Source organism: Lactuca serriola, chromosome 4 (genome assembly GCF_051521515.1).
Source record: "Lactuca serriola cultivar US96UC23 chromosome 4, Lser_US96UC23_V15, whole genome shotgun sequence".
Lineage (NCBI taxonomy): Eukaryota > Viridiplantae > Streptophyta > Magnoliopsida > Asterales > Asteraceae > Lactuca > Lactuca serriola.
This window is the reverse complement of record NC_136411.1, coordinates 72776648-72848736: the sequence shown is the minus strand read 5'-3', so window position 1 is coordinate 72848736 and position 72089 is coordinate 72776648. Positions and strand designations below refer to the sequence as shown.

Below are 72089 nucleotides of genomic sequence, written 5' to 3'. Positions count from 1 at the left end.
GTTCTAAGTTCTAGCAATTAGCAACTACTTTTGACAAACATATCATTCAATCAAGTTACATCAATCCAATGTCACCACTTACAAGTCCAAAAGGTTGTTATAATGTAGTCAATTATTAGGTCATATCGACCAAATGACTTTTAGGCTGCTGGTATTAGGCGTTGTTTTCGTTTTCTGAATTCGATAGTTCAAGTCTCATCTAAGACGGATTTAATTAAAGTAGTTTAGCAATAGATTGAATTTGTAGCTTATTAAAAAAAAAAAACAATTAGGATATACCAATAAACTCATTCTTCTCATCTATCAAACCTATTTTAAGGTTGGCCTTCTTTTTATTGTTTACAATTATGATTTCTTTTCTAAAGGACAAATGATGCATTTACATATTCATGTACTTCAAAAAAGTTAATTTCTCAAGCCATGTTGCGTAGCGAATTAAACAAAACATTTAATAAGTTGAAGTGACACCAAATTAAATGATAGCGTTAATTTTTGAATCTATGAGTAAGCAAAAATATGTTCATTTACTTTATCTTTTTAGTCCTTTTAGGGTTTATTTTTAGCATCCCCATTTTATTCTTTTAACAATTATCAACAACACGAGTTTCGTCTAAATACTTTTTCTTTTTAATTTTCATCGTGGAGTTTATATTATATATTAGCTTTATCAAAATACATGTTAGTCGTCAGTTTTTGATTTGCATTATGAATTATTTTTATTTTTTACGTATGCCATGCCATGGTTTTAAAAGGTTATGGGTTAGCCTTTTAGGGTTTACATCTGTCGGGCTTAACTTTGTGGGCCCTGTAACATTAAATATTTGTCAATTGTCATGCTTGTGTGTGAGTTTGTGCTTTTTATACGTATATGATAAATGCCTTTGTGCTTAAAGCTACCCCGAAACTACTTTGTAAAGTGGACCGAAGTGGACCGGGTTAGGTAACAAGCTAAAAAACGGTTTGATTTATGATGGGTTTGGTAAATTAATCGGTAACTAAAAGCTCGAAGATAGTTGATAGCGGAGAGAAGAAAGTCATAATGATTTTTTTGTCTAAAAGTGTTTGATAAAACTAGATGTTAATTTTTAAAGATAAGGTCTTAAAAACTATATAATAATTTTTTGATTATTTGTTTTTGTTTAAAATAAAAGATAAAAACTCCTAAAACCAAAAGAAACTGTTTTTCTTTTCTGAGCTTTAAAAAAATCTAAAAGCACCCAAAATCTCTTAAATGTTTCATGTCGAACACGGGTTAAAATAGATATTTCATAAAATAGACATTGTATTTTAACAAGCTTATAGAAAACTATTCTGGCCAAATTTTAAAACCCAAAAACTATAGTATTTATTTCTCGTTTGAACTTAGATATATATTTAAAACCCAAAAACTATAATTTTAATTTTATGGGTAAAAATGTTAGAAAAACACAACTATTTATTTATCAACATTCATAAAAACTCTTACATTTTATGTATATGTAGAAAAACTCTTATATTTTTAGTTACCTTTTTTATTTATCTAAATATTCATTGTTTTTAGAGAAGTTAACGGTTATTTGTGTTATGACATTTATCTTATTTGTTTTTAGGTTGACATGGAAAAAAGAAAAAGTGGCATCATTTATTTTTGCTTGAGTAAATTGTCTCTTCCTCGCGTTTTATCTTTGACAAGTAATGTCATTTATTTTTGTTTTAATGTTAACCTACAAATGAAAATGATAAATGTCATACCACAAAACAACCGACAAATCATAAATTCTTTAAAAAAACGGATATTTGAGTTAATATGAAATGTAATCTAAAATATAAGAGTTTTTCAGTATATAAATAAAATATAAAGGTTTTTATAAATGTTGTTAAATAGATGGTTGTGATTTTTTGTGTGTAGAAACATGTACATGAAAATATTGATAAGATAGGCCGTTTGAAAATGCGATCCAAATAGGAAATCCTGAAACCTAGCCCATAAAAAAGAATCGAATTGCCATTTGAAGACCATACAAATTCAACATGTCCATAAAATTGAAAAGAAATTGAAGTATTGCATATATGTAATCCATTAAATTCAACATGTTAATTCGCTTATAAATTCATTTTACACAATTTCCTTTTATTCGACTCAATCTCAAATGTCGGAATCAAGGTTCTAACACTTGAATCTCATCATATAATCCATTAAATCCAACTAAATTATCCATTTGAATGTTTTCACCGTTATTTTTTATATATCTTCTGTCCTTTTTCATTTTTCGAGCTAACTTACCCACTAACGTCAACCAAACATCAAGTAGCAACTAGCAATTGAAATGTTATGATTAGAAAAGTTATAATCTTAAAATAAAAATAATTTTTTAAACAGATTAATTAATAAAATTATATACATTTAAATACATTTAGGTGACTTTTGGGAAATAAACTGTCCATCACCGGAAAGTTGCCCCAATACCAAACCTGGGCCTAATTACCTAAAAAAATGCCTAATAAAGCTTTTCTTCCTTTTTTTGTTTAGTATTACTGGTATTTTTATTTTTACTTTTATAAAGAGTTCCGTATGATATATAAATAATAAAATACAAATACTTTTAAAATATTTTCCCATTAAGAAAAAAAAACAGGTTTATCGACTTCCTAAAATAGAATATATGAAAATTAACAAACAAAAAAATGTTTTACATGAATTTTATAGAATAACTGAATAAATAAGTTACTAACCAAAAAAAAAAAAAAAACACATAATCTATGCATTTTTTTCTAGTAGTACAGTGCATCACAGCAAAGTATACAAAGTTTTTTACTATTTGGCCCCTGAGGACCTTACTCTTCAGTGTTGCTGTCATGTTCATCGTTTGTGATTGGTGATGTCCTTTGTCTTAACTCATTGCATCCTTAACTTATTGGACAATTTTTTGACCAAATTGCCCCCTTGTTACATATTGTATTAATATTGTCGGTAAGGATATGTATGTTAAAATGAGAAAAATTGTAAGTAAGTAACTATTAGTGTAAAGAAAATGTCAGTATGCTATAATTTTTTTTTTGACCAAATTGCCCCTTGTTACATATATAATCACACAGCATACACATACATAAAGGACTGGGAATTTGAATAGACATCAACCATGCAATTTTTTTTAATCTTTCAAAAACCTCTCATATTCATATATCCAAAATTTGAACATATAATTTGTGTAATTTTCAAGATTATAGAATTAGTCTGAATCTGGTATCTCTCCTTCCTCCAATTCTTCTTTCACACCTCCAAACTTTCCCTCTTTATCTTTATCTTGAAGTTGCATTTCATTATACAACAAACCATCCAAATCAAGAAAATCATCAGGATTAGTTTCAGAGATTAAATGAGAATAAACATCCATCAATTCCGGGTCAAAGTCAAAACTCATCAAGTCAACAGCTCCAACTTTGTTATCTTTATCTTTATCTTTATCATCATTCTTAACATCATCAACAAGAGTCGCTGTTTTGCTATTTGATTGATTCATGAGATCAACAACATGAGGATCTGAAGAATCTACATCTTTGATTTCTTCTTCCTTAAAGAACACGCCTTTCGGGCCCGGTTGACTTTCGTTGACCGGGTCCGACTTAGGTTGCACTCTTTGTGGGACAAAGTCTTTAACAACTTTAAAATCAGGGATATGTGAAGGAAGTAAAACGTGAATCACAGGGTACTCTACAATCACTAAATTGGCTAACTGTTCACTTATGGGGGCGTTTTTGTCCAACTCACGAAATGGTGATCTTGGTTGCTACATTACAGGAAAAAAATAATAAGTTATAAGTAAAGATAATATAAAGAGGGTTGAGATAGAAAATACCTTTGGGTGTTTACTAATGAAAATTCTTAGAGATTCAAGAGGCTCAACACAAAACGGCTTTAATGGATGATTTATTGGACCAGGTTTTAGATGGTTTTCAATCACCGAGTAAAGATTTGAATCTTCATGTACACTAAAACAACACAAATAAGGGGCTCAGGCTCACAATTATAAATTGAAAGACCAAATAAACTATTTCAACATCTATATAGAAAAGATGCTTACTCATGGTCAATTAACTTAACATTGGTTGAATGAAAGTGCAATTCTATCGTCCAAAAGATAGATTTCTTCCTGAAAACACAATGATTGTTAACATGTTATAGTATTTTCAAAATGGAAATCAGATGAAGTGTAAAGAAAAAAGATTACATGTTGTTGTAGTATGTTTTGTTGGCTTCCCTCTTTGACATTCCAGTTGGCAAGAAGAAAAGTCTAATCCTCCTATTCTTGGCAGCTTTCAGCAAGTGTTTAAGAGGGAATGAAAGCCCACTATAGTATTTCCCACAGATTTGCATTCTCATTCTCTTGGCGGAATCAGCTATTCTCTTCACATCTTCCAGCATACTGTAATCTGCTTGCCAATAAACAAATGCACAACCGTTGTAGTTGTTAGTTAGCTCATCTTTGGTTAGAATTTTCAATCAAAAGTGAGCAAATCATCTTTCGAGTCATGATGTATACATAATTTCACGAAATCTTCAAGTATCAAATTAAAGGTGACTGGTTGATGATACAAACGATTCAAGCATCAATATGTTTTTTTTGGCATTTTGATACCTATCAAACTACTAAGTGACTGGTTGATGATACAAACATAAGCAAACAAGAGAAGACTTCCGTTTGCTAAAAGTTCGGAATCCTAACCGCTAATAAGTAGAACCTGAATTCGAAAAATTGGATAAATTCAAAAGGTGAGTTTGATTGGGAATTTACCAGAGAGAAGGAGATTGTCATCAAATTTTGAAAGAGGAACGAACTCTGTCTGTTGTTGACGTTTGCCTGTGCATCCAGTGCGTTGCTTGTGAGCTTTGACACAAGGGAGACTGCAAGAGCGGATGGAGCAACCTGGGCATTTGTACTTGAAATCGTTTGTTTTACACTCGTCGCAGCCTTTAGATGATGATGATTCGTATGATTCCATTTCCATGGGTGGGTTTGTGCTACAAAGAACTACGCCTCCGTCCTGATTTCCCATGGAGAGGTTTATCAGAATGAAAGAGTGAGTTCTAGGGTTTATTAGGAGCTGACAAGTTCGTCTCCCCACTTTTACTAAAGTGATCGTAATTTCACTTAAAAATTAAAAATAGCCAATTTTAGGTAATTAATAGAAGAGTTGCTATTTTTCTATTTTTCTATCCGAAAATGACTTAGGATGGTAACTACCTTTTATTCGTATTTATATGTTTGCAACTTCATTTTTTTGTACATAATAAAGCACTTGTTTAAATTACACCAATATTACCGGCTAATACCGGTTTTAACCGGTAACTCAAAGGGAAAATGACTTAGGAGGGTAACTACCTCTTATCCGTGTTCACATATTGGCAACTTCTTATTTTTTTTGTACATAAGAAAGCAATTAACTTATTTTAACTATGTAACATCCCAAAAATCATGAACAAAATATTCATTTTTAATTTAATACTAAAACCATAATTGTCAAACCATTAATTTAATACTCCGGCATCGAGGCCCCGCCCGGCATCAGGCCCCGCCTGGCATCGAGCCCCGCTCGGTATACAGGTCTGAAACAACCCAAAATACGACCCAAAAATTTTTGTTTAATAATTACTAAAATCATTATATCCATGTCATAAAATAAAAACTGATACGTCAATATCTCAAAACCATAACAAAGTATCACGAGAAAACTGTATCAAGACTGTATCAAATCATATCTACGAAAAGTTAATCAACTCCCAAGACAAACTGAAGTTGCGGTGTGTGCGATGTCATCATCCCGAGCTCTTTCCTTTAGTTGCGGAAGTACCTGAAACCAAAACTGAAACTGTAAACACGAACCTTAGTGAGCTCCCCCAAACTACCACATACCATACAATAACATATAAAGCACATACTGGGCCTTGCCCACTGCATCGGACCGAAGTTCGGAACTGACTAGGGCCTTGCCCTCTGCATCGGATCGAAGTTCGGAACTGACTAGGGCCTTGCCCTCTGCATCGGACCGAAGTCCGGAACTGACTGGGACCTTGTCCCCTGCATCGGACCGAAATCCGGAACTAACTGCATCGGACCGAAGTCTGGAACTGTCTGGGACCTTGTCCCTTGCATCGGACCGAAGTCCGGAACTGACTGAACATAACATAGCATAAACACATATCAACTAGCATAAACACATATACTGCATACTGCATCGGACTGAAGTCTGGAAAACATAACATATAGACATGATTGAATCACAAAGACATCAAACACCCTGAACTACTGCATCGGACCGAAGTCCGGAACTGAATGCTAACTAAACGGGTCGGCATTGTGGCGGTAGACCCGTTCCTACTGGAAGGAAACTCACCTCGTAGTCTGGTTGCTGAATGAACTGCTCTGGAAACTGTCTGCTGCTGCTCCGGTATCTCCCCAGCTACAATTTCCATAAGTACACTCAATCAAATACTAATAACCAACTGAGGGTAAAATGACTATTTCACCCCTGATCAAAGTCAACATACAGTTGACCTAACTCGTCAACTTAGGCCGCCAACTCGCCGAGTCCCTACTCTCATTTCTCATTTCTGCTCGCTACTACTCGTCAAGTTTGGCACAGACTCGACGAGTTCCTCTTCGATACTAACACTCAGTCAATCTGCATCCGACTCGCCGAGTTGTATGAACAACTCGTTGAGTTCTCCTTCAACATATGAACATTCTGACTGTGACTCGCCGAGTTGTATGAACAACTCGTCGAGTCTGCTCTTGAGATATGAAGATTTTCTTGGACTCGCCGAGTCCCTCCATGAATGAGTCCAATCTCCGACTCACTGAGTCCACCTATCACTCACTGGTTCCACTCGGCATAACTCATGAAGGGGAAAAACGGGGACTCGCCGAGTCCGAAGAACGACTCACCGAGTCGGTTGCATACAACTACTATACAGTTGATTCTGCTCAAAACCAATGCATACAACTCATAGATCTGGGTTCCTAAGGCTTGATTAACACGTAAAGATCCTATCTTTACGTGTACATAGACATCCATAAAGTTTTAAAGGCACTTAAAAGAGTAGATCTAGGGCTTTCATGCAAAATGGCTCCATAAAGGTGTTAGATCTAAGTTTTTGGGACAGAAACATGGCTAGATCTGAAGGCTATTCAACCCAATGTGATCTCTCTACTATAATCAAGCTAAGAAATGGATAAGAATGGTCTAAATGGGATTCCTAATGGAGAATCAATCATAGAAACAGAAGGGATCCACTTAATACCTCAATAAACTCTGTAGTGGATGCAAGATCTTGGATCTCCTTCTTCTCCTTTGGATCTAGCTTTCTTTTTCTCTTCAAAACTTCAAGATTCACACAATAAATGCTCAAAATACTCAAGGAATGGTTAGGGTTTGCTAAATGACACTCTTAAGGTGAAGGAGGCGAGTTTGGGGCTCATAACATGGTTTAAATAGGGTGCAAAACCCATGGATTTAGGGTTTCTTCCAGACTGGCGGACTCGCCGAGTCCCGAATATGGAGTCGTCGAGTCGCCTACTTACATGTGCTCAAAATCCCGTCCCTACTCGACGAGTCGGGCTACTGACTCGTCGAGTCCCTCTTGAAAACTCGAAAAGATAAACATTTAAACAACATACCAAAATTAGGGCGTTATAACTCTCCCCCACTTGTCTCAGACTTCGTCCTCGAAGTCTATTGCTACTGCATCTGGAAACAACTCTGGGTAGTGCTCCCTCATCTCCTCCTCTGCCTCCCACGTCCACTCAGACCCCTTCCGGTGTTGCCACTGCACCTTTACCAACTGAACCACCTTGTTCCTCAAGGTCTTCGTCTTTCGATCCAAGATCGCAACCAATTTCTCAATATAAATTCAGGCTACTATCAACCTGGATATCCTCCAAGGGTACAACTGTTGACTCGTCCACCAAACACTTCCTCAACTAGGAAACATGGAAAGTGTTGTGGATCTGGCCAATCTCTGTCGGAAGATCCAACCGATAAGCAACACGACCCACCTGGGCCAAAACCCTAAAAAGACCGATGAACCTGGGGCCCAGCTTGCCCCTCTTTCTAAATCTGATGACACCCTTCCAGGGTGATACCTTCAAGAGGACCATGTCGCCCACCTGAAACTCCAAGTATGAACGCCTCCTGTCGGCGTAACTCTTCTGCCGACTATGCGCAGTCTGCAGTCTACTACGAACCTGCTGGATCAACTCTTTTGTCTTGAGCACCACTTCGGTGCTCCAAATGACACTCTGAACGACCTCTCCCTAATAAATCGGGGTCCTACACTTCCTCCCATAGAGCATATCGAAAGGAGGATGGTCAATACTCGCATGGTAACTGTTGTTATATGAAAATTCCGCTAATGGAATATACGTATCCCAACTGCCACTGAAGTTTAGGACACATGCCCGAAGCATGTCCTCGAGAGTCTGAATCGTCCTCTCACTCTGCCCGTCTGTATGAGGGTGGAAAGTCGTGCTGAAATGGAGACGAGTACCCATCTCGTCATGAAACCGCTTCCAGAATCTAGAAGTAAAACGGATGTCTCGGTCTGACACCATCGAAACAGGCACTCCATGCCATGCCACAACCTCTCACACATAAATGTCGGCTAGCTTCTCCGCCGATATGCTCTCCTGGATCAGTATAAAATGAGCACTCTTCGTCAACCGATCCACAATAACCCAAATCGAATCCACTCCACGTGCAGTCCTGGGAAGCTTAGTGATGAAATCCATGGTGATATCTTCCCATTTCCACACTGGAATGTCCAACGGCTGCATCTTGCCGTGGGGCCTCTGGTGCTCTGCCTTGACCTTCCTGCACGTCAGGCACCTCTCCACATACAAGGCGACATCCCGCTTCATGCAGGGCCACCAATAATAGGGTCGAAGATCTCTATACATCTTCGTCGCCCCTGGATGGATGGAAAATCGAGACTTATGGGCCTCGTCCATCAATACCTGCTGCACACCGTCCCAGTATGGTACCCAAACTCTCCCATGAAGGGTCAACAAACCTCGACTGTCATAGTCAAAGGAAGCTACTCGGCCCACGATCCTCTCACACTTCTGCCTCTCCTCCTTGAGGCCCTCGACCCGTGTCTCTCTGATCTGCTCCAATAATGGAGTAATCACTGTCATCCTCAGACATATATCCCTGATCGGGGTTGCTGCCGCCTTGCGGCTCAGGGCGTCGGCCACCACGTTGGCCTTCCCTGGATGATAAAGGATCTCACAATCATAATCCTTCACCACATCTAACCACCGACGCTGCCTCATGTTAAGATTCGGCTGATCCATGAGGTATCTCAAGCTCTTGTGATTCGTGTAGATGGTACAACGGACCCCATAAAGGTAATGTCTCCAAATCATGAGGGCAAACACCACTGCCCCCAGCTCTAAATCATGCGTAGGATAGTTAGCCTCGTGAGGCTTCAACTGTCTCAAGGCGTAAGCTATCACACGACCTCGATGCATCAACACTGCTCCCATACATGTGATCGAAGCATCACAGTAGACTATGAAATCCTCTACTCCCTATAGTAGGGTAAGGATCGGTGCCTCGCACAATCTCTGTCTGAGGGTCTCGAATGCTGCTTGCTGCTCAGGCCCCCAGCGAAACACTACCGACTTCTTAGTTAGTCGGGTGAGCGGTACAACTATCTTGGAGAAATCCTGGATGAATCTCCTGTAATACCCTGCCAAACCTAGGAAGCTCCGAATCTCAGATGGAGACTTCAGGACCTCCCACTGCATCACAGCCTCTATCTTAGCCAGATCTACCAGAATACCCTTCTGGTTGACAAGGTGTCCAAGGAACTGTGTGGCAACCCGAAGTTTATTCCATCGTTGTAACCCGTATTTGTCAATAAAACTCGTCTTTATCGATTCGTTTCGTTTACATCTTGAATTAGATTATTTAATTTGAGACTTTTATTATGACCTTGTGAGTATCCAAACCCGTTAGAAACACATGAAAACGCCCCAAATTATTATTTGGAAAATTTTAAGTTTTACCTAGTCGGGTTACAAACAACGAAATCGGGTACGACCAAAAGCCCCGTTTAACGTCAGTATCGGGTAGATTTCCACCGAGTCTCAAACTCAAACCATATTTAAAGTTGAAGTAACTTCATTTTGAAGCTTTTCACCCTCTCTATACTCTCTCTCTACAATTCCAAGCTTTTGATCCAAAATCACCTCATTTCAAGATCCAATTTGGTAAGATATCCATCATAGCTCTTAGCTTATCATGTTTAGCTTACAATTTCGTGTCAAAATCATCCAAAAGGACCATAATCATGTGTTTACGGCCCTGGAATAGCCTTAGGCCGCAAACACATATAAATGGGGTTTTGGTGCCCCAAAACCCATCCAAACCACATTTAGAGCTTAGATATGACTTAGGGGCTTACAAGACCGGACTTGGAACACCAAAAACTCAACATTTGAGGGGTAAACATGAGTTTACAGCCCAAGAACATGCTTGGACCGTAAACACCCTTTCATAGGCCGTAAACCCCTTTTTAGGTGTTAAAATGCCCCTAAAGCACCTCCTAAGCCTTGGAATAAGGTCTAGAGCCATTCTCCAATGTGTTAGGGACCTTAAACTTGATAAAAAACCATCCTTTTAGGAGTTCACGGCCGTAAACCCCCCAAGGAATGGTTCCTGGGCTGTAAACTTCTATAGCATGGTCAAATGGTGCCCTAACTTCATCCTATAGCTTGTACTTTGGACTAGAAACACTTGTGACTGACCTAGGACCACCAAAACACATTAAGAATGGGTACATAAGAGTTTACGACCATAAAATCCTAGTTTACTTCCGTAAACTCCTCAAATGGTCCAAATAATGATCAAGCCCCCTTCCAATGCCTTAAAACTAAGCCTAGCATCACCCCACAAGAGTTTTAAGACCATTAAGCACCCAAGAACACCCCCACCATGAGTTTACGGCCGTAAACTCATGGGGATATGGTCTTAGGGTCGTAATCTCCATTAGGAGTTTACTCTTGAAGAGCAAACTCCATATTTAGGCCATACACCCCCTTAGATGCTACCCGGATCACTCATAACACTTGAAATGAAGTGTTTTTGTGCCTCGGAGTGTGTATTCTTATCTAATTAGTATTTCAAAGTCTATATAGATACAATTGTGTATCTCTTCGTATTATATAGGAACCTCGCGTGTAATTAAGCCCCGAACTGACACTTAGCATCCTAGCCGACACATTTCTCGTCTGGTGAGTTCATATCCCTTAATGAATCTTTTCAAATGTTTTTACATGTTTTAGGGGGGATATAAGTTAAATGCAACAAGTGTTAATATCAAATCATATGTGATTTATAACCTGCAACTAAAAAGGATTTTCTATACTTTTAGCTACTTATCAATAAAACTGTTTTAAATACTTATCAAACGCATTTTTAAGGTAAATTGTTGTTAAACTATTTTCAAACTGTGTTTAACTATATCTACACTAATATATTTATATAAGTAAGACTTGAAGGACTTAGGACTGATAGCTCGCCTTATTTCCTGTTCTTGTTTTATTGTGGTCTTAGGGTATATTGTTATCCGTCCGACTGTTGTTGATTTCTTAGTTATATATCATATATATTTGTGTTAGATATGAAAGTCTTCATCTTATTCTATACCTTTGTAAATCAAAGGCATGCAATCTCATACTCTATTTAACTATAATAGGTATAGTTAAGACTACTGCTCATTACCTCTATTACTACTATACTCACTACAATTGCTACTATTACAAGTTAATGCACGTTAAAGAGAACACTCTATGTACTATACTAAAAGCTTACTATACTATGACACAAGAGAATACACTAATCCAGAGTATAACACACTATCCCTATACGGCACTCTACTGCGTAAATACAATGTAACCAGAGCTTCCCAGAAGGAAAGCAACACTACATGTATAGATCTATACAGGACAAACACTATTACATCTCGACTATTAACTACAGTCCGAGCCGACTAGGCCCTGGGGTGGCATTACATCACTACACTACGTATGACCGGGAAGGTCATCAGACCCCCTCTTATCATTCAGTTTGGTTACATGAGAGATCACATTCATATCTAAATTAACACACTAAGACTTAAAGTCTAAGCAAATTTCCCGAAGTAGATAAATACATATTACTAATTGAAGTTTGTAACACTACTACAGCCAACTGACAATACTTTTCCTCATTTACGTTACTTGAAGGAAGTTTATTACATTATTTTATTACTGAAAGTTTCAATGGAAATACTTTTACACACATGAAAGATTTAACTTACAAATGCTCAAATTTGGAAAATATAGGATTTTCTTCTATTCTCAAACAATAATTACATCTTTTACATTACATGATCGTAAACACTTTTATACAAACAACGACACTAAATTCTTATGAACTCACCAACTTTATGCTGATACTCGTTTTCAAAATAACTTGTATCCTCAGGTCAAAGATAGACAGGTACTGGTGCAGCTTTTGAGAAGATGGAGCGTATACAAGATTCATCTTTTATTTTGTTTATACTTTTGGTGTCTATTAACTGTGCAGAACACGTTTGTAATTATAACCACTATATTAATGAAATGATTGTTGTGGCTTGTTTTTACTATTATGCAATTGTTATGATACTGTACATGACGTCCTCCACCCCAAAACGTATTTCGCCGTTCTTGGTTTTGGGGTGTGACAGATTGATATCAGAGCATTGTTTATAGTGAATCAAGTATATCAACCCATAAAAGATATACAAACTATAAACACTTCGGGAATAAAACACTCTGACCAAGAATATATACTTCTAAATACTAAAATATTTAATTAAGTGTATATATATATATATATATATATATATATATATACATTCACCAATACAAAGGGTCGGTATCATACTAGAACGGGACAAAAGTATTAAGATTGTTGAACAACACAATTAAGCTTAGAGACATATAGTCACATCTGGGTGGATGTAGCCTGATCAACTACATTTTTCTAGGAGTGACTAGCATGTTCCTAAGAGTGATTGTGGTGTTGCAACAAGTCTAAAAACTTACCAACACTACCACAAAAACGTTAGAACAAGAATACTATAGGAGTATTCTGCATTCTACTAACTGCATATGTGATAACTAAAAGGGTTGTTACTAGTAGGGAAATAGTTGCTAAGTGGATACACCTCAGTTACATGTGACTAGGGCGCTATAGACTTAGAATTTGTGACCTTTGCTTCATTTCCTGTTCTTGTTTGATTGGGGATCTGGAGTTAGGGTCGCTTATTCGAAGGACTATCTTGCTTCGGTTACATGTAATTGGTGTGCACTATGCAAGTATTGGGTCGACTAATAATGACCATCTTATAAGTATCCTAGATTAGTACGTCTATTAACCTTTCTTTCCCCATTCTCGCGTAGATAGCATGGATGGCTTCCACCATCCCGGCGATCCGTACTACCCAAACCAAGGCAATGGGGGATGGATCGATGAGGAGTCAGAAGATGACCACCCGATCCCTTTGGATGATCACCATGCAGAAGGCTTTTCGGATAGCTCCAGCTCCGAGCCAGAAGTTAACAACCTACCCCCTGTAGCTCCAAACCCCAACCCCCGTCCGGCATTTCAAGGTCCCACTCCCATGTGGGCAATAACATTGAATCGATGGAACGATGAGCAGGGTCAGCCTTTACCTTTCAATGGAGACTGAAGCTTCTACAACATAAGCGAGGGAGGATCAGTGGACCGAGTTCTACCCATCATGGTCCGAAGGATTGCCAGGAACGTCGAGCAAGGTCAAGCAGCCATTGGCCGAGTTGTGGAAGTGGATGCCAACTCTAATCTCAACACTGTTCACATCCGCCAACTGGAAGAAGCCATGGATAGGATGAGGAGGACCAATGAGGCTCTGCAGCAACAGCTAGCTGCATCCCGAGCCGAAGTTAGGGAACTCCAAGCACGTCAGAGGGCTCATGAACGACATCTTCAAGAAGTTATGCGCCAACTAGATGATCTGAGGGTTCGCCCAATGGGTACCCATCGCCAGTAGAAGATGTCAAAACATCTCACTCTTTTGTTTAAGGACTAGCCTTTTCTTTTCTATGCTCGGTAGAGCACTTGTCTGTAAACATTCCTAACTTTTAAAGTACTCTAATTAGGCCTCTAGACTGCCAACATTTTCCCTTATGGTTTGATGTAGGACCTACTGTTAGGTCACTTTTCCCGAACTTATATTACATCATTAATACCAGTAAAATTGGCAGTTAACTACTCTGTCGCTATGACTCTCTCTGATTATTGGGCTATGTTGATTTAGTCCATGAAACACTCTTATCATACTTGCAATAGACTCTTACTATTGTCATCATCTCTATGAACTTTCAGTAAAAGATGCCTCCTCGCAAGCGCCCGAACAGAGGCAGACCTGCGACTCAAACCCCACCTCCACCACCTCCTCCTCCGCAGTTTGATCCAGTGCTGTTTCAAACAGCTGTGACCGCAGTTGTGACGGCAGCCATGGCCCAAATGAATTATGATGATGCTAGTGGAGCCGGAATGGTCACCAACTCCAGACATGGTGAAATTCCCTCACGTATACAGGGGTGTACTTATAAGGATTTGATGAACTGTAAACCAACATTTTTCAATGGGACCGGGGGAATCCTTGCTCTGTCCCAATGGATCGAGAGAGCCGAAGCCGTTTTCGAAATGTGCTCATGCCCCGAAGAAAGCAAAATAAAGTTCGCTGCTGCCACCTTCACTGAAAGGGCCCTGACATGGTGGAATGTTCATGTCAATTCACTCTCTTTAGTAACAGCCAATTGTTGGATAAGGTGTCTAAGTCCATAACTATTTCGGGCTTGTACTTGACCCGACCCGGCATGGTCCATTTGGGTTGCATGGCACCATGCAATTGGATAGACTAAATGAGAGAAATAACACTTGGAGATTATTAATATATTATAAGTTCTAATATATTAATAATATTATTTGATTAGTTGATCAATAATTAATTTGGAATTAATTAAGTGATCAAAGGATAACTAATTAAATATATGGGTTGATTATGTAAATCATCCATATCTTGTATAGTGGGCTAAAAGGCTCCATGGATTATCAAGTTGGGTTCTACCCATAGGATGCTCCATGGATGCTCCATGGGAGTTACAAACCCATGGGTCATGGAAATGAAGAGTCATGACACATTAGGGTTTACATGGTGTAACCCTAGATGTGTCAACACTATATAAGAATCATATTCTCCACCAAAATCGGCTAGACATAAGAAACTAGAGGGCTTGGCCGATTTTGAGAAGTGTGTGTTATCTTAAGAGTCTTTCCAAGAGCATTTGGTGTTGTGTGAAGCATTTGAGGCATCACACTTGGGGTGCTAGGCTCACAAGGTTTCAAGGAACACAATCAACAACAAGGTAAGTTATTCTATCTATGATTCAAGTCAAAATTGTTCCCCATGTATGCTAGATAGGAATATAACCTTGGAATTCAACTTTGCATGATAATTAGACAAACATAGATCCAAGGTTATTAGGGTTGCATGTACACTTAGGAAGTGTTAGAATGCTCAAAATCCATCAGTGGTATCAGAGCCTAGGCTTGTTTGTTTGTTATTTGTGCTTAAAAGTTGAAGAAAGTCGAAAATCTTGCTGTCTGACTGATGGACTCGGCGAGTCCATGGGGAGGACTCGTCGAGTTCATGTGTATCTTCAACCTACTCGGCGAGTAGGTTTATGCACTCGGCGAGTAGGGTCGACAGAGTGCAGAATTTCGACTTGAGTTGCTGGAAATGGATTAGAATCATTACCCTAAAATGTTTTGGTACTTGAAATCTTGTTTTAGAAGGTGTAATGTCTTTTCTAACTCATTTACAACAACTAGTTATCAAAATTACAAAGACTAAATGTGATTTTGATTCTTGAAAGTGTTCATATTCATATTCTTGTTCTTATGATGTTTAGATGATCATAGGAATTATTTGTAACCTATGTGGTAGATTAATTCATGATCATAATGTGTTTTAATGGAGTCCATAACTTGTCCTCAAGTTATGGAAAACCAAAAGTCTCTTGGGTTAAAAACCATTAAAAGAACACAAGAGTTAGGAAAAATGAAAAGTCCTCATTTTATTACTCTATTAAACTCATAAGTTACAAGAAATGAAAAGTTTTGAAAGTTTACAAAACTTGCCCTCAAGTTTTGGAACAAGTAAAGTTAAGTTAAAACTTTAGTTCCAACCCCTAGAATTTTAAAAGTTAAAATTCAACCCTTATACTTATATTATTATGATTTAATAATTATATATATATGTATAAGAACAAAGTCGTCTTACCGCTAGTACGCCTCATTCACGAAGCCGGTCTATAAGGTGGGTATAAGGTTGTTGCCTATAAAATGGTGACTTAATGGGTGTCCACTCTCACCCACCGCTTGCTTGATCGGTGGAGGGTCGTTAGCCGAACGGGTAAGACAAGGACTTATTAATTCTCATTCAAAGTATGATGAATATTATAAAGTAACTAAATGTTTTATTAAATTCCCAATCTTAGTTACTTTAGGAAAAATGTGAATAAGGTGCTATTCCATGAAATTACACTTTACACTTTGATTAAGTCGTTGGTGGAGCGTGTGTGGTTAACCGGCACACTAACTTGGACTTAACAAGGTAGGTAAAGGGTGACTTAGGGTTTATTATAGTATTGATGGAGCGTGTGTGGTTAACCGGCACATCGATTGAGTGATAAACTTTAAGGGTACCAAGTGATTTGCATGGTTACTTCACACCTCGTTTTGTGATCCTCGGTATCCCAGTCACAAAACTTGGAGGGCACACTCGAGATTGAAACATGCCTTTGAAAAGTTCATTGAATCTCAAAGAATCTAGGAATTTCTAAGAACCATTCAAAAACCTAATACTAAAATATTGCGGTTTTCGTGGTGGAAATTGGTGAATCGTCATTCACCTACCTTTCAAATATGATATAGCTTAGATTACGGCATACCTCTTCTAAGTTATATTATATTGTGATTGGATCCTAGCCTTAATACTACATTTGGGTGTTTTATTAAGGACTCTCTTATATCTAAACTAATCTTGTCCTCTTCCTTCAGATGTCTTTCAACAATGCTTCTGGCTCTAATCCTAATGGCTCCTTTACCCTTATGAACTTGTGTGGGAAAGTCACCTTTGATGGATCCAACTTCAATGAGTGGATCAGAAACATCAGGATGATTACCCGCTACGAGGACAAAGAATATGTCCTTGACAAGGAGCTTAAGGAGATTGATGAGTCCACTGCAACTCCTCAGGAGATCGCTGAATTTCGGGCACATGAAAGGGATGCTACGAAAGTGGCTTGCATCATGACGGCCACGATGACAGCGGAACTCCAAAAGTCTTATGAGGACTTCTACCCTTATGACATGAACCAAGATTTGATGGAAAGATACCATCAAAGTGCAAGACAAGAGAGGTATGAAATCATCTGCTCCATGATAACAACCATGATGAAGGACGGGGAATCCGTCACGAGCCACATGCAGAAAATGCAAAGGTATGTGGATCGTTTGCTGAAGCTTAATGTGAACTTCCCGGAGGATCTTGCAATAGATATTATTTTGCATTCCTTACCATCGTGTTATGATCAATTCCGCATGACATATCACATGAACAAGGAAGAAGTCACCCTCAGCAAACTTCAGGGACTTCTCAAGACCGCAGAATCAGGTCTTAAGGGGAAGTCGGTTGCTATCAATCCTACTCAAAACTCTACTCCGGTTTTGGCAATTGGGAAGAATCGATGGAGGAAGAGAAAGAGATCTTCGAAGGGTACCAAGGCTCGGACCCTTGATGGCTCTTCTTCAAGTGGAACCAAGAAAGGTTTCATTACTCCTCCTTCTGACCCAAAAGAGGCTGAATGCTTCTATTGCCATGAAAAAGCTCATTGGAAGCGGAACTGCCCAAAATACCAGCAAGATGTGAAGGATGGGAAAGTTAAACCCAACCATGCAGGTATTTACACTATCATTTCTAATAACTCACCCCATTCTAATTCTTAGGTCCTTGATACCGGGTGTGGTATTCACATTTGTTGTGACTTGCAGGGACTAAGAAGAAGTGAGGATGTGGAGCAAGGAAGGATAAACTTGATCATGGGGAATAGGAAAGCTATACCTGTTACCAAGATTGGAGTTTATACTTTATCGCTAAGTAGTGGGTTTAGTTTAGATCTGAATAAGTGTTGTTATTCGCCAGGAATGGCAAGAAATATTATTTCCTTTCATGCTTTGTACAAACAAGGGTTTACCTTTTCATTTAATAATGAAGTTGGTTCTATTGATGCTTTCTTTAATAATGTTCTTTATTTTAAAGCATTACCTTGTGATGGTGTGTATGAAGCTGTATCTGTTGTTGGTAACTTAGGAAATAATGTTTTGTGTATTGATTCTACTAATAATAACTTGGATAAATCATCATTATGGCATTGTCGTCTTGGACATATAAGCAAGAAGCGCATAGGCCAACTCCAAAAGGATGGAGTCTTTGAGTCGTTTGACCTAAAGTCAGATGATAGTTGCGAATCATGCTTACTTGGAAAAATGACAAAGTCACCCTTCACAGGTTCGTGTGAGAGGGGTGAAGGTTTGTTGGACCTTATACACACGGATGTGTGTGGACCATTCAAACATGCCACAAGGGATGCTAATCGTTATTATTTGACTTTTACTGATGATTATAGTAGATATGGATATGTCTACTTGATCAAGCATAAGTCAGAGACTTTCGAAAGGTTTAAGGAATTTAAACAGGAAGTCGAGAATCAATTGGGCAGGAACATTAAGATGCTTCGATCCGATCGTGGTGGTGAGTATCTTAGTTCAGAGTTCCTCGACTATCTAAGGGAATGTGGGATAGTCTCACAATTGACACCTCCCAGGACACCACAGTTGAATGGTGTGGCTGAGAGGCGTAATCGAACCTTGTTAGATATGGTTCGTTCCATGATGAGTCGAGCTACGCTACCAATCTCATTCTGGGGGTATGCCTTGGAGATTGCCGCCCATATTCTTAATCTAGTCCCTATAAAGAAAGTTGCGAAAACTCCTCACGAGATGTGGACTGGTAAAGTACCTAAACTAGACCACATCAAGATTTGGGGTTGCGAGGCTTTCGTGAGACGCGAGACTCATGATAAGCTCGAACCTCGAAGCGAGAGGTGTATTTTCATCGGTTACCCACAACGATCCTTTGGTTACCTCTTCTACAGACCTAGTGACAATGTGGTCTTTGTAGCAAGAAGAGGAGTCTTTCGAGAAAGAGAATTTATAAGCCAAGGAGACAGTGGGAGGCAAATTGATCTTGAAGAAATTCAAGAATCAAGCGGTGAAGGAACTTCAAACTCTAGCCCTCAACTTGAGGAGGAAACTCCTGTTGAGTCAATTGACAAATCTGTACCTCTGAGACGTTCCACGAGAGTTAGGAGTGCACCTGAGCATTACTATGGATTCCATATTACTGCAGAAGGTGAGACACTTATTAGTGATGAAACACTAGTAAGTCAAGATGACCCTAACAGCTACGAGGAAGCCATGGCAGGCCCCGAGTCTGCTAAATGGAAAGAGGCTATGGATAGCGAGATACAATCCATGTATGAAAATCAAGTTTGGAACTTGGTTGAAAATGTACCAGGTCGTAAGACAGTAGGGTGCAAATGGGTCTTCAAGAAGAAGACCGACATGGATGGTAAAGTACACACTTATAAGGCTAGACTGGTTGCAAAGGGCTTCTCTCAAATTCCTGGAGTGGATTATGATGAGACCTTTTCTCCGGTAGCCAAGATTAAGTCTATTCGGGTTCTGTTAGCCATAGCTGCATTTCATGACTATGAAATATGGCAGATGGATGTCAAAACCGCTTTCCTTAATGGAAAGTTGGCTGAAGATGTTTACATGAGTCAGCCAGAGGGTTTTGTCAGCAACGAGTACCCTAATAGAGTGTGTAAGCTTGAGAAATCCATTTATGGATTGAAGCAAGCACCTCGCAGATGGAATCTTTGCTTTGATGAAAAGGTCAAGGAATTTGGCTTTTCTAGGAGTGAAGATGAATCTTGTGTGTATGTCAAGGCTAGTGGGAGTATAGTTAGCTTTTTGGTATTGTATGTGGATGACATACTACTCATAGGAAACGACATTCCAACCCTGCAGGAAGTAAAGTCCTGGCTTGGGAAGTGTTTCGCTATGAAGGACCTTGGTGAAGCTGCCTACATTCTAGGGATAAGAATCTTGAGAGATCGGAGTAAAAGACTAATTGGACTTAGTCAGAGTACCTACTTGGATAAGGTGCTGAAGAGATTCAGCATGCAGGATTCCAAGAAAGGAGAGTTACCCATCCAGAGTAACACCAGATTGAGTAAGACACAAAGCCCTAGCACTGAGGCTGAGATAGCAGAAATGAGTCGAACACCTTACGCTTCGGCTGTAGGATCGATCATGTATGCTATGACGTGTACTCGACCCGATGTAGCTTTTGCCTTGAGCATGGTTAGCAGGTATCAGGCGAACCCTGGCAAGGCACACTGGACTGCGGTAAAGAATATCCTCAAGTACCTGCGGAGGACTAAGGACTGGGTTCTTACCCTCGGTGGGAGTGATGACTTGAGAGTTGTAGGGTATAGTGATGCTAGCTTCCAGACTGATAGGGATAATTTCCGCTCTCAGTCGGGCTGGGTCTTTACCCTAAACGGAGGAGCAATTTCTTGGAAGAGTTCCAAGCAAGAAACAGTGGCAGATTCTACTTGTGAATCAGAGTATATTGCAGCTAGTGAAGCAGCAAAGGAGGCGATATGGTTGAAGAACTTCATTGGAGACCTTGGAGTTGTACCAGCTATTAAAGAGCCAATGGAAATTTTCTGTGATAGTGAAAGTGCTGTTGCCTTAGCCAAGGAACCAAGGGATCACGGTAGATCTAGACACATCGACAGAAAATACCATTTCATCAGACATCGGATCGAAGAAGGACTCCTCGTGGCAAAGAGGGTATCATCGGATGAGAACCCAGCAGATCCCCTCACGAAGGGACTGAGTAGGGTTAAGCATCTTCAGCATGCTCGGAGCATAGGGCTGAAGGATGATATAAGTTTTAGTAGTTAGATAACCCGGAAATTTGTAAAGTGTAATTGACATTTGATGATGAATAAAAGGTGTTTTATTCATGAGTAAAGTGTTGCTATCTCTTGTCAATCGTTTACTATATTTCTTTTGCATGTTTTGACTTCCAGAATAATTTTGTTTGGTATAACATATTATTCAAACCTCCACAGTCGGTCATATGTTGGAAGTAGATATGAATCAAGACTGTCATGTTTGGTTGTAGAGGTCTTGGACAAGGCTACAACAATCATGAGTGCTCATAAGTTCTGAGCATTGGACACAACCCACGCTCACTGGAATCACTTCATGGAATTTTATCTCGAGTGATCGTGAGACGGTAATATCATATAAGTCTTCAAACCTAGAGATATGATTTGTTACTTACAAGTTGGTTATGCATTGACTGTACGAAACCGCATTGGTAACTCGATGTTATAAAACGTACTTTTGTGTGTAATTCAATGAGTGGTAGAACAAACATATGAGTCGAAGTTTATCTGTTCCTTCTTGGATTAGAAGCTGATATATGGGCCCCTCGATGATTTTGTTTTGACCCATGTACCGGGCCCGGTCAGAACTAAGTTGATGTGTTCAATTAAGTTCTATGTCAAACAAATCGGAAATCGGGAAACAAATGCTGGACAATAAGCAAGACATGTTCCATGTATTTGTCCGGCTGATATCTAGAACAGAGGATTATATGATCACTTATCTTAAATGGCGTATCATCATCTTCTCAGTTCTGAGAGACCTTGAAAGAGCTACGATTGCCGGTCGGTTCCTGAAGTACTAGAGATATAGTTATTAGACTTATCCAAGTGGGAGACTGTTGGATAAGGTGTCTAAGTCCATAACTATTTCGGGCTTGTACTTGACCCGACCCGGCATGGTCCATTTGGGTTGCATGGCACCATGCAATTGGATAGACTAAATGAGAGAAATAACACTTGGAGATTATTAATATATTATAAGTTCTAATATATTAATAATATTATTTGATTAGTTGATCAAGAATTAATTTGGAATTAATTAAGTGATCAAAGGATAACTAATTAAATATATGGGTTGATTATGTAAATCATCCATATCTTGTATAGTGGGCTAAAAGGCTCCATGGATTATCAAGTTGGGTTCTACCCATTGGATGCTCCATGGGAGTTACAAACCCATGGGTCATGGAAATGAAGAGTCATGACACATTAGGGTTTACATGGTGTAACCCTAGATGTGTCAACACTATATAAGAATCATATTCTCCACCAAAATCGGCTAGACATAAGAAACTAGAGGGCTTGGCCGATTTTGAGAAGTGTGTGTTATCTCAAGTCTTTCCAAGAGCATTTGGTGTTGTGTGAAGCATTTGAGTCATCACACTTGGGGTGCTAGGCTCACAAGGTTTCAAGGAACACAATCAACAACAAGGTAAGTTATTCTATCTATGATTCAAGTCAAAATTGTTCCCCATGTATGCTAGATAGGAATATAACCTTGGAATTCAACTTTGCATGATAATTAGACAAACATAGATCCAAGGTTATTAGGGGTGCATGTACACTTAGGAAGTGTTTGAATGCTCAAAACCCATCACCAATGTCATGGGATGGGATACACTAAAGGACCTACTGAGAAGGGAGTACTGCCCTAGAGGTGAGGTTCAGAAGCTTGAAGACGAACTCTGGAACCTCAAGATGAAGGGGACAGACATAGTGGCTTATACGGCCAGGTTCTGCGACCTAGTAGCTATGTGCCCTAACATGATCCCTTATGAGAGCAAGAAAATCGAACGATACATCTGGGGTTTAGTGCCCCTGTATCAAGGAAACGTTCTATCTTCACATCCTACAACCTTTGACAGCGCCAAGGAGTTGGCCCACAGGTTGATTGATCATGAAACTCCTTCCACTCCATCAACAACAACAACAACTGCCACTGCACCGCCCAAGACATCCGACAACAAGAGGAAAAGGTGGGACAAAAAGAGGGACAAGAAAGCTCAATCCTCTTCCAAAAATCAACAAATAGTGTCCGTCCATGCCGCCACTACTCCTGCTACCCCTGTACCAGCAAAAACCTATGTTGGGAACCTGCCCAAGTGCCCCAAGTGCCCCTTCCATCACAACGGCCTCTGCCGTGAATTGCATTGCACCAACTGCGGCCGGAAGGGCCATACCGTCCGGTTTTGCAGATCCCAACCCGAACCCATTTCTCAAGGACCGCCTCAACTCCACCAAGCCACTACTACTACTACTGATCTTTACTACTCTCATCCTAGGCTTGCCTTAGGGAAACCTCTAACTCAACCAAAACCAGTCCTTAGCAACTGAAGGCCTCCTTGTAATGCCAATTAGTCATCACCTGAATACCATCACATATGACGAGACTCGGATAATCCTTCGAGTAAATGACTCGTCCTTACAACGGTTAGACTCAAACGAGAGCTGCGCAATAGCGCCAAATCCAACACTCTGAGATTATTCAACCCTGATCACATGTGATGTGACGTATTCACCTAATGGCTAACTCCCATTACTCGGAGTCCCACAAAGCACATAGCAAGTAGCATTCGGACACAGGAAACTACTCAAGCAATTTTACCCTCATAATGAGAAACTGCACTAGCTTACAATGTTAAGCTCATACTACCAGGCATAACCTAAACAGGCTATCCTACTACTGTCTACTCAATACTAGCATGCAATTCTCATAAAGCTAGAACACATATAGCATGCACATAAGGCATCCTCCTAGATCCTCAGTCCTATACTAGCATGTTGTTCTACTGAAATGAAACAGATAATCATAATATAAACTTGTATGGGTAATTTGGGAGTACTTACTTGAGATCGGCTGATCACATGCACCACACCCTTTTCTTGTTTTCAAAATTCTTTTATTTCTAAGTTCTTTTTCAAAAATCCCTTTTTGAAAATGTTTTTCTTTTGAAATTCTTTTACCGTGTCCTTAGTTTGAGTTCAGACACACCCGAAAGTGTATCCGAATCCCTCAAACCAAGGCTCTGATACCAACTTGAAACGACCCAAAATATGACCCAAAATTTTTTGTTTAATAATTACTAAAATCATTATATCCATATCATAAAATAAAAACCCATACGTCAATATATCAAAACCATAACAAAGTATTACGATCGATGAAGTGTTATCCACATTACAACCTGCTATAGTGAGGATACTCTCCGGCAAGAAGGTCATCCCGACAGCGGCCCTGCTACCTGCGACCCCACAACACCTCTGTTTCCTGGCTCTTGGAAATAGTCCTGCTGCGTAACCCTATCTGTAGCCTCGTCGCGTACCCCACAACACTGGTCTTGCTATGCAACCCTAACCTATAGCCTCACTGCCTATCCCTCAATAATTCTGTTGTCTGGCTATCGACAATAGTCTCGCTATGTGACCCTCGCTAACAACCTAGTCGCCCAGCTCTCGGAATCTATTCCTCGCCTCCTCTAAGAAAGGGGGGGATAAGGTTGGTACGCCGCAATGCAGACTATGTAGATGGTTACCGGTGACATCCCATCTCACATGGCTACCACAACAATCACGTCGGATAACAGTCTCAGGGACTGAATGGCAAGCTTACGCTTCTTAGCTACCTCGGTCCGACATTCCGCCGACATCAGTGTCGCGTAACACTCTTTAGCAGCCTCGGTCCGCATGATCGCAATGTGACATCCCCAAAATCACGGCCAGAAAAGACCGATTTTGTTTATGCTTTATAAAAATCAGAGTACTTCATTTTATAAAAAGGTTGTGGAATTTGTTCCCAGAAAAACATGGTAAATACGTTATTAAAACATTTTCGAAGAAACGTATTTATTTCATTTTAAAATGTTTGGGATGTCATCGTTAATACCGAAACATAAGCATAAACAGAACTTACAATGATTTACACTAGTGATCTACATCTCTTTTAAATCTCTCAATGTAATGTCACTTCACTTCGTCACCTGTGATATACATAAACTGAGTGGGTCAGGTTGGGAAACCTGGTGAGTACATAGGGTTTTCAACCCACAATAATATAATTATTATGTTCAATCAAACAATCAACCCAATCACGCATCCCCATTATCTTCTTTACTCTTTAAGGATTTAACCTAAGAGTCATCTATCCTGCATTCGTTTATTCCGAAGTCCCTTACTTCCAGGGTTATAGGACTGGCACTAAATCCATAGCTGCCAATGTTCGTTCATAAAGCACTAATTCCATAGCTGCTATAGTCTATTCATCGAGTACTAAATCCATAGCTACCAGTCTTTATCTAATAGGTACTAAGTCCATAGCTACCAATGTTCAACAGGTACTAAGTCCATAGCTACCAATTCCTACAGGTACTAAATCCTTAGCTACCAGCGTCTAACTAATAGATACTAAGTCCATAGCTACCAATTCCCAACAGGTACTAAATCCATAGCTACCAACGTCTAAAAGGTACTAGGTCCATAGCTACCGGTGTTTGTCCCATAGGCACTAAGTCTATAGCTGCCAATGTATACTCACGTCATCTTCTATCTCTCATCATTCATCTACCCATCTCATACCCAACATTTTCGTATATATAAAATACGTATACAATTTAAGTCCTTTAAAACATGTATAAAACGTTCAACCAGCATAGACAACAAGTATTCAGATAATGTGCACACGTAGCACGTAGTTTATATAAAATACTTCATATCTATGTGTAAGATGAAAGAGATTATGCACTCACCTGAAAGGTGGTGAGTCGGCACTCGGACATCACTTCGTTACTCTTAAAACAATTATCCCTTGACGAAACCTAGTATCATTACCACTAGAGTTTAGTCTGACGCTTGACGAGACTAATTTATTAGTCTAGCTATTATTACTATTATATAAGCGTTAAATAACACTCAATATAACTCATAATAATAGCCCAAATAATTATTTTAAGGTCCTAACAATGTTACTATGATTAAATAAAATCTATATTAAATATACTATAGGAGTAGCTCACTTACAACGGGTTTTTATTAAAAACCGGGCTTCGCTGGAGCAGCGTTTCCGAGCCGAAAACTTTTCTTCTCGGAGTCGTCGGGCGCTCCGGGGCTTTCTTCTCGTGATAGGGAGGTTCCCTAGACTTGGGAGGGGTTTAGGGAGGTTAGAGAGAAGTTAGAGAGAGAAAGAAAGGCTTATGGTGTGAAGAAAATATGAGGAGTTCACCCTTGTATTTATAGGAAGTGTATAGTAAAGTAGTCTCCAAGCTTTGTCCGTAACTTTTGCATACGAGCTCCGTTTTTGTCTATCTTTTTACTGTTGAGTTCCTATTAATGAGATCTTCAACTTTCATTTATACCTCGTTAGCTAATTCTCATTCTATCTCGGATTTACAAAACTGTATCGAATTCGCCGTGCTCGAAAAGTAGAGACTAAGCTTCGTCCATAACTTTCACATACGAGTTCCGTTTTTGTCTGTCTTTTTACCGTTGAGTTCCTATTAATGAGATCTTCAACTCTCATTTAGACCTCGTTGGCTAATTCTCATTCTATCTCGGATTTACAAAACTGTATCGAATTCGCCGCGCTCGAAAAGTAGGGACTAAGCTTCGTCCATATCTTTCGCATACGAGCTCTATTATCGACGTTCTTTATATCCACGCGTTGGTATTTATGAGTACTACAACTTTCATTTAGATCCCGTCGGCTAAAAATTGACCGATCTAAAGTTCAGATTTCGGGTTGTGCACTGCTATGCTAAATCTTAGAAAAATCATAACTTCCTCATACGAAGTCAGATTTGGGCGTTCTTTTTATCGATGTTCTTAGTTTAACATATTCTACGACTTTCGTTTAGATCGCTAAGGCTAAATCTCGCTCTATCGTAAATTCACTATTTACGCTTCCTGGTATCGTGCCGGTTCCGTCGCGAAACTTCAACGGGTCATAACTTCTTCGTTATAACTCGGATTTTGGCGTTCTTTATATGTACAAAAACCTTGTAACATACTCTAAAACTTGGTTAAGACTATTTATTCTAAATAATCTTTTGTTGAAAAGTCGTTTTCGACCCCTATTGCCTCTAATTTGACTAGCCCGAATTTGCGGGCGTTACACGCAACAACAGTTACGTTGCATCTCACCGACCAGCTCACACTCCTCTCAATGAAGGAGTATCAAGTCAGCTCAAGCAGTGTTTGGCTCGTCGCACAACCCCACGGCTCTCGCCGGCGAGGTTCAGTCATTTCTCTTTATTATTGGTGCTTTATCTAGTCCGATCTGATTGTCAGCAGACCAATCACATCAGACTAGGGGGACTTGACGACGCACAATTTATATGACTAAGTCCAATCCGATGTCATTGGCCGCGTACCAATAACATCAGACTGGGGGGGCTTGATGATATATGGTCCATTAGCATGGCCCAGTCCGCTCTAGCACGCTAGCCTGCCCTGGCGCACTCCTGCCAACCTTGCCGGGGACTCTCTTGCCAGCCTCACTAGGGACTCTCCTATTAGTTTATATGACTAGTCCAGTCTGATGCCATTGGCTGCCTACCAATAACACCAGACTGGGGGGACTTGATGATATATGGTCCACTAGCATGGCCTAAACTGCTCCAGCGCGCCAGCCTGGCCTGGCGCGCTCCTGCCAGCCCTGCCTGGCGTTCCCTTGCCAAGCCTTGCTGGGGACTCCCTTGCCAGCCTTGTTGGGGACTCTCCCGCCAGCCCGGCCTGGCGCTCCCTTGACATCCTTTCCTGGTGCGCGCCCGCCAGTCCCTCCCGGCGCCTCCGGGCGGCCTTGCCTAGCTCCTTGCTAGTTGGGCCTGAATTGGGCTGGCCCAAGACCTGACCTAATTCCCCTTGACCTAATTATCCCCTATATAATAAATAATACCTCCTCCATGAAGAGGGACCTTTCCCTGGATCTTCCCCTAGAGCTTCCCCATGGCTCAGCCGCCACTATACTCCGGCCGGGTGGCTTAGCCGCCACCTGCCGCCGTCAGCCACCACACCACCAGCACCAAGATGGTTCTCTCCAGCTATGGAGGACCATCTCGGATCTTCTAGATGATCTAACTTGACCGTCGGAGCCTGCTCCCGGGGCACAGTCCCTCGAGCGGCTCTAACGACTTTGCACTGTGATGTCCAGATCTCTGTCGTAGCAGAAGACCAGAAGACTCGCCGGCTCACAATGAAATAAGTCCAAAACATTTAAAGAATGTTTAATGTTTTCATCAAAAGGGAAACGATGAGCTTTTGATAATTGACATGAAGAGAAATGCGTAGTTTAGGTAACAATGAAGTAACACATAAATGTCCCAGTTTATTTAATAGAGAAATAATGTTAAATGAAACATGTCCAAGACGACTATGCCAGTTTTCATAAGAAGCCTTAAGATAATGAGATGAGACAGTCGCCATAAACGCCTTATTTCCTTGATGAATAATGTAGAGGCCTTTGTCATGCTACCACCGAGCTAGAACCTCATGTGTTTTTCGATCCTGAACAGTAAAATAATGATTAGTAAAATGAACATCAATAGGAGAGTCCGAGGTGAGTTTACTAATGGATAAAAGATTCTTGGTAATGTGTGGAACAACAAGAACATCTTGGAGTGGAAGTCGGTTGTTGAGGCAAGAATGTCCCACACATGAAACTGGTAAGGATGAATCATTACCAAAAATTACATAATCATTACCCAGATGTTTGGTAGCGGAATCAAGACCATCAGGTGAAGACGTCATATAAGCTTTCGCTCCAGAATCCACATACCAATATGGAGCATTTGATGTAACATGACATTGGGATTGGAAGGCTTGAGCAAGATTTGCATCAATTGTAGGAGCTCATTGAGTAAAAGTAGCAAGATTAGGGAAAGTTGTTGCATAATGCCTTATTTCCTGCATAATTGACAATGAGGTGGATGTTGACCACGCCCACAAGCAAATGATGGCCCTTGGACCAAACCACGTGAACCACAAGAATAACCAACAATAGATGACCCTCGAGAATAACCAGAACCAGAAGAGTCAGACCTGGAGGAGTGCTAATGAGAGATAAAAGTTGCCTGTGGTGTTGCAGAAACATGGATAAACTGAAGAAAGAGTTTGTGGCTTTCAACATGAGCAACCAAATCACGAAATGCTGGACGAGGATGAATAACATGACGGGCGGTTGAAAAAGTCTCATAAAAGGGGCCTAAACCGCATATGAACCAGTGAAATTTGTCAGTATCTGCGACAGGATGTTCAATCGCATATAGTTGATCACAAAGAGTTTTAAATTTGCGACTAAAATCTACAATAGTATAGGAACCCTTTTGAAGTTGTCTAAGAGAATCACGTAAAGTGTGCATACACTCATCTGAGTCGTGACTATAGACGTCTTCAAGGGCACACCAAATCTGTCTAGCAGTAGTGAGACCAATGGCTTTTGCCATGGCTTCTTCTTGTTAAGGAAGATTAAAAAAGAAGAATGACTTTTTGATCAGCTTATTTCCAGAAGAGGTGCTACGGATTTGAGACAGATTTACCCTCGATAATGATTACATTTGGTGGTGAGGAGCTAGTACCATCAACGTGACCTTGAAGATTTTGATAAGAGAGAATAGGAAGGATTTGATTTTTCCATAAAAGATAATTAGTTGAAGAAAGTTTTATGGTGATGAGGTGAAGAAGGGTATAAAAAGGAACAAAAGCAGAGTCGGCAGAATTCTTGGATGAGTCACCGACCATGAGGGGTTTCTAGGAAGAAAACCTGTGTTAGGATTTTTTTTAATGAAGATAGGATCAGTTTTTGTCTTTGATACCATGAGAGAATGGTAATCTTCAATTTCACCAAAAGAAAAGATGACAAGGTATAAATAATTACAAAATAGAGAATGACCTCCTGTGATTAAGGAGTTTCCTATCACAAAATTTGACTAATTTAGGTTCCTATAATTATGCACAAGAGTTGATTAGGTACAACTAATGTACATATATTACAAGAGTGTTGATCTGATGAGAGATCTATGGATTATAGACCATTAGAATAATAGATGTTGTAAGGCTTGTACCATTTATATTTATGCTTATGTAATGTATTGACAATGACATCCCAACATTTTTAATATAATGAAAACTCATTCATTCAGGAATGCTTTGATAATTTACTTATCATATTTTTGGGAACAAATTCCGCAACATATTTCTTCAAAAGTATACTCTGATTTTCAAATAAAGCATAAAAAACCGATCTTTTCTGCCCGTGAAATTGGGGATGTCACAATTAACCTATGTAAGACCTTGTTTGTTTAGCTGTTAATGTCTCTTAAAAAGAGGCACCTCTTAATCTATAAGATTCAAAGCATTTGGTTAGCATTTAATTTATCCACTTAATTAGAAAAAATGTCTAACCGAATCAGATGACACTCACATCTGAAGAAAAAAGAGCACGCGTATCTTCCAATCCCTACCCTCGTTCATCCTCGTTTTTGCAGCATCGAAGAACACCCGCCTCCATCACTCCCAATATCCCGTTGGACATTACATATCACATCGTACTTTACAAAGACCAACACCGCCGTTGCACACCACCGACCGCCGCATGCTCCTTTCCTGCCATCGCAGGTCTCCTTTTCCATCCTAACCCTCTCCGCCGACCTATAACTCTCTGCTATCGCTTCGCCATCGACAACAACATCAGGTAATGTTTTTGTATTTGGAATTAATCAAATTGTAAGCACGAGTTATGTTTATGAATTTTAAGAAAATTACAGGGCATTAAAGGTTTACATTTCTCTTCTCACATCTGAAATCAATTTTTTTTGTGTAAGAAACTTGAAATGGGAATTTGTTCGAAGTCTTTTGATTTTTCTTGTTCTCACCATTTCTCATACGTACTATATAGTATCATTTATAGGGAAATTGAAATTGAAATCTGAAATTGAATTTTTTGTGTATGAAATCTGAAATGGGTACTTTGAGGTGTGGAAGGTATAGCATGGAGTGTTATGGAAGCAGGAAGTGTTGAAATCTCAAATTGAATTGTGCTTAAAAATATATTATGAAATCAAATTTTATAGAGGAAAATTGAAATCTAAAATGAATAGTGAATCTATCATGAAGTGTTATGGATGGTATAACAGAGAGTCTATGAATGATGCAATAGGAATACAAGGTGGATGAGGTGAAAGATGGTTAAATTTTGGTGGAAGCCGGATGCATTAGACTAATGTTTAATTTGAATTTTTAATTGTTTATATATATATATATATATATATATATATATATATATATATATATATAAAAGAAAATTATTCATTTGTTTTATAAATGGACATTTGAATTCACTAGAAAATAAAAAAGAAAGGTAAATGGTCATTGTTATATTTCAACACAATAATTCAGATGTTCCAATTAAACAACATGTTAAAAATTTAGATCTTAACAATTCTAACCCCTCTTAAAAATTCAAACATTCTAAAATTTCAGATTTTAAAAATTTAAGATGACCTTCATATACTAAATTTAAAAAAAAAAAATTAAATGAGAAATATTAGAAAGTTAATTAAATGAAATAGTCAATTAAAACTCGTATTTTTTTTTCTAAAGTTTAGTACTTCTTATAACACAAAAAATATTAGTTAGCTTAACGAATATATAATTAGAATTGGTTATAGGCACGTTACAAAAAATTAATTAATCTTGTAGATACACACAGTAGTTAAATATACATACATGTACAATCGTGGACTGGTGATCATACGCTATCAGCGTTCTTTTCTCCATCGGCCGTCCCACCACACACTCTTTCTGTCGTCGATTTCCTTCCTTATGCTCAAAGCTACAAATCCAGATCTGAGATCACAATCAGGTATCAAATCTAAAACCATCATTTCATCTCATCCCCACAAATAAAATCTCACTTCTGATCCCAGATCTTGCGCACACAAACAACAACAATCCATAAAAAGACTCTGCTTTAGTTGCTTGCCGATCTATCCGGTTCTCTCTCGCCAGGTTCGTTTCCTTTGATCACACGCTATTGATTTCGGTGTTCCTTTTCTATTTACAGTGTTGTAAAAAAAATTCGGCATCATTTCTGGTTTATTTATGCTTAGAGTAGATTACTATAGCAGTGACAAGAGTTTACGTAGATCTAGGTCTTTGTATCTTAAGATCCATTTGTGAATTTCACTTGACGTGTGGAATCAAGGTCGTAAGGAAGTCATGTGCGATGGAAATCTATCGAATCTTTTAGATCTCTTAACTACATTCGAAATATACATTTTCGTACTCTGTTTATTTTTTCTACCGCTGGTTATGAAATCGCAACGCTACTACGAATTTGTGAAAAGATCCGTATACGATTAGGAGATATAATTTAATATTTTCATCCAATTTCTTGAGGGCTTACTGAAACTGTTGATTGTAATCAAGCGTGAGTTATTGCACTCGAAGATCAGGCACTCAGCACCGATTACTGAATGAATTCTATATACAGATTAACATTGTAATCACGCGTCATCTGCTTTCAAAAATGTGATTCTCAATTAACAACAAACATTATGCAGATTCACTTTTTTGCTATCAACCATGTGGAGAATCAAACAATTCATGCCAAAGGAGAAGTCCGGACTCGAAGGTCGCATGATTGACATTGGAAATCTAAAAATTCAAGTTCGCAATGTGATAGCTGAGGGTGGATTCTCTTGTGTTTACTTGGCTCAAGATGCTCTAAATGGTTCAAAGCAATATGCACTAAAACACATGATATGTAACGATGAAGAATCTCTAGATCTTGTGAAGAAAGAAATATCCGTGATGAAATCACTTCAAGGACACCCAAACATTGTCATGCTATGTGCACATACTTTCTTGGATACAGGGCGCACAAAGGAAGCACTACTTGTTATGGAATTTTGTGATAAATCTCTGGTTAATGTGCTGGAAAGCAGAGGTGCTGGCTTCTTTGAAGAGAAACAAATTCTTCAAATATTCAGAGATGTCTGTAATGCAGTTTTTGCTATGCACTGCCAGTCACCACCCATTGCTCACCGGTAATTAACATAATACTTATTAAATTCTTTTCTATGTCTTTTGCTTTTGAAGAACATTAGCAATAATTTTTAATTTGCAAATGTAGTGACTTGAAGGCAGAGAATATTTTGCTTGGATCTGATGGATTATGGAAGTTATGTGACTTTGGTAGCACCTCAACGAATCATAAACGTTTTGAAAGGCCTGAAGAAATGGGCATTGAAGAAGACAATATAAGAAAACACACAACACCTGCCTATAGATCCCCTGAGGTTTGTTTATTAAAGATAATTAACAATCAAATCTTTCTTTTTGATTCATTTGCAACTTTTGTTCTTGTTTCAGATGTGGGATTTGCTTCTGAGAGAAGTTATAAGCGAGAAAGTTGATATATGGGTAAGTTGAGTTTTCCATTTGTTACCCTGACCCATGTGAAAAGACATGAATGCCCTTCTCATCCTAGTTTGATTTCATGCAGGCACTTGGGTGTCTACTATTCCGCATCTGTTACTTCAAGTCTGCATTTGATGGTGAATCGAAGCTACAAGTATTGAATGGAAATTATCGCATTCCAGAAATGCCAAAGTACAGCTCATCAATAACAGATCTCATCAAGGACATGCTGCAATCTTCTCCATCTTCCAGACCAGACATCACGCAGGCAAGAGCTTTGCTTGATTGGACATTCATCTCCATGAATTTAGGTTAGTTATACACACATGGAACATAGCTGCCATGTGTATACCCATTTTTACTCATGTCATTTTTCTTTGATTTATGCAGGTGTGGTTTCGAGTTAATGGCCTATTACCCGATGAATCTCAGAAGTCTTTACCCGATAGACCACCTGAAATGCTCCAAGCTGACATCCATGAAGGTCATAAATCAATTCTTTTTGTTATTATTATTATATTTTTATTCAAATTTTAATTGTGGTTTAACAGGTCTTTCAAAGCCTGCAAATAAATCTAGCCCGGTGCCTCGTAGAAGCCCACCGCCGCCACCAACCACCACCACCGCTGAGTCATCCCGGAACGAGGGAAGTGGTGGGCCCATGGGTGCTTTCTGGACAACTCAGCATGCTAAGGAATCAGCTGTTGTTGAAGAGCTTAAATTTGATGAAGAGGCAAGTGGGGCTGAGAGATTTACTTTACACAGAACTAGTCCTCCGAAAAACGAAGGTCGTCATTCGCGGTCCTCGCAAAAAATGGTGCAGGGGAAGTCGGGTCCTTCAAAGGACTTTGAAATGAACTTTTTCCCAGAAGGTGGTCCAAAATCTAATGATGGTTTTAATGCTTTTGCAAGTGAGTTTGGCATGAATAGAGTTGGGAAGGAAGAGGAGTTAGAGGGTGAAGTAGAAAGATTAAGGGAAGAGCTGAAGCAGGTTAATATGGAGAAAAATGAATTGATTTCTAAATATGAAAAGTTATCTGCTATTTGTCGATCACAGAGACAAGAGCTACATGAGCTGAAGCAGCAAACTCTTGCTTCTACAACTCCATCTTCAAATAAAAGCAGCTCTAAAACCCAGCCATCTCCTGGAATTCAACACCAGTCTCCATCTCCATCTCCACAGGTAAATTTCATGGTTGTTTATTATATATAGCAACCTAGTTTCGTTTCTTTGTATTACATTCACATTTTTTTTTTTTTTAATTATGACATTGTAGTTTGAATAATACAGTATGTTTTAAATTATGATTGTTTGTTTAATTTTAAAATTTAATAGCAGAAAGAGAAAGATGGAAGAGTTTGGGAGGTTGAAAAGGGATTATTTGATAAAGGGTCCCCAGTCCCAAGCCTAAGCCCTGAACAAAACTCATGGCAGGCTTTTCCTGAGGAGAATCCCACAAACAACTCCAAATCCGTTAGAACAAGAAACGGGCACCAGAACAAGCCAGCGGCTGAAGGCGGCACCACCACCACCACCAATTGGGGTTTTGGAGCAGAAAGCTTCACAGCGGTTCCTGCTGCTGCTGGCTCTCACTCTCAGGCAAACACAACACCTAATATCAGCACCACCACCAATTCTGGGCGTTCTCGTTATGGGGAGGACTTCAAAAACAAAGAAAGTAAGTCGGCTTCCCGACCTGCTGGATGGGCTGGTTTCTAGTCTTGCTGATGTTATTATTATTATTATTATTATTATTATATAATCATGTGTTCAAAAAAGATACTTGTCTTGTGATCTTGTCAACATTTTAAGAAAACTGGTTGGGGTATTATTATATCTGAAACAAATGATTGTTGATTTGTTGCTATATCTGTTTACAGATTCCAACTCCATAGTCCATTCCATGCATGTTATTAATTAAGTAATTAATTAATTCATCACTATCACCTTACCTTTTGTTGTGTTATACGGACCTATACATATATTACTCTGTGCTGCCTGCCTCTGGTTAAAATCAAATAACCCATATGATAAGAAAGAAGGTGCCATTGGATCATTCAGTTTAAGGAGGCTGGATCATGTCATACCATTATGGTTTCTAAATACCAAAGGATGTCAACACCAACTACTTACACATCATCGTTTTCATTTTGTAAAATCTTGTTAGGATGTATTTAGGATTCAAATTTCAAAAATTTTAAACATCACTTCCAAGTTTCCAAAATTAAAGGATAACTGCATGCAACCACAGTTCTAAAATGTCAAACCTTAAACTTTTGTGAGCTATGACATTTTTCCTCAGGCTTTTACGAGCGATGATGTTTTTTGAAGGCTTGACTTAATACAACAATTTTATATATATATATATATATATATATATATATATATATATATATATATATATATATAATTTTTATATTTATATTAAATATACAAAGATTTTACAAGTGTTATATCAAATACCTTGTAACAAAAAATTAACAAAATTTCAATAGATACATCATGTTGGATAAGAAAAAGGAAAAAAAAAGTGCATTGACAAAAACCCGCAACATGGGGGGAAGCGTGCCTAGACAAGCCATAGTGTGCGCCATGTCTAATAGCGACGTGATGAGTGTTTTCATGGCTGCGGAGCCATGCCTTGATGCCTTGGCATTGCCATAATGCATTTTTTAGAACCTTCCATGCAACACAACAAAAACCTATTTCAATCTATCTATTCGTTTATAGTCGTAAAAATATTAAAAAGGAGTGGTAAACTTAAAACAAAAAATACTACAAATCTAACATGACTAATAATACCCCATCCATGTAATTTTTCTATTTCAAAATAAAATTAACTTCTTTTGATTAATCTAGGATATTTATCTGTTTGTTGTTTCTTAGACTCAAAATTCAAAAGATTAAAATTACAGTGTGTTTGCTATATAACTTTTGAAAGTGTTTGAAAACTTTTAATTTGTAAGAAATGTACTTAATGTTATAATAAGGTAATGAACTATTTAAAATGTTTAGAAAATACCATTAAACTCAAAAATATCATTAAAATGTAACAAACTTTAACTTTTATTTTTAAAATACTATTATGACCTGTAATAACCATTTCTCTGGTCATAATGATATTTTTTAAAACAAAACGTTATTGTTTGTTACATTTTCATGTCTTTAAAACACTTTATATATTTCGTTACCTTTCAACACTTTTTAGTTCAAAATTTAATAATCATATTTTTTTTCTTCATTTTTTCATTTTTAGCACTTGCCTACTATCTAAAAAACATGAAATTTATTAATTTTGTGACCTTAATATTTACACATCAGTATAAATATATTTTTTCAAACAAAATATTACGTTGTTCATAGTTTAAAAAAATTATATTATCATTAAACTATGAAGTTGCAACACAAATTTGTTTTTCATGAAAAGATATCTATATTAATCTCTAATTATAAAGTACAAAAATTATTCATTTTGATATGTTGAAATCGCTTCGTCCGAGCTGACCAGTTAAAATAGCTTCATTCATTTTCATTGTACGTAAAATTGAAAATATTAGCTAGGCTTCTTCGTTTGGTTTAACCGGTTAAAATTACTTCATTATTTTTGGTTTTTTGGTTTTGCTTGAAACCTCCTATCCATGTTGGCATCGTATCCATTTGCATCTTAGATTTATCCAGGTATATTCTTTTGATATAACAAGTCCAAAAAGGATTCTTTTGGAATTCCATGAAAATAAGCGACCTTACTAGCAAATTTGCATTGATGTGTAATTATTTATATTATAAAATTAATAAATTTCATGTATTTTGGATCATAAACAAGTATTAAAAATTACAAAATGAAATAATGCGATTATCAATTTGTGAACTAAAAAAGTTATGAAATGGTAACGAACTATATGAGCTGTTTTAAAAATATCATTTAACTAAACAAGACATTAAAAGGTAACAAACTATAACTTTTGTTTTAAAAATACCATTGAACTAAAAAACACATGAACATGTAACAAACTATAACTTTTGTTTTAAAAATATCATTATGACCAGGAGAAAAAGCTATTACATGTTGTAATAGTATTTTAAAAACAAAAGTTAAAGTTTGTTATCTTTTGATAACACTTTTTAGTTTAATGGTATTTTCAAAACAATTTAGATGGTTTATTACCGTATTATGACATTAACTCTATAAGAAAAAGCTCGAAAAAATTTAAAAAGTTCATTTGACAGCAAAAGCCTTTATATTTTATTTTAAACAAAAAGCTCTAAATCCAAAAGCTTCTTCAAGTAGCTACGAGAGTTTTTAGGTTTTACTTTTTAACTTGTTATACACATTCAAAAGCTACCAACTAGTTTTTCCAAACACTTTTGCATATATAAAAGCTATTGGCTTCCTAGATTAATCAAAAGAAGAAGCTACCAAGTTAATTTTACCAAATGCACCATTGGTATTGAAAACAAAAGAATGAGCAATGGTTAAATACATTCACATTCTTTTATCTCTCTAGCCCCCTTTTTTGAAACTATGCTCTCCATATAAACATATACCTACCCCATAATAACCATTTACAAAAAAACACCAATTGAAGTCCTCAACCACCATAATTCCATCTACGATAACCTCCATAATTTGGGTGTTTTTGCATTTCCAATCAATTTATCAATCCGTCTTACTTGGTATTACACACAATCCATGGGGCTTTCCATCAACAAGACCTTCTTGGAACCTCTCCACAAGTGATGATCCTATTTTCCTCCACATCCATCATTGCAAGCTCATGTCACCACTACCACCACCTCTCGTATTGCTTATGGTCTGCCAAGGACTTGGAGCAAATTTCATGGAGCTTTCCACACATTGAATCTTAATTAATGGAACAACCCTGCTATATGGATGACGCTGCAACATCACATCTCACACCGATCCCTAGTAACATTTCTACCCTTCTTTTATTTTTTATTTTTTATAACTAATAACGGTTGAAAATATTTCATTCTCCACCACTCCTAGGTGGATGTTCAAAACCGGATATCTGAAATTTCAGATATTCGGATTTCAGTATCTGAATTCGTATCCATAGTTCGGTAATCCGATAAATGCATTGGCTATAATTAAAACTCAATCAACAATATAAACAAATATTAATATGATTACTAATTAACCTTCAAATGAGTAATTAAGCATCAAAGGGTGCTAACTGTCTCGGTGTTTACTATTTCTTTGATCATTAATTAGCATCAAACGATAATATTTTCTATATTTCTAATTACATTAATTCCACAGCTTCATGACCCGGTTGATTTTTTGTCTCTTAACTCTAGTTTATTACCAAAATATCTTATAAATATGTGGTAGAAGCGGATAAAATGGTAGTCAAGTTCACCTAGATAACTACTTTCTTTAGGAATATTAATAAAAAATAAAACCCAACAATCCAACAAAGAAATATAAAGAACATAACATCAACAATTCAACTAGTCAATGGTTTTCTTGAATCGTTAACTTCAACTAATGATTTTTTAAATCCCTATTAGTGTTAAGGCCAGCTTACAAAATTTTGATGGAATCTTGTAAAGGACAAAAATATATTTCTATTTTAGTTAACAAGATAACTAATAAATAATACATATACATTCATAGAAAAGCTATATAAGAACAAACAAAGCAAAATCCAGAAAAAAAAACATTGACATCTAAAACAATACTCTTGGAATATTTGAAATTCAAAATCAATTTATATAAAATCACTACAACCTAACATTGAATCAATGGTCAAAATAAATAAAATTAGTCATATAGAATAGATTTTTTAATATATTTTTTTTACAATAAACATGAATATACGTCCTTTGTTTCCTGCAAAAGTATAAAAAAGTAAAATTAAAATTAAAATAAAATCTTATTTATTAAATGTTCTAGAATCATAACAATTATTATATGTATCCCATTGAAGGCAAGATGACTTCCCATAATTCCTCTAAGATTGTGTTTTGTGTTTGAGAAGTACGAAGTCAAAACCCCAAAGGGGCGGAACTCAAACCCAACAATTAACCTAAAACAAACAATCCCCATATAGATCTCGTTCAAGTCCGCGCCTCCTCCTCCCGTCGCCCCTTTTGTCATCACTCTCTTCTAAACTCCAAATCAAACCCTAATTCCCCCTCAATCATTGCCTTCAAACCTTCAATCCATTCATTACTTTCACCGTAAACGTCAAATTTAACCCTAAGGAGGCGAATCGGCGCTCAATTTGACTTGTTTCGCGTTTCTTTGAAGCTTCCTGCGACTATAGGGTTTTTCTGCGCTTAATCCTTCTGGATTTTGATAATTCTTTTCTTTTTGCAAGCTGGCTATGGACTACGAACCTTTCGATAGCAGCGGTGAGCTCTTCAATCTCTAACACCTTTCCAGAAATTTGGTGGAAGCTACGATTTTGTTGCGAATTTGTTATCGATCAGTGTGCGATACGTTCCGCTTGATTTTTCTTTTCCAGCATTGTCTTTTCTTAATTTTGTTTTTCTGCATCTTGTTTACACAAATTCAACACGTTAGAATTATGAATTTGTTGGTGTGGTCGTGTTGGATTGGATTCTTTTGGTTGAATTTTGTTGAAAGTTTTCTGCTTTGAATTAGAGGGAGAATTAAAAGAATGAGAAAGTGAAGCTTAGAGTTTGGTTGGTGCAGGTGAAGTGTGTTGTTTGCTTGGTAGTATTTTGGGTTATGTGTACTTGAATTATTTTGGGAGCTACCTTGTTGGTGTACGTATCAATGATATGGAGAAAGTAAATTAGCAATGTGTTGTATTTTGGAGTGGAGAAGGTGACTCTTTTATTTACCCCAACTGTTTTCCCCCTTCTATTGATTATGGGTTTATCAAAGAAAAGATAATGGGCTTGCCAAATTGGTAGTTAGTGTGCATTGCTGCATTCAAATGTTGCCTTTCGCAGAATATAAAACATAAATCAAGTAGGGCTCTTAGACCTTGACTAATCTTCTTTTGCATTTAACTATACTTCTTCCGTTCCTGACTTACAAATAGACCTATTCTGTTATGTGTCTATGTTGTATAATCACCATGCTTGGCTTATTTCCTACATCCCTCTCCTTTCTTTTGAGATGCTTGATTTTCTGTTATGTGTCTATGTTGTGTAGTCGTCGTCGTCCTATGATCCTATGATATCATAGCATTGCAACTATGGAATTCATGGCCTTTCAGATTGCTTTGGCTTATGAGCATAGTTTTATGAGCATCTTTTTGGGTGTTGTTGAAGCCTTGAAGGTCTAGCTGTGCATCACACCTGCACCCATTTTATTTGCAAATGCCCTTAACTCTCTAGCATGCAACACCTAAACCCCCTAATAAAATCCCATTTTGTCATATCAATGCTTTAATGCAATGCTATCACCAACTCAACACTTGTTGCGGCCGGATATAAATAATATTGAATGGAGTTTGCATCCTGTTATTGTAAAAGTAAACACCAGGGTATTCAGATTAGAGCCTAGGAGATGAGAATCATGTTCAAGAAGCAGACAATTGTAGGAACCATAAAAAGAGTAGAAAGCACATTCCTTTGTATGCAATATCAATATGGATGTGAGGATTGATTACAATTACATGCTGTGCTTGCCTGTGACGGATAGAGCTTTTCCAGTATCTATTCATACCACATAGCATTGCAACTACACATATGTTACTGTTAGTGTGTAGATGATCCTACACTATAGCTGTTTGTTTTCTTTCTTTTTCTTCATTTATCAGTTAAGGATCCTTGTTGAGTGGCACTTCTTTTTTGAAAAATGGGAATCGAGGGGTAGAGAAGGTCTGGAAAGCACTCACTTTATTAATGTCAGTTAATATTTTTGAGGAGCTTATTGGGATGCAATAACAGCTCCCCTGGCTCATGTGGTGAAGGGCATAATAAAAGAAAATAAGGACTAAGGCCATCTTTACTCAGTTCTGAAAGAGAACATTTGCCACCACGAGCAAGTTTTTTTGATGCTATTCAGCTATTCTTGAGAAGATGTCATAATGAGCTGAATCGGCTCATAAGTTTCACTGTCAGAAGTCATAATAACCAATTGGTGTAGATGAGTTTATGATGATTGTTTGGATTTATTGCAGGAACTGATGATGATCTTCCGCCATCCCATCAAAATAGAATTCCAAGAGGTGGACGTGTTGCAGGTAATGGAAGATCTGCAGTTATGGCTCCTGTACAATATCCAAGGATGTATGCAGAAACAGACATGGAAGCCCAAATTCACCACCTTGAGCAGGAAGCTTACAGTTCCGTTTTACGAGCCTTTAAAGCCCAAGCTGATGCAATTACTTGGGTATGGTTTGTCATCATATTCTCTTGATCATCTTTTAGTTTGTTGTTCCCTGATATATGTGTATTTTTTTTTTTTTTCAGGAAAAGGAAGGTTTAATAACCGAGCTCCGAAAAGAATTGAGATTATCAAATGAAGAACACAGAGAGCTTTTGGGAAAAGTAAATGCAGATGATGTTATCCGGAGAATAAGGTCCAATATTGTCAAGAAACAAAACAAGCTCCTGATAATATGATATGATTACCATGTTTATCTGATATATGTATTTATTTAAATAGGGAGTGGAGACAATCGGGTGGGATTCTGAACACAGGGCAAGCTGTTCATGATCCATTACCAAGTCCATCAGTGTCAGCCTCTCGTAAGAAACAAAAGATAAACTCTTCAGGACCTTCTCAATCATTTGGTGTCCCATCTCCTTCTTTTCATCCACAACAACCAGTTCCTCCACCAAACCAACCATCTTCTTCATCCGCTAGAAGAGCACCTGTCTCAGGGACAAAAGGGAAAAACAAGAAATCTGTAAGCCCACATTGGTATTTTGTTTTTTTTTTATGATATGATATGTTTGTTGTAATTTGTAAATGGCAATTGGCAGGGTGGGGGTGGTGGTCAGATAATGGGGGGAGGATCTTCCCTGAAAATGCAGTACCCTCCATCAGGGCCAAGTGGGAGGGGGCAGCTTGGTAATCGTGTGACTTCTGGGCCACTTGCAAATGAGTCTGCTGAAGCACCAGCATTCTCCCCATTGATTGGAAGAAAAGTGAGAACCAGATGGCCCGATGACAACAATTTTTATGAAGCTGTTATAACAGATTACAACCCCGTTGAGGTAAATTTGATATTCCACCTCCAAATTTTTTATGCTGAAAAAAATAAATAAATAAATAAATATGTTTTCAGGGTCGGCATGCACTAGTTTATGATATTAGTACAGCAAATGAGACATGGGAATGGGTTAATCTTGCAGAGGTATGTGTAGAAAGTTAAAATTATAGCATAGCATGTGTTAAATAAAATAAAATAAAATATTGTTTGATACTTGATGATGCAGATATCACCAGAGGATATACAATGGGAAGGGGAGGACCCTGGGATTCCTCATAAAGGGGGTTATGGTGGTGGATCAGGCCATGGAATGAGTAGACCTGTTGGACGTGATAATGGTCCTGGCGGAGGTGGAGGGAGAGGTAGAGGGTTGCCCAAAAGTCAAGCAGCAGCAAGAAAAGATTTTCCACCATCACAGAATGGCATTGGAAAGAAGGGTCTAGACAATATTCAGTTACTTCACACTGATACTCTGATAAAAGAGGTAGATACATGATAATTGCAGCTGCAGATATATCATATATGTATATTGTATTTACAAGAAGGGAAAGGAATTTTAACATTCATGCAACAGGTTGAGAGGGTATTTGGGTCTAGTCATCCAGATCCTGTTGAAATAGAGAAAGCTAAGAAAGTGCTCAAGGTTAGTTAAGTTTGAAAACATGTAATGTATGATTTACGATTGAAATAATAATAATAATGAATGAATGATATGGTAATGCAGGAACATGAACAAGCACTGACTGATGCCATTGCAAGGCTTGCAGATATCTCAGATGGTGAAAGTGGTACACAAACTAAACTCTTCTTCTAACTCTACTAAATTTCTTACTTCCTGAGTCCCACTTAAAGAGACAAGTGAATGAAACTAAGTAGAAAGGAAAAAAAATTGATGTTCCTGAGTTTTTTTTAATGGAAAGCAGACAAAGGATAATCTTCCCTTCCAATTTGGTTCCTTAAATAATACAGTGTAAAATTAAATGACAGATATGAATATAATTATAATGCTTGCATATTTATGGTAGAAAATCTCTCTCTCTTGCCTTGGTTGTGATATGTGAAGATTCAGAAGCAAGAAACTTGTTTTTTGGGCTTAAATGCATTTTAACTATAGCAATGGGTAACCTGCTACCTTCCTTATAAACCAAACTTCCCTACAAAGTAGAAAGTAGAAAGTAGATTTATGTTTCTTGCATTTAGCCCTATTTTTATACATCATTACTAAAAATTTGTATTAACTTTCTGTTCCAAATTATCTTGTCGAAATGGGTTGCAAAAATTTCAGACATGGGGTGGGTGGGTTTGGTCATAAAACACAGTAGTGTTTGTTTCATATAAGCTTAAAGAATAACCTTTGTTCATTTGCTTTTGCTGACAATAAATAAAACATATACTACTACTACTACTACTAGTATTATTATCTCCAACTCTAAATATCCTTGTTGATAACATATCCATATGATATGAGTTTGTTTTGATGTATAGATATTTTAAAGATTTTTTCATTTGTTACAGCTCTTTAGGTTTACATGGATTTGGATTAATATAAATCTTATGATTTGATTGATTAGGTTTGTTTGTTTAATTGTGACAGATGAAGGTGGGCGATTTATGCGAGGGCAGGCAATGGATCGAGAATAACCTCAAATGAGGAAAATATTAGAAGTAGGTGAAATAGTGATAGTGATACTAACTGAGTTGAGTTGAGTTGAGTTAATGAATGGTGCATGTGGATGGGATGGGATGTGTAATTTTAGGGATAGAGCCCAAAATTAATGAGATTGGATATGGATATGGATATGGTAAAGTAAGTAGAAATGCAAGATTGTAAGATATGATATGAGATGGTGGTTGATGGTGTTTACCCCTACTTATACTTAATAATATTTCTCTCATGTGTAGTAAGTAGTGTACCATTTAGGAGGTTAACTTATGCTGGTGGTGGTGGTGGTGGTGGTGGTTGGATCAAGATTCAAGGGGTAAAACTTATCATACAAATCAGACTTTCTTCATGTATAGATTCATTTGCATTTTTCTAATTTCATCTTCAGACAATCATTTATTGGGTTTTCTTAACAAAATGCGTAATTGTTGTTTGCTTTACATTTTGTATTTTCCAACACCGAGTGTCTTAGGTTCACATTTTAAAAAAATATGTGGTTTTCAAATTTTTAACTTTTTAGAAAAATAACATTTTTAAAATGTGTGTTGTTTTCTAGTTAAAACATTTCAAATTTTTAACTTTTTAGAAAAATAACATTCTTAAACCGACTTAAATGTCGTTTATATATACTTAGATGTATGCCTGCGCAAAGATACCATGCTAGATAGCTATTTTGGCTTGTTCGATTTTATTGTTGGTTATTATGTAATTAAAAATTTCCATTTTTATATAAAATATTCATGTTTATATTTTATATTTATTGTCAATTTATATTATTAATGTAAATTAATTAATATTAATGTCTAGTTTAACAAATATAAATTAGATTATATACATGAATTAATATATTTTAAAATTTTTATTTTGTTCCAAATTGAATTTCTTAATTGTTTTATTTAATTCAAGTCTTCAAACTTTTGACAAGTATTTATAAATTATTTATAAATAACGATTTGTTCAAAAAGCTTAATAACTTATACTTTTTAAAATTTAAGATATAATTAATATGTTTGTTTTATGATTTTACCAATTTAATTTGCAAACACCGTTTGTTAATTTATTAAAAATTAGGTGGAAAACCTATGTATTATATGAGTTTATTTGAAGAAAAAAAATTTAAATATGAAATTCTAAACATTTAAAACTTTGAATTTATAAGAAAAATTAAAAAATATTGATTTATTAAAATTAATGTGTTTTTTTCTTTTTTAAATTTAAACAAATAATTTAAAATTTTTAACAAAGGAAACTAATGAAGTTTTAATTTAGAAATTTTAAAATTAAAAAGAAAGTCAATAAATGGAATTGATATGCATTTATTATAATTATTACATTTAAATATTATGTGAAAATTGATAAAATGAAAAAACCACAAAATGCCGTGGGAAAAATTTAATTGAAAAAAACCACAAAATGATATGTGGCCAAATCAATGAAAGTGTGACATGTGACAAAAAGATTTTATTTTATTAAAGTAGATATTATGTTTTAATTTTAATTCAAAGTTTTTTTAGTATGCAAAATTTAGAAAAATCATAAAATATGAAACAAAACCACATGTGCAAGTAACCATAACATTTATCTTATTGCTATGTATATTTTATTTTGAAGGGGAAAAACATGTTCAATCGGAGGAAATAAAGAAAAAACACTGTTATCACCTTGGTGACGATGGATGCAGTGCCTTCTATTAAAATTTATACAATTTTTGTAAAAAGTATAAAATCATAATTACAAGAAAAATATTAAATGATATGCATGTTACACAATTATAAACCATTACATCCAAAATAACCAAAAATGATAAACATGTTTTATAGATGCAAATTGTTACTGGATCCATACAAAAGTATAAGACTAACAGTGAACAATGATGCATTAGATACACACCACTTATTTAAAAGCGTTGTGTCAGAATCTAAGCAACACTATATGAAGTGTTGCAACATATTAGTGTTACATCAGACATGTGCAACCATTCTAGTAAACAATGTCGCATCATATATGTCTTAACAACTCTATTCAACACTTTCAGAAGAGTTGTAGCACACTAGAATTGTACCTTTACAATTTTTCTGGAAAAGTTTTACGTTAACTCAATTACAACATTTGAAAATTTTGCAACAAAACCTAACACAACACTTTTGGAAAGAGTTGTATTAGTTGATTTAGGGTGTGTTTGTCACGAAGCGTTTGAGAGCTTCTAGCTTTAAACAAAACACTCAATCTTTTTTTTACAGAAAGTCTCGTTTGACACTATAAGTTTCTATCGTTTAGTTTAAACAAAACGCTCTAAATCCAAATGTTACTTCACGTAGCATTTAACAAAACGCTGCCAGCTACAAGCTAACTACTTAATGCAACAAGCTACCCGCTACTAGTTAGTTTTGCCGAACACGCCTTTAGTTCGTTGTGTGCCAAGACCATGTAAATTTTCATGTCTTCAAAAAAAAAAAAAAAACTCATAACAAAATTTATAACTCACAAAGATGGGAAGTAATTTGTTTGATTAGTAAATTTGTTTGTAGATCAAAAACCACTATTATAAAAATATTTTTACTATAAATTTAGCTACAAAATATTTCCATCGGTAATTACTGACAGAACAATGACAAAAATAGGAACGTTAGTTTACTGATCGAACAGTGAGGAAAATTAAAAAAAAAATTATATTCTTTACAATATCCTTCAGTATTTCGTAGTAAATTACTAATGGATTTATTTTATGTTCCAATTTTGTTGCTATTCCAATATTCTGTTGCAACATTATTATTATTATTATTATTATTATTATTATTATTATTATTATTATTATTATTGTATCTTTTTGTGCATATATGTGTATCTGTACGTATATATGTGTATGTGTATATATATACACATGAGTGTATGTATATACATATGTTTATGTATGTATATCTGTATCTATGTATATGTTGTGATATATATATGAATGTGTGTGTACCTTCCGCAGCTAGAAAGTCGTGAGAGAAAGTGCTTTAGTAGCGATTTCCCTATTCTAGATTGTTTGTATGTGTATGTATATTTATTATTATGTAAGAATGTATGTTGGTGTATTAAAAATTATTATGATATATATATATATATATATATATATATATATATATATATATATATATATATATATATATATCATAATAATTTTTAATACACCAACACACATTCTTACATAATAATAAATATACATACACATACAAACAATCTAGAATATATATATATATATATATATATATATATATATATATATATATATATATATATATATATATATATATATATATACACATTAAAATGATAAAGCATGTAATGAGTAATGAATTATGATGGTGTAGATAATTCCACGTAGATCAATGTTACATATAATTTGGTATAAATAAATTATTTAATGTATAATCAAGCTATGGAAAAATGAAGCTCAAAAAGCGACATATGACACCTAAAAAATGAAAAATACAAAAAATATGTAGATAATTAATGAAGGATATGTATCATAAATTAAGGGTGTTTTTTTTTTTTTTTTTTTTTTTTTTTTTTTTTTTTTTTTTTTTCTTCTTCTCGTAGTGAATGGTCTAATTCGTGTAATTTAAGACTGTAATGAATCGATTGTAGATTGTTTATATAGATTAGACATTGCATAGGACTGCTGAAATATTCACGAGTATTTTGAAAATAAGGATTTGAAGTATTAGATAAACCCATGCTTATAGATTACTTGATGGATTCAGTTATTAGTAATTCTGAGATGATAATATATTCTATTCTTCAAACGAAGATACATAAGTTGTGATTTACAAGTCGGATGTGCATTGATGTTGCGAAAATGCACATGGTGTCATGTATGGTTTGGTGAGTAAAGGTCACAGTTATGTATCCAAACTTTATTCGTTCTTTTCGGGCTAACAGGAAAAACGATATATTTGGGTCCCTCAGTGATTTGGTGTTGACATTAAAATGCTAGGCCTAGCCGAGACTAAATTGATGTGTTCAATTTGTAGTCTGATGACAACATTACAAATTGAGAAATCATGAAACAAAATTTTGGACAATAAGATTGATTGGATTCTATGCCTCGCGTCCATACGATATCTTGAAGAACGAAGGGATAGCTGATCACTTATCCTAGGGCCAACGTTTGATTTGAATCAGAGTTCGGCAGTAGCTTGGGAAGCTCATTTTGCTGTTTAGTTCAAGGTTATACTTGTAATTATAGTTACAGACTTATCCAAGTGGGAGACTGTAGGATTAAGGCGTCTAAGCTCATAACTAAATTCGTATGACTTGTAATTAGAAATAAAATCCTTTTGGGTTGCTCCCATAACTAGTAACTGAATAGAGTGATATTTGGAGAGAGAAGTTGATTTATTAATTTATTATATGATTAATAAATTGTAATAAATAATTTGTTAATATATTATGATTAATATATTAATTTGAAATAACAATAATTAAGAATGAATTAGAATTAATTTGGATTTAATTATGAGTTAATTAGAATTAACTGAAGGTGCAAAGATTGAACTGTAATTGTTCAATAGTTAAACAAGAAGGAATTCCAGAACCTTTAATGAGAGATGACGGTTTTGGGAGACGCCAAAGGCATCTGGAATATTCATTCTAAAGATAAGGAAAATGGATAACCACCCGTAATTGAAATAGTATTATTTTATTTAGGGTATAGGGTTCCAAGGGTTATCTTATCAGGTATAAATAGGACCCTTGGGTGCCTTATTTTTGTCTACTACCTACTCCTTTAGAAGGGCCAAAATTCTACTTCTACTCTCCTCTCTCCTCTTGTGTTCTTATTGCTAGGGTTTAGGTACAAACCATTAGAGACACTAAACTTTTGATGCTTGCTTCTCAAGTCTACAAAGGAAGGAATCAAGTAACTTGTTTGGTATAACAAGTTTAAGGTATGTAACTCTAATTTCTGATTTTCGAAATTGCTAGGGTTCATATTTGTTTTGTTATTCAAAATATGTTGCCTTGATGTGAAAGATATAGATCATTTTAGGTTGCATGTGCTCTCTCTTAATTGTTAAGTGTTTTTACGCATTAAACATTGTGTTGTAACCTAATAAACCCATTAGTCTGGAATTGTTTTTAAAGTAACGTTGTATTACCTCTTCATGTCCCATTGATTGAAGCCCGAACCCTAAGAATATATATATATATATATATATATATATATATATATATATATATATATATATATACACACACACACACATACATACATATACACACACAATTTAGAAAGGAAGGTGATTTTTGAAGTTACTAAATTGACTTATCGAATAAACGCAACATTATTATAACTATAATTTTTTTAGGAGTTTTGACTTTTTAAACTATTGAAGTCTCAACATTAACTCAATATAGTCACTAAATATCTGATCATGTTAAATTGGACCCTAAAATCCGAGCTTTGACTCGTTTTGCCCCTTACGACCTCTTGTAGTCTGTTATTCAGTTTCCTTGTCTACGTGACATCCAAAAACAAGATTCTTAACTATGAAATCTTTTCTTTTATTAAAACTAAACTCGATTTTATGTTTTTTGTTTTTTCTGTATTTTTCAAAATTTTTATCATTTTATTTTGTTTTATTTTTCAATGTTTTGGTACTTTTTTTACTTTCAAAAAAAGTAAAATATATGAATAGATTCGAGTATATTATGCTTTTGGACTTTGAATTTTTTTTCTATTTTTTTTATATTAGAGTATATTATTTATGGTTTTTTTTTTTCTAATGTTTCTTTCATTATTTTGATTCAAGTAAAGGAAAAATTCTAATTTCAAAAGAATGAAAAAATATAAAAATAATAAGTTGGACGAAAATTACAAACACAAATATACTAGGTATTAAATATTTAATTTCCTCAATTTTAATTATTTGTTAGGCTTAATATAGAGAATGTTAAATAAGGTCATACATGATAATAACCGCAATATACGTTCAACATGTACATGTACAAATTGTTTGTTATAAAATTATAATAAATAGATTAACATATAAATGCTTAGCGAATTTATTATTTTCTGTGTAAACCTAATGTCAATATAAATAAATAAATAAAAACAAAAATAAAAAATAAATTAAAAAAAAATTAAAACCAAGTTTAGTTTAGACAATAAAAATAAAAAAACCTAAAAAAATAAAACCGCAAGAGAACCGGGTAGTCGGCGATAGAAGATCCTAAGAGCAAAACAAATCAAAACTTAGATTTTAAAAGTCAGTTTAGCATGATCGGATTTTCAATAGCAATCGGGTAGTTTTGAGACTTTGATGGTTAGAAAAGTCAAAACTCTTACAAATTACTTAGAAACATATATTTTATAGAGATGAATTGGTCATTTAAATAGAAAAATCAAATATCCGGATAAATAACTCTCATATCCGACAAACCCTAACCGTAACTTCGTTTCGATGTACATTTCTTCTTGCAATTATCCAAGTTGGATCTAACGTAAAAAGATACATAATCTTTTGCATATTCAAAAATTTCGATTGATTAATTCATATTTTGGGTATTTCTTATTATGTATTTTCGTTTGATATTTATTTTAATCTGCTATATTAATTAAACATCGAGTGTCTAGTTTGTTTTCTTAAGTTAGATTGGCATCTGATCGTTTTGGTTATTTGTTCTACAATTGTTTCGAAGATGTTTATATGTTAAGATCATATTATTTATGTTGATGAAATTTGTGTTTGCTTCTTAATTAGTTGAAAATACTAAAGAAGTTGAAAATACTAAAGAGTGCTTGCTTAAGTGATAATTCCTGATTCAGCTGTTCAAAAAAAAAGTGACAAATTCCTGATCAATTGACTGCGGAGAAGAATTTTGTTGTGATTGCTTGATCAATTTGACCATGTTTTATTGTAAGATTAAACTATGTGATCTTTCCATAAACAAATTTCTAATTATATCGAATTAAACTGTAGTAAAATCAACTAAATTAGTTATATGTTCTTGGCTCTTGGGTCCATGCCAACGAACATGGATCCTAGTGGTGTACCCGTGTGATGCGGCGATTTCGATTTGTCTTATTCCGAAAAATAGTTTCCGGCCGAAAACTAGTTTCAGCCTCGTCGAATTGTTTCATTTCAGTGTATAATTTCCTTTGGGCATTATTGTTGTGGTTAAAAATAAAAATATGTTGCTAAATTATTTTAAAAGCACGTGGTTTTAAGTTTTAAAAAAAATTATGTTTCTATTTTGTACACTCAACATCGGAATCACATAACCATATAATGATCTTAGCTATCTAGCATTTTCTCGAAATTTTTACATTTAAAATAAAAACTTCTAGAAATATTTTTTTACATTCCATGCATTTGCCAAACAAACTTGGAATTGGTTCTATACCCACCGTCCTAGTCCATTGATTGAAAAAACATCAAAAAACTTTTTTCGAGAGTGGATTCATAAACTCAAAAATGGATAATTATGAAACTCAAAATCTAAAATCCAAAAAGATAAAAAGAAATATCTGCCACAAGGTTGTCAACATCGGGATTTTACATATGATCGTTTTAAGGTTTGCAAGATTGGGACCGGGATCCTAAGATCCCACTAAATAAAACATAATTTTAATCTATAATTTTAAAAAATAAAAAATATTTCATACATTCAATTTTCTGTTCAAAAGTTATAAAAACTTCAAAATATTAGTCATAACTCATAAGTCACAACATAAAATGATAAATGTTAAATTGGTAAAGGGTAAAAGACATAAAGTTGTAAAAAATTTCATTTGCAAAAAAATAAAAAAAAAAATAAAAAAATTAAGGGAAGGTAGGATCAGATCGAATTCCGATCCTACGATCCTACCTACGATCTTACGATCCTACCCAAAATACGATCCGACTCGTTTTTTATACCTAGGATCGTAAGATCGTACGATCCTACGATCAGGATCGCGATTTTGATAACCATGATCTGCCACATTGGTTTTTTTTATTTATTTAATTTTTATTTTTATTTTTATATATTTTTTTGTATCGAACCAAGCATACTTAATAAGATTCTTCCGTGCTATGTATATAGACACCAAATATGATAAATAGCATGGAAAATGAAACTTCTAAATTCAAAATGATGTATATTCAAGGGTTAAAAGTGTATTTATTAAACTTTGATATTAATTAAAACAATGTGTGTAGATTAAATAATATACACATACATACATCTCATGGAGACAATCACGTACAAACACAAATTAAAGATATGAATAATGAATACGTTATTCTCAACTTTAATATAAAACTAGATGGAATTAGATGCGCCTGTGTACGTTGTTTTCTTTTGTTATTTGAAACTGTAGTAGAAATCGGAGACGGAACCTACACACTTGTTCCTGGAAAGAGAAGCATTCCAGCAACAATGGTAAATGGGAAATAAGTAACCGTGCACCAATTTGTGTTTTAATAAAGTTATAGCGAGAAACTTACCAGTTGTCGATTACTACAACTAAAGAAGCTACAACAATTTCTTTAAAATTAGTCTAAAGCCATCCCCCTCAATGGGATACAAAATACAATCAACTTTAGCCGATTAAAAGAAAAGAAGTTTTTTTGTGGAGTAATGACCAATTTGCCTTTAGACTAAGATAGCATTTTGTTAACCTCATTCTCTATGTTTTGTTCCCCAAATGTCATCTTGAATTTGTAGAAATGTCTTCATAAGTCCAATAGGTCCTTCTCCGTGTTTTGTTCTCCAAATTTCTTACAGAGTGCAGACAACTGTGATTGATAATTGTTCCAAAAAAACATGATAAGAACATAATTTCTACGCTTGATAACATAATGAACAAAACAACAAACCTTTTTTTACCTCATAAAACTGAATTACCATCCAATAGAGCATTAGGTAATGCATTTAGAGTGTTGCTACTTTTGTTCTTTTTACTCTTGTTGACCCTACCAATACTTCAAAGAAGATAGAAAACACCTGAATAAACAGATGATAAAATTAAGAGATTATAAAAACATACGATTTTGAAAATAACCAAGTACCACTTCCATTGTCTTCAACAACATGTTTCAATTTTAAAGAAGAAGATATGCTTTATGCAGTAATAACTACATCTATCCCAACTCCTTTGAGTCTCAAATTCGCCAAGTATATCTAAATAAATTTAAAAAAAAAAACCGGAGCTATTTAAAAAACGATTTAATGGTGGATTGAATTATGAAATTATAAAAGATACATTTCACTAGATTTTGTGCTTCTCGTCACTAATCCATAGAATTGCTTGAAAAAAGAATGCTTCATATTTGATCATTAATTAATTAAGATAACATAATTAATAAAGATTTGAAGAACAAATTAAATTAGGGGGAAAAGATAATTAAATAATGGTGAAGCTGAAACAACGATATGATAATACCTTACCAGCCAACTTAAAAGAGTTAAATGTTTGCCAAAACCCAACAATCGGTTCCTGATGAAATCATGATTTCTAACATATGCGATTGTCGGTTCTTGAACTGCATGAAATTCATCAGATTTGATATCCATAAAATGAAATGGAAGTATACAAATTAGAGAGATCATGAAATCGATAGTAGTTATATTGTGATCGATATAACTTTAATCACCTTGTGTAGTGTTGAGATTTTCTTCTCTGATACATGTTTCCCACTGCTTAATTTATTAACATGGTCTACTTTCGCATTTTCTGTTATAAATTATAATAATTGTGTAAGAAATAATTAAGAAAAAAAACACAAGAACGGAATTAAATTTCAGTAATAATACCGAGATGAGTGAATCCCCCTGTTAGCCCCCATGTAATTTACACGAATAGAGCAACATCGTATCACCCCAGCCAAATCCAACCTTGTACACCTAGATCATAGAACATATAATCTAATCAGTGATTGACTTGTCTAAAATTATTCATTCTACGAAAACATAATACTACGTATTTTTTTATCTACCATTTTATACTTTTTCCAGGTTGATAAAAGGTCCTGAGTTGTGGTGTTGTATATACACTGGAAATGATATATTTGAACTTTAATTCACTCTAAATTAAAACCGAGTATTTTCATCCACCAATGGAGCATTTGAAGATAAAAACCCATTTGCGTATCTCTAACATAAGTGAGAACCACTTTACATGCAACAATATTCAACACAATCTTCCATCTTCTCTGAGCTTTCCCAATGCCCGAACACGGAAACAAAAGCCTATCAACCGCACATTGCAAATCACCGGGTGGAGTACTGCAAATGCATCGATGAGCTCGGGTCACAAATCAAGGTGTCTTCCACATGGCATTCGAAGTCCATAGGCTCATCAAATGCCAACATTGATTGAATCCATTTGATTTGACTCATATTCACTTGGAGATGGTGCATTCATCTGTGGGTAATCAAATCGCTCTTTCGGAAGGTAATTATTATTTTCTATATATCTTCGGTTAAAGAGAAACCAAATGGTAGAACATAATATAATATTAATCAAAACATATTACATATACTGAAGGGGTCTTCATACGAATATTATTCTTCATTTATTGTTTTATTATAGCATCCTACTTTTTTTGCGTTATTATAACCTTATAATTTGAAAATTTAACCTAATCATAGCAATACTAAATAATTAACTCCAACTATTTTTATACAAATTATTATCTGCTTTTATTTAACCATATAAATTTTAAAGTTACTGTAACAAAAATAGGATTCTAGACAAATTTGTAAAAATCTTGTAACTTGAAAGGGGTACTTATGAAAAATTAAAATGCTGGAGAAAGGGAATAATATTCTTTTTGTTGAAGAATTTTACTATAAAAGTCAATCATAAAATAAATTAAAAGACAATCATAAAATAAATTGCATGAAAGGAAAATATCACCCTGGATAAACTTAAGTAGCAAAGACAACTATCATGATGCTCATCATAAACTTGTGCATCCAATGCATCCACAAACATTCTACAAATCAACATTAATCCCATGTTATTAAAAACAAAAATCTTTTTGAATATATATATTTTTAAATCAATTACAAAAAGAACTCAAACCTTGAAAACATCACGAATTCCAAGAAAGACTTTGTTGGCATAGACCAACTATGAATAACAGACCATGAATCTCCATCCATAGGCATTGGAGGAAGAGAAGTCGAGTTATCCTTCATCCCATACATTTTCTTCAAAGCTTCTGAGAATGCAAATCTTCAGTAAATCAAGTACAAGAGAATTTTAGACATTACACAAATAATAAAAAATATTTGCATCAAAAGAATGTATCAATTGTAGAGACTACTACTTACTTGCAATTACCCACATTTATAGCATCAAAAAATGTCCAAAAATCTTGTTGCATTGGATTTGTTGGATCTTTATCAATTCTTACCCAAAAATATAAAGCATCACCATGTCTACGCCCTTGAATGTCCTTCAATAACGCTACCTCATCAGCCTTTGACAAAGAAGCCTTTTTTTTTTTTTAAACTCAAATTTTAATAACAATCATAAAAAGTGTCGATTAAAGAAATTTATGACATTTTCCATAAAAGCTGCGATTTTTTTTTGGAAATTTATGTATAATACATTCTTAGTTGTGGCTCTCCATGATGAAATCCAATCCAAGCATTCTTGTATATACAATCAATTCGATTAGCAATTGACCTTTTGTTCACTTCAATAACATAATTTTAAAGACATTAAAGTTACTCTTGTTCCGCTATTTAAAATCTTTTTGTTGCAAGAATCAACATGGACAACTTGTTGTCAACTATAGTGTGTTGTCTTTTCTAAAGAAGAAAAAATTTACAATTTTTTTGTTGCAAGAATCAACATGAACAACTTGTAGTCAACTATAGCTTCTTGTGTTTTCCAAAAGAAGAAAAAAGTTGCAATCTTTTATACAAAGTAAAGTAACTCACCAATCCAAAACCACTATAAAGTGACTCATGATGTAAAAAAGGCCAAGCTCCTTGACCAAAATAAGGTTCATAGATGCACAACGGTTGACATGTTCTTTCAAGCTCCTCATCATCTCTCTCATGCTAATCATTCTTATTTCTATCTGCTTTCATTACACTTCTGTATACTTCCTCCTATGTTCCCCTTGGTTGCTCACTTTTATCCCTCAAAAATATAAAATTCACAACAAAAATGAGGTCTAAACTCTAACTTGATATTCAAAAAGTTAAAGATAAAATCTTTATAAAGTTCTTTCTTGCCTCACCATCTTCTCTTCTCTTTCTAGCCATTGTTGTCTGAATACTTTTCTCTTCTTCCCAATTACTATACAAAAATGTATCATGAAAACTATATCAACAGAACTCTCTTTTAAATCCCACTTATTTTCAACCTTTCTCAAGAAATTATGAACCCTTGAACTTGTATTTACATATTTACGATCTGCGATGTCTTCAAAAAGACCCCACTGCCACTCGGTTTTGATTTTTGAAGGAATTTCCGAAATTGCCCTTGGAGATAATCTCCCATTTGATATTAGTCGAATAATAATCTGACCTAAATCCTTTATATTCACTTTTTGGACAAGATATCCGTTTACCTTGTCATCAATCTGAAATACATTATCAAACTTTAGTTAATGAATAAAGAATAAAATATATATATATATATATATATATATATATATATATATATATATATATATATATATATTTTCAGAATCTTACGTGTATCTTGATTATTGATAAATCAGGAGCAATAATTGGTTTGTCAAAGCACATTGCTATTTTTAGAATATCAGGAAAAGATTCTTCTTCAAGAAATGACTCGTATAACACAACATCTGTGATGGTCAAAACAATGTATAGATCTTCATCAATGACAACATGATTCACAGTGCCACTTGGGTAGTTCAAATTTGAAGCAATTTCCTATAAAGATAATTTACATCAACTTAGTTTGAAAAATTACATATTTTCCCTTGTGGATACACAAAAAACTTTAACTTTCATACCTCAATGGCAGAAGTGTAAGTAAGCGTTATGTCTTGATACAAGATTATTTAACTTTTATACCTTACAACAAATATTCAAAACAATCAGATTAAAGAAAATTAATACATTATTAAAAAACAAAGTACCTGAATTTCATGTTTCTTGGAATGATCAGCAAATTCTACAACTTTCAGAAGAGCCCCTGATTTTTTTCCAAAGAAGTCATCATTATAAGACAATCATGTGGTGTCAGTTGACCATGTGTTAGCACTACCACTCCTTTCTGCCATATTTATTTACCAAAAGTCTCTGTTATTAAGAAACAACATCAGAATAATAGAATTAGTTCATGAATAACTTCAAAAGTTTTGATGTAACTCATGTATATGTCAAAAAGGACAAAGAGCACAAGAGATTTGTTAAGTAAAAATATCAAATAAATAGGCATGAATTATAGACTGATTTTTGGATTCCTCAGCCACACAAGATATTAATAAAAAATAATGATATTGGCATTTTCACAAACACTTGGAGTGCATCGTTTGAATAGATTATGCTGATTGCTAACCTTTTCTAACAAATCGAATTTACGACTGTATTGGGCGCCATGGGTAGTAAGACGATACCACCAAAACAGAAATCTCTACACCAAGCAGCGGAGCCGACCTTTGTCTTCTTCGCTGACTTCACACAAGATGGAAAATCCACGACTGCAGAGAGCACAAAAAGAAGCTTAAATCACGTCAAATGTATAGCTTCTTAGGTAATAGTTTCAGCTTTCATTTCATATTTTGTGGTTGCTAAAAGGTGCAGATCAGGTTCTCATAACTATACACATTGTCCACATGCCAAAAAAAAAACGAAAAGACATAAAAACATTTGTTTTTGTGTTGGTGCAGTCTTGATGCTGCTGGTGTGTGGTTATACTATGTAAAACTAATAATCTTAATATTGATTATTAATTAATAATTATATAAAAATTATATAATGAGTATCATAAATCATAAATCATAAATCCAAGTATTTGTGGTTAATGAATTCACTTACATCCTCGAGCCAATGTTGGTAAGCAAGTTTCTGGGCTTTACTGTTATTTGATAAACCTTTTCCTACCTGAAAAGAAATTACAAAACTTTTGTTTAATATGGAATCAATAAAATACTTAATTTAGTTTTTCCATTTATTTGTGAATTTACCTTTGCAGCCCTTGTTCTAGCTGTAGACCAATGTCAATAGACAATCTTGTTTGTCAAGATTGAAAAATGAAATTGAACTCCTTTTTAATCTTGCAAAATGTAAAGGCTTCCACCTGTAGGTAACTCTCTTGTTATCATATTGTTTCAGCTTTTATAACTCCATGGATTTATAAGGCTTAATGTCCAGAGAAAAGAATAGATGTAAGAGATTGAGAACAGAGAATTAGCGACTTTTTAGGTGTCAAACTTAAAAAAGTTCACTGAGAACTTTCAACAAACACCTAGTAGGCAAATGTTTCAGCATTTAATCAAACTTACATGTGGTATCGAGTAAGCTTCAAATCACAAGTACACAACCTAACAAAAGTATCTTTGTCGAGATAGATTGGTACACCTGACCCAGTTTATTGAGCGTATCGGCCTTTTTTTTCAAAAACGTCGAGACTCTACCCATCAAAGGCTCAAAAGAAAAATAGGGAAGACCAAGTGTAACGACCAAAAATTTCCAACCAGTTTAAAATTTTCAAAAACATCCCGATTCCATTAAAGTTATTACAAAAAGGTTTTCAATACAATTTATTTTAAGTATTCCCAGAATCCCATCACGACATAAACACGAGGAGCGGCACGATCACGCCTTTGCCTTGCCACGGTCTCCTGAAGAACCTGAAAAACATAAAACCACAACTGTAAGCTCGAAAGCTTAGTGAGATATCCCCAAAATACCAACCACATATACCATACACGCATAACATGCCATAACATATCCGATCACAGAACAACCATGCACTTCGGGTATACTGTGTGACTGGTCCGCCGCACCGGCCAACTGTCCACCTGGTCCACCCTCCGAGTCTAGCCATATACCTCGAGTCTGCAGTGTGATTGGTCCGCCCGCACCGGGCCTTCAATCCACCTGGTCCACTCTCTGAATCTACAATATGACTGGTCCGCCCGCACCGGGCCTTCAGTCGGCCTGGTCCACTCTCCGAGCCTCGGCACGTCTGGTCCGCCCTATTGGGGCCTACAGCCTATCTGGACCGCTCGCTGGGCCTTCGGGACAACCAGTCCGCCCTGGGTATCTTGGCCTACAGCACAAAGCAGGACCCGCCTCAACCCAACTCCAGTCCAAACAACCATGTGCACATAAACATACAATCATATAGCAATTCACAGTCAACAAGCCAATCAAACAGATCACACAACATATCATCATCCTAACCAGGATACCGATCTAACCGGTCACTAGCATAGCATCACCCTACATCTCAGGATACCGATCTCAACCAGGTCTCTAACATATACCATCATAGCTACCAGGATGCAAACATATCAAAGCAATAACATAACAACAAATACCCGGATCTCAATCCGATAAGGGCCGGCCTTGGTGCCTTAGACCCTGTTGGTATAGTGAGGATAACTCACCTCGAAACTGCCGACTGAACAGATAACCCAAGCTGCTTCGATCACTGATACGATCTCCACCACTGGACAACCACCAAGGCACTGAACTCAAAACAATATCCAACAATTACCAAAATGCCCCTGAAAATCACTGGTCAACCCTTGGTCAAAGTCAAAGTCAACCCCTGACTGACTCTACTCGCCGAGTCAACCCGATGACTCGCCGAGTCCCCATGATCAGAATTCCCCCCAATCCGCGACTCAACTCGCCGAGTCACCCCGAGACCCGCCGAGTCCAACAACTCTGAGTCCACTCACACACAACTCACCGAGTCATCCCTTGACTCACCGATTCACGGCTCAACCAGAAAAGATTGGGACTCATCGACAAGACTCGCCGAGTCCAAGAATAGACTCGTCGAGTCTAAGGCTATCTTCAACCTACTCGCCGAGTTGTTCTTCCAACTCGTCGAGTTCCAGGCCATCTTCATCCAACTCGCCAAGTTGTTCTTCCAACTCGTCGAGTCCCAACCTATCTTCAAGCAACTCGCCGAGTCCACCTATGTGACTCGCCGAGTACCACCGAGTCTGAATCCATACAGAGGCTTTCCAAGCCATGCAGATGATCCAAACCATAGATCTACCCTTCCTAAGGCCATCCATCACGTAAAGTGGCAAACTTTACGTGAATCCAAGGAGATCTAGACACTTAACACTCTAGGGATAGGGTTTGGGACAAAATAGCTCCTTCAATCACTCACAAACAGAGACTTTTATGCATTCTAGCCCTTCACCATTCCAGATCTGAGGTAGCAACCTCAGATCTAACCTCTAAACTCCAATACACCAAAAGATATGATCTCTAACACCCCCAAAAAGATGAATCTAGACAATGGCAGCTCAAACAATGAAATAATACCTCAAAAGGAAGCTCCAAGAGAAGATTAATCCGGATCCTTGCAAAGCCCTTTGATCCAAGTCTCTTCTCCTTCAAGATTTGTTCAACAACCACTTCTCCAAGCTCCAATTCACTCAACAATGGGGTTTCCTCACGAATTTAGGGCTTCTGGAACTCAAGGAATGATAAGGAGGCTGGGGAGAAGACATAATGTTCTTTATATAGGGCTCATCCTCCAGATTTAGGGTTTTCTCCACTCAGCGCCTACTCGCCGAGTCCATCCTCTGACTCGCCGAGTTGGCCACTTAACACGCGACCAAAGTCGCGACCCTACTCGCCGAGTCCACTCGTGGACTCGCCGAGTCGCTCTTTCCCATTTTACTCTTTTAGCCCTTCAACTTTACTCTTGCCATTCCGGGATATTACACCAAGGATTGGTGGAATCGATGGTACTCAGTGGTGGGTCAAATTTTTCTGCGTGTCTGAATGTCAGTCGTTAGAGTGTAGACGGTAAGGTCAATCGCTGGAGTGATGTTGGGGATATGTACTGAAACTTGATTTGGGAGATTTTATTCATCACTTGTGTTGCTTCCATATGACAATCGATCGATAGTGGCAGCGGTGTTGACGACGTCGTCACCAAATTCCGATAACTTAGAAAATCAGAAAACAAATCCCTTTCCTACAAATTTTGGAGACAATTTCAAGTTTAATTCGACTTCAGAAAATAAGAAGTGGAACTTACCATTCGACTTCAGAAAATAAGAAGTGGAACTTACCAAGGCGGACACAGGCGGAGGGCAGAGGGCGACGGTGGAGGTGGGTGTCGTTGAAAGAATGTCGATTCCAGGAAAAAACTCTTGATTCACTCAACAGTCAAGAGGGGGTGGCGGTACGTTGCGGTGGTCACTGAAACTGGAGCGGATGGTGGTGCCGACTTCACACGTAAACCCGAGAGAGAGAGAGAGAGAGAGAGAGAGAGAGAGAGAGAGAGAGAGAGAGAGAGAGAGAGAGAGAGAGAGAGAGAAAGAGAGAGAGAGAGAGAGAGGTTGCCGAATGAAGTGAGTAATGAAGTGTGTAACATGGGAACAGAGAGTTTTCAATGAGAGTCAAATTGTATTGGAGGAGGAAGGCGGCAAGGGCGGTGCAACATTTGATTTGGTGGAAGAGGCGGTGGTGGGAAAAGGGATAAGAAGGAAGAGAAGAATATGATTTATTGTGGCGTTTGAATGAGAAGAAAGAAGTTTGGTGGCAAAAGATGAAAGAAAAAAAAATATATTGTTGCCGAAGGTTTTATGCTTTTATGTTATATATAATATCACATCATAAAAGTATATGGTCACTAATTCATTATCTTTACCTCTAATATTTGCTTGTTTAGCTACGGTATTAATAATATAAATAAAGTTAATAATAACTATTATGTTAATCACATTATATATAATACTAATATAATTTTAGTTTTACTTTTCGACAAAATGTCTTAATATTTTATCTATATTTATTTATAAAATAAAAGTTATTATGTGATAATAAATTACGAAAAACTTATAGTTATGTTCCTGATGACATTTAATTCTAACCTTTTTATTTTGATAGCTAAGGCTACCTAATATAATAAACTAATAAATTGAATACAAAATATGAAATATATCACACTTATTTATAAAATCAAATGGTAAGAGAAAACATGAGAATATAATAAACTAATAAATTTATATAAAAATAGGAAACGTCATTACTCGTTGTATCTATTACGTGCTGTAGATGTCTAAGAAGTCATATCCAGAAAAAGTTATACAAACTTCATTTCCCAAAAAGCTACGTACGAGTTTATTTTATTTGGAAAAACTGCAATAAAGTCCCTATATATTGGTCTCATAATCGATTTAGTCTTTATATTTTTTTTTATTCAATTAAGTGCCAAATACCGGTAATCGTATTCAATTTAACCCTTTGACCCGGTCAACAGGTCATCCAACTTTCAAAAATTACATTTTTGGCCCAGATTCCAAAATTTATTACAAATTTGGTCCAAAATTTACACTTTTGACCCATATTTTAATTTTTTTTACAAATTTGGTCCGAACTTTACCCTTTTTGCCCAAATTTTAGAATTTTATTATGAATTCATCCTACCTTTAGTTTTCTTTACAACTTTTTTTCTCAAAGAATTGTATCTAATATGTTTTTTCTTTATAAAATCATATTTATACAAAAAAAAACGTATTTTCACATAAAAATCTTATAATTTCTATATATAAACTTTTTTAACAAGTTTTTGTATATGAAATATCTAGTTATAAAAATATATATTTATTAAGTATATAAATATATACAAAACCGTTTTTTATAAAAAAATGTATACAAACGCCTATCACCTTATATATATATATATATATATATATATATATATATATATATATATATATATATATATATATATGCACACAAATAGGTGTGTATCTATATTTTTTTTATAAAATCGTGTTTGTTTATATTTTTTTTGTATAAAAACGTGTTCGTATACATTTTTTATAAAAATCGATTTGTATATATTTATATACTTGATAAATATTTATTTTTATAACTAGAAATTTCATATACAAAAAACTTTTTAAAAAAAGTTTTTATATAGAAAATATAAGATTTTTAAGTGAAAATACGTTTTTTTTTTGTATAAATATGAATTTATAAAGAAAAAACATGTTAGAAACAACTCTTTGAGAAAAAAAGTTGTAAATAAAACTAAAGTTAGGATAAATTCATAATAAAGTTCTAAAATTTGGGCAAAAAGTGTAAAGTTTGGACCAAAATTGTAAAAAAAAATTAAAATTTGGGCAAAAAGTGTAAATTTTGGACCAAATTTGTAATAAAATTTGAAATCTGGGCCAAAAATGTAATTTTTGAAAGTTTGATGACCTGTTTACCGGGTCAAAGGGTTAAATTGAATACGATTACCGGTATTTGGGACTTAATTGAATAAAAAAAAATATATAGGGACTAAATCGATTACGAGGCCAATATGTAGGGACTTTATTGTAGTTTTTCCTTTTTATTTTTAACTTCTATTAATACAAAGACATATCATAACCACCCACTAATTATAGGGGATCTAGCCTATAGAAGTAATTATGAATTTAATTTTAATACAAAATATATTTGCAAAATAAATGAATTGGTCTTTTAAATAGAAAAATCAAATATCCGGATAAATAGCTCTTCTTTATTTTATAAATAAAAAAACTTTTCAAGAATTTTCTTTAGCGCTTTGACACAACTCCTGTATACATGGAGGACTTGTATACATAGAGGACTGATACAATTTCTCTGCCTTATTGGATAAGAGTATTCTACAAATATATAAGAAATTACTATATAGAAGTATTAACAATGCAATGTACAAAAAGTTCTAGATCAAGTTAGATGAATTTAGATTATAGCCAAATGACAAATATATTGGGAACATTCATTTCAAGATTCAAAATGAAATGCAGGAAGAGCAACATACCAGTTGATTTAGGTAGTGTTTGTTTTTTGTCTGCAGATCTGCGTGACCTCTTCTGTCTGCGCCGCGCAGACCATGCATAAATATTAGCCTTCGCAGACTGTTTGTTTTTTTGAAGACTGCAGACCTAAAAATGTCTGCGCGCCCTCTTCTTGAAGGTTTTTACATGGACTAAAGTTTTGACAATAGGAGAAAGGCTTTCTGCAAGATTTTCAATGGTTGGAAGCACTTTACATCCACAACATGGAGGTGTTTATCTGAGCTTATTATTATGTTTATTTTTATAGTCAATTAATACATTCATCACTTTTTGCAGAGTATAGCGATGTCCATGCATATCGGTTGTCTTTATCTGAGGACACAAAGACACTAAGGTGTTGTTTGTTTTTTCTGAGGCAAAATGTCTGCAGTCTGCGGACCACATCTGTAGACCTCTGCAGTAGAAGAGGTGGACCAAATGTCTGCAGTCTGAAAAAAGAAGACTGCTTGTTTTTTTTAACATCTGCAAGCTAATAAAATAAACTTAAATCTAAATAAACTGATTTTTTCTAAACTTCAAAGTGATTTTTTAATATTTTTATGACTTTGTTATAAATAATTAACGAATCTAGATCAACTTTTATGTATTATTGTATAAAAAATAAAAATAAAAATGGTATGAATTAACGTATATATTTGATAAAAACCAACAAATTTGGTTGCAAAGTTATAACTAAACATTATAATTAGTGATCAAAGAATTTTGATACATATATGGATGGAAATAAACTTCGATTTTTTCAATTAAATCCATTAAAAACGTACCATAAATATTTTCTCAGGAAATTGGCTATAATCTATTAAATAATGTTCTACAAAATTTGGCAAAAAATATAAGAATATATTATGATTTTTTTTTTCATATTTATATAAACAACTTCAACGACTATTATTGTAATAAATCTTTATTTCAAAATTTGTCAAAAATATCATGTTTGTATCGTCAAACGTTTTTTTAAGTTTTGTAATTTTTTTTTCAAATTGTTTATCATTAATAAAGTTGGAAAAAATATAAATTAAAAAAAACTTGAAAAAAATGAAGATATATATGTTTTTTTAGTCCATGTAAAGTGCTTCCAACCACTGAAAATCTTGGAAATATCAAGAAATAACATATCATAAAAACCTCCAAACACTAACCAGAAGCTTCAAGTACCTTCGTGGTGGTTGTCGTCGGCCTCACCAAATTTTTCCACAAACAAAACTCGATTGCAAATACGAAATCCTCCAAAAGCCGAAGTCCATCATCGTTATAGGGGAACGCAATCGATCCACCATTCATCTCCACTCCTCCCAGAAGTCTCTTCACAACCGCCGGTCAATTTTAAGTCTACAGTTGAAAACGAAAGATGGAAGTGAAAAAAACTGGTTCTACAAAATCAGAAAGAGAAAACCCTAAAATCTACTTGGTGATTGAATAGTGTGGGGTATTTTGTCATCTTGTTGTAGGCGGTGGAGAGGAAGCACCAATGAGATTATAAGAGGTGTACGAAGGCGGTGAAGATTAGAAGCGGTGTCATCTTGGCCGATTGAAGTATAAGGGAATGGTTTCTCTGTTTCTTTTGGTTATGATCGGAAGAAGAGATACAGAGAGTAAATGACGAACGGAATATAAGATTGAAATGCAATCCTCGATTTTTTAAGTGTAGAATTAAAGGTTATCTTTTAATAATATTTAAAGATATCAGACTTTATAAATTGTAATTACGACTAAAAGATATATGTTTAAATTGAGACATTAACAGTCAGTGGTGTTTGTTTTTTTATAAAATACCCCTCCTTATCAATTATTGCTGTGTAGCGCACCACACGCACAACCCTTTTAATTTCGAAAAAGTTTGATAACTTAGGGCTTAAAAACCTCTTCCGGCTTACTAACATTGGGCGCTCTTCTCACCTCTTACTAACATAATAAAAAAAACGCCTAACCTAATTAAAAGAAAAAAAAATAGCGGAGAACTTGTCCATCGGCGCATCTTTCGTCCTCAGGCTTCGTCAAATCGGATACTCACGTTCGTCCATCGCCCTTCGCAGGTCTCGTCGCCGGCGTCATCTTCAACCTCTGTCTCGTCTTCATCTGCTATCGCAGGTAAGTTTTTTTTCCCTGATTTCTGATGTAGCCATCGTCTTCATGTTTCTTGAAATTGTTTTCACTATTTTATTGATTAAACATAAAAAATGGAAAATAACATTCGTGCATTGATATGATGGGTTTGTTTGGTAGCTTATCATAACGTGTACCTTGATATCCATGATCATATGTAGCTCTTAATCGCAATGCGATCATGTTCGTTTATCTTCTTTAATTTAAACGCCCCCATACTATTTCTATCATCTAATGTATCTTATCCCGTATTTTCAACAGCTTCGGACAGTTAGAATACTGTTTGATCAAATTCAACGTCTTCAAAAGTTAACATCTACAGTATAGCTAGAGCATAGAGCTTGTCAATTCATCATCCATATGGAATTGGACGTAGGAGATAATAAAGATCCCCAATCAGGGATTTTGCACCTTCCAGATGAACTCTTACAATCGATCTACAAAATCTTAGACCTAAATCTTGATCAAGAATCTTTTGGTCTAACCTGTCACTGTTTTCTCTATATTCAAAGTTCAAGTCATAAAACCTTGGAACTTGATTGCTCCTCTTCTGCTAGCATCAACATTGATTCAGCTGCAGTCGACAAATTGCTTAACCGCTTCAGACAGTTACAGTCGTTGTCCTTAAGCGGACGTGAAAACATCTCAGATTCAAGTTTAACTAAATTGCAACATTATGGGTCAAACCTGCACTCTCTTTATCTAGATGATTGTCGTGAAGCTGTCACTGATGTTGGAATTTCCTACATTGCTTCCGGTTGTCCATCCTTATCTGTGATCAGTCTCGCTCGTTGTTCTACGATCAAAGATTCTGGGTTGGAAATTTTATCAGAATCTTGTAAATCTTTAACAGAAGTGAATCTTGCAAGTTGCGTCCGCATAACTGATCGTGGAATCTGGGCACTGTCGCAAAACTGTCGTAAACTTAGGGCACTCAAAATATCTCAGTGCGATAAAATCGTTGGGGTAAGCTTCCAAGGGTGTTCGCCAACGTTGACATGTTTAGAAGCTGATAATTGTGCGTTTGACCCGATGGGTGTTACTGGGATTCTAAGTGGGGGTGGTTTAGAGTATCTGAATCTTTCTTGTCTTCATAAGTGCTCAAGGGGAGATGGATTCATAGCAATTGGTTTAGGCATTGGTGCAAATCTTAGAATCCTTGACTTATCAACGTGTAGCTTTGTTACGGATGATGTAATATCAAGAATCTCGAAAGGGTGTCCATTGTTGGAAGAGTGGAACTTATCAGGTTGTACAGAAGTTGATTATTCTGGTTGGGTGTCCATCGGATTGCATTGTCGTAATTTGGTACGACTTCATGTCAACGGATGTGAAAAACTTGATGATAGAGGGTTACTAGCTTTGTTGAAAAACTGCAATCGCCTCCAAGTCATATACTTGACCAAATGCACTTCCAATATTACTCGATCTGGGATTCGCATTTTCAAGAAAAGGAGAAAGGGTGTTGAGATTAAAAAGGAACAGGTGACACAGATTACCCCCTGTTGGGCTTTTATAACATGATTTCAAGAAAGAAAGGAAGAGCATATTATGTTTATGTCACTTAATTAATTTGAAGACTCAGAAAGAATGAACTCATGCCTAATCTTTGTGGTGCATGCTTAGATTGATTAGTGACATACTAACATACATGTATATATAATATACTAGGCGAATGTTCGTACGTTGCGCAGAAACACCTATATAGTTGAAATATTTATAAATATATCTTTTTTTTAAATATAACAATAACGTTGTTCTTAAGTTTGATATAATAGTTCGTATACTAAATTGATATATAATATATTGATTATTTTGAATTATATAATAATATATATACATTTATTATTAACTGTATAATCTCAACCGTTTGAATGACTTCTACCCGCGAGTTACTCATGAATAAAATTAAATATAATATATGCCTTAATGTTATTTATAGTTTTTGTTATTGTTAATTAATTTTTTAAAAATTATTTTTCTTAACGTTTTAATTTCTATCATTATAATTATTTAAAACATCAGATATTGTTTTTTGATTTTAAAGATAGCAATATAATCATTAATATAGAGTTATTTTTAACTATTGTTATTGTGAGTTATTTTAAGCTACTTATTTGAAAACTTTTAAGGATTATACAAATATCTTTATAAAATATTATAGTTAAATTGGTATTATAATTTAGTTTTTGCATTTAGCAGTACAATTTATCACTTTTAACTATTCACAAAATATTCATTGGGTTTTTTAAGTGGAACTTAAATTTATATTTAAGTTGACACTGTAATGTTATATTTTAATTAATAGTTTAAGTATTTTGTTCAAACTTTTCAAAAGTTGTAGCTTTAAATTGATGATGGCTTACATACAACAAAATATTAAATCTAATAAATTAAGTATAATATGTTAAAAGTTAAATACATAACTTTATAAGTATAAGTAAAAATATTATTTTAATATTGAAATTTAGTTTATTTATGATTACACTTTAGGTTTGATATTTATTAAACCTTATTGACCAAATTACAATCATTATTATAAAGACACTACAATTTATCACTTTTAACTATTTACAAAATATTATTTGTGTTGTTTAAGTTAAACTAAAATTTATATTTAAGTTGGTCCTGTAATGTTATATTTAAATTTATAATTTAAATATTTTATATAAATTTTTTAAAAGTTGTAGCTTTAAAATGATAATGGTTTACATGCAACAATATATTAAAACTAATAAATATAGTATAATATGTAAAAAGTTAAAAACATAACTTTCTAAGTAGAAGTAAATATATTCTTTTAATATTGAAATTTAGTTTATATATGTTTACACTTTAGGTTTGATATTTATTTAATCTTATTAACTAACTTATAATCATTATTAGAAAGTAATTGAAAAGTCATGAGAGTTTCAAATGAATGTGGTGAAAGAAAAAATGCATGAGAGTTTCAAATGAATGTGGTGAAAGAAAAAATGCTTCCTTTATAATATAGTATGATATGATATGATATGATATGATTAGTTTTCCAAATTCCAGTTTGATAATATGTGTATGATTTTTGTTCCATAGTCAGAGAATCAACTTAATCCTTAGGTGACATGGATCAAATACATGACCACATACAGTTTCACAACTTGGCATCAACCATTTTCACAAACATTATTTGATTTTCCATATATAACGCTTACGTTTATATTTTCACAAACATGGATCGATATATTTACTTCAGATTTACACCATTTCTTCTTTTAATTTAGTAGAAATACATGATAAAAGTTGGATTAAAGAGTTAAAAAACAGGTTCAAATAAAACATATAGTTAATGTACATCGATATATATTTGTTAAAAATTTTATTTTTATTTTTATAAAATATTAGTTAGTCAAGAACATTAAGAAAAATACATAATATGGAAATTTAAAAATGCCTTCGACTCTTTTTATTGACTTCAGGAAACAATACATACATTTTTATATAAAATGATTTCATCCAAACCGAAAGAGAAAGTGATAGTTGACAGGTGACGATTAGGGTTCTAAAAGGAGAAAAGAAGAGTTGATCTATCATCTTGTCTCCTTAGATATTGATCGGAAATGATGGTCCACCTATAGACAATGGCAATGAAGGAAAAATATATCACGATTCTCATTTCTTCATCAAATAAGAGAAGCCAGAGTTAATGGTGGAGGATATATGACTAGGGTGAAGGTGGAGAACCGAATTCCTTATGGATCATGTGATTTCACTTTCCAAACTAATATTTTCATTTTATGTCTGAGTTATAGGAAATCCAGTCTAGGATAATCCAAAAGGACACTTGTGTATCTAGGCATAGAAACACAAGCCAAATCGCAAAGAATCCTGAGATCGTTTAGAAGAAGAAGAGCCGAAGAAAAAGTTCTATATAAGACTCAAAGGAAAAGCCGTATATATACATGACAAATTAGGGTTTAATCTTTTAAATTAGTTAGGAGAATCTCAAATTTAATGGCATAATGAATGGTTTCTAAAACCAACGAGATTTGTTAATTTTACCATAATCGCCCGCCAGGGGCGCTGCCCTTAGGACCCTGTAAGGGGGCGCGGTCCCTTTGACCCCGCCTTTTTTTCATACCGGCTTATAATTTGATCTTATATATGCATGCATTCCGCATTCACCAAACATATAATATACTTCATGTGTTCCAATCTATAAGTATGAGCTTTCCACATTGAATTAAACTCTTAATGTCATATTAGAAGGGAATTGGGTGTCTCACCATTACCGATTAAATGAACTTTAATCTCATCCCTATAACATACTTGTGCACTAAGTTTCTTGTCAGACCTTTAGTCAAATGACCTGCCAAATTTGTTGCGATTTCACAAACTCTATCGAAATCACAATATTCATGATTACTTCTCTGAATCATATTATGTCTAACACCTAAGTTTCTAGACTTGCCATTGTAGACCTGGCTGTAAGCCTTAGCCAAAGCGGCTGCATTATCACAATGGATAGATATAGGTGCTATCGGTTTTGACCACAAAGGAATCTCATACACTAAGTTCCTTAGCCATTCTGCTTCTTTACCAACAACAGCTAACGCAACAAAATCAGATCCCATTGTCGATTTTGTAATGCAAGATTGCTTCTTGGAAGCCTAGGAAATGACATCTCCCCCAAGCAAGAATACCCAACTAGATGTTGAGGAATGGTCCTCCATGTTGGTTATCCAAATTTCATCTGAATGACCTTCTAAAACCGAAGGACTTCCCAAGTAACTCAACCCATAATCCATGGTTCCCTTGAGATACTTAAACACTCTATTGACCGCTTGCCAATGTTGAGCACTAGGCTAGTGTACCTACTCAACTTTCCCACTGCATAAGCAATATTTGGCCTGGTACTATTCATTTCATACATCAAACTACCAATAACCTTAGAGTATTCTAATACTGAAATAGTAATGCCAGTGTTAGGCAGTAATTTCACACCTGAATCCATAGGAGTGCTCACAGGAGAACAATCACTAAAATTGAACCTCTTGAGAATTTTCTCAACATAATGACTTTGAGTCATTACAAAATCCTTGTTCACCCTCTTAATTCGTATACCAAGAATTACATCAACCTCTCCCAAATATTTCATGGAGAATTTAAATGACAACAATTGCTTTGTTTCATATGTTTGATCTTAGTCAGTACCAAAAATCAACATGTCATCTACATATAAGCAAATGATCATGTCTGCACCAGTAGCATTATTAAATCTACTATAAACACATTTTTCACATTGGTTTAACTTGAAACTAGATGAAAAATTAACCTCATCAAACTTTTGATGCCATTGTTTGGGTGCTTGTTTCAACCCATACAAAGATTTTATAAGTTTACATACCATATGCTCTTTATTGGGCATAACGAAACCTTCTTGTTGTTTCATGTAAACTTCTTCATCTATTTCACTATTTAAAAAGGTTGTTTTAACATTTATTTGATGGATAATCAGATTGTGGATGCCTGCCAAGACAATCAACAATCTAACAGTATAAATACATGCAA

General features: G+C 35.4%; 4 protein-coding genes and 1 pseudogene across 19 annotated transcripts; 3 read left to right on the top strand and 2 right to left on the bottom strand.

Annotated features, from left to right (window-relative positions):
* Nucleotides 1–3107: 3107 nt before the first annotated feature.
* Nucleotides 3108–5102, bottom strand: LOC145101878 (HIT-type Zinc finger family protein). Its single transcript, XM_079039178.1, has 5 exons — nucleotides 4773–5102; nucleotides 4209–4410; nucleotides 4062–4130; nucleotides 3837–3969; nucleotides 3108–3767 (listed from the first exon to the last, which is right to left on the bottom strand). The coding sequence occupies exons 1-5, from the start codon at nucleotides 5032–5034 to the stop codon at nucleotides 3210–3212; spliced, it is 1224 nt and encodes a 407-aa protein (XP_078895304.1). The 5' UTR covers nucleotides 5035–5102; the 3' UTR covers nucleotides 3108–3209.
* Nucleotides 5103–31900: 26798 nt separating this feature from the next.
* Nucleotides 31901–35479, top strand: LOC145101877 (Protein kinase superfamily protein). 3 transcript variants are annotated; one of them, XM_079039176.1, is made up of 9 exons: nucleotides 31901–32052; nucleotides 32117–32198; nucleotides 32753–33238; nucleotides 33325–33490; nucleotides 33564–33614; nucleotides 33697–33879; nucleotides 34002–34095; nucleotides 34163–34794; nucleotides 34948–35479. In XM_079039176.1, exons 3-9 carry the CDS (start codon nucleotides 32775–32777, stop codon nucleotides 35329–35331), a joined length of 1974 nt encoding a protein of 657 aa, XP_078895302.1. In that variant the 5' UTR covers nucleotides 31901–32052; nucleotides 32117–32198; nucleotides 32753–32774; the 3' UTR covers nucleotides 35332–35479. The 3 variants fall into 3 exon arrangements, with proteins under 3 accessions (XP_078895302.1, XP_078895301.1, XP_078895303.1); XM_079039175.1 differs by having other exon boundaries at nucleotides 31933–32198; XM_079039177.1 differs by having other exon boundaries at nucleotides 31934–32198; nucleotides 34951–35479.
* A 4112-nt stretch (nucleotides 35480–39591) lies between these two features.
* LOC145101876 (protein EMSY-LIKE 3-like) lies at nucleotides 39592–44678 on the top strand. The gene is made up of 10 exons (XM_079039173.1): nucleotides 39592–39990; nucleotides 41736–41947; nucleotides 42028–42137; nucleotides 42224–42467; nucleotides 42544–42777; nucleotides 42849–42917; nucleotides 43000–43257; nucleotides 43348–43416; nucleotides 43498–43561; nucleotides 44368–44678. The coding sequence occupies exons 1-10, from the start codon at nucleotides 39963–39965 to the stop codon at nucleotides 44412–44414; spliced, it is 1335 nt and encodes a 444-aa protein (XP_078895299.1). The 5' UTR covers nucleotides 39592–39962; the 3' UTR covers nucleotides 44415–44678.
* Nucleotides 44679–52892: 8214 nt separating this feature from the next.
* LOC145101874 (uncharacterized) lies at nucleotides 52893–58721 on the bottom strand. 13 transcript variants are annotated; one of them, XM_079039160.1, is made up of 17 exons: nucleotides 58587–58721; nucleotides 58438–58503; nucleotides 57959–58100; nucleotides 57537–57699; nucleotides 57411–57471; nucleotides 57124–57327; nucleotides 56659–57008; nucleotides 56359–56554; nucleotides 55744–55868; nucleotides 55493–55645; nucleotides 55325–55403; nucleotides 54402–54690; nucleotides 54220–54309; nucleotides 54060–54139; nucleotides 53849–53948; nucleotides 53293–53409; nucleotides 52893–53201 (listed from the first exon to the last, which is right to left on the bottom strand). In XM_079039160.1, exons 6-8 carry the CDS (start codon nucleotides 57175–57177, stop codon nucleotides 56533–56535), a joined length of 426 nt encoding a protein of 141 aa, XP_078895286.1. In that variant the 5' UTR covers nucleotides 57178–57327; nucleotides 57411–57471; nucleotides 57537–57699; nucleotides 57959–58100; nucleotides 58438–58503; nucleotides 58587–58721; the 3' UTR covers nucleotides 52893–53201; nucleotides 53293–53409; nucleotides 53849–53948; nucleotides 54060–54139; nucleotides 54220–54309; nucleotides 54402–54690; nucleotides 55325–55403; nucleotides 55493–55645; nucleotides 55744–55868; nucleotides 56359–56532. The 13 variants fall into 13 exon arrangements, with proteins under 13 accessions (XP_078895286.1, XP_078895287.1, XP_078895289.1 ...); XM_079039161.1 differs by lacking the exons at nucleotides 58438–58503; nucleotides 58587–58721 and having other exon boundaries at nucleotides 53854–53948; nucleotides 57959–58286; XM_079039163.1 differs by lacking the exons at nucleotides 58438–58503; nucleotides 58587–58721 and having other exon boundaries at nucleotides 55493–55631; nucleotides 57959–58286.
* Nucleotides 58722–66347: 7626 nt separating this feature from the next.
* Nucleotides 66348–68294, top strand: LOC145101873 (F-box/LRR-repeat protein 12 pseudogene; annotated as a pseudogene). The gene is made up of 2 exons (XR_013705912.1): nucleotides 66348–66527; nucleotides 66804–68294. The product of XR_013705912.1 is annotated as an F-box/LRR-repeat protein 12 pseudogene (transcript).
* Nucleotides 68295–72089: the final 3795 nt, after the last annotated feature.

Bases quoted from the DNA above. Each gene is read 5' to 3' on its own strand.
- LOC145101878 (XM_079039178.1), bottom strand. From the start codon at position 5,034: ATGGGAAATCAGGACGGAGGCGTAGTTCTTTGTAGCACAAACCCACCC. The intron at 4,411-4,772 runs GTAAATTCCCAA...ATTGGCAAGCAG, and splicing joins TGACAATCTCCTTCTCTCTG to ATTACAGTATGCTGGAAGAT. The intron at 3,768-3,836 runs GTATTTTCTATC...CCTGTAATGTAG, and splicing joins TCATTAGTAAACACCCAAAG to CAACCAAGATCACCATTTCG.
- LOC145101877 (XM_079039176.1), top strand. From the start codon at position 32,775: ATGTGGAGAATCAAACAATTCATGCCAAAGGAGAAGTCCGGACTCGAA. The intron at 33,615-33,696 runs GTAAGTTGAGTT...GATTTCATGCAG, and splicing joins GCGAGAAAGTTGATATATGG to GCACTTGGGTGTCTACTATT. The intron at 34,795-34,947 runs GTAAATTTCATG...AAAATTTAATAG, and splicing joins CTCCATCTCCATCTCCACAG to CAGAAAGAGAAAGATGGAAG.
- LOC145101876 (XM_079039173.1), top strand. From the start codon at position 39,963: ATGGACTACGAACCTTTCGATAGCAGCG. The intron at 39,991-41,735 runs GTGAGCTCTTCA...GATTTATTGCAG, and splicing joins CGAACCTTTCGATAGCAGCG to GAACTGATGATGATCTTCCG. The intron at 42,778-42,848 runs GTAAATTTGATA...ATATGTTTTCAG, and splicing joins CAGATTACAACCCCGTTGAG to GGTCGGCATGCACTAGTTTA.
- LOC145101874 (XM_079039160.1), bottom strand. From the start codon at position 57,177: ATGTGCTTTGACAAACCAATTATTGCTCCTGATTTATCAATAATCAAG. The intron at 57,009-57,123 runs GTAAGATTCTGA...AATGTATTTCAG, and splicing joins TATCAATAATCAAGATACAC to ATTGATGACAAGGTAAACGG. The intron at 56,555-56,658 runs GCAAGAAAGAAC...GAGGGATAAAAG, and splicing joins AGAGAAGAGAAGATGGTGAG to TGAGCAACCAAGGGGAACAT.